At 35.4% G+C, this 72,089-nt stretch overlaps 2 protein-coding genes across 3 annotated transcripts in view; both read right to left on the bottom strand.

The window, feature by feature from the left end:
* LOC149797356 (scavenger receptor cysteine-rich domain-containing protein DMBT1-like) overlaps nucleotides 1-11,698 on the bottom strand; it is a 53,138-nt gene extending 41,440 nt beyond the window's left edge. For both annotated transcript variants that reach the window (XM_089962115.1, XM_089962116.1), the window contains exons 1-2: nucleotides 11,545-11,698; nucleotides 3,159-3,346 (exon numbers count right to left, since the gene is read on the bottom strand). In XM_089962115.1, the coding sequence (XP_089818241.1) occupies nucleotides 3,159-3,346; nucleotides 11,545-11,669 (313 nt within the window). In that variant the 5' untranslated portion in view covers nucleotides 11,670-11,698. The remainder of the gene's footprint in view (nucleotides 1-3,158; nucleotides 3,347-11,544) is intronic.
* An 8,064-nt stretch (nucleotides 11,699-19,762) lies between these two features.
* On the bottom strand, nucleotides 19,763-69,472 carry LOC149797355 (scavenger receptor cysteine-rich domain-containing group B protein-like). The gene is made up of 14 exons (XM_089960749.1): nucleotides 69,338-69,472; nucleotides 66,892-66,943; nucleotides 65,235-65,391; nucleotides 49,084-49,256; nucleotides 46,192-46,348; nucleotides 43,489-43,649; nucleotides 42,346-42,502; nucleotides 39,809-39,981; nucleotides 34,517-34,664; nucleotides 33,864-34,024; nucleotides 30,846-30,996; nucleotides 26,874-27,025; nucleotides 21,937-22,096; nucleotides 19,763-19,943 (listed from the first exon to the last, which is right to left on the bottom strand). Exons 1-14 carry the CDS (start codon nucleotides 69,377-69,379, stop codon nucleotides 19,763-19,765), a joined length of 2,025 nt encoding a protein of 674 aa, XP_089816875.1. The 5' UTR covers nucleotides 69,380-69,472.
* Nucleotides 69,473-72,089: the final 2,617 nt, after the last annotated feature.

Genomic DNA, 72,089 nt, shown 5'->3' with positions numbered 1-72,089 from the left:
GTCATATTACAAGGAGCTCTATACATCACAAAAGAATACCCAATAAACTAAAACACGCTCTATATTCGCACCGTACGAACTGAACAATATCCAGTCTCATGGGGTGATTCTTCCTTGCCACACTTGTATGTTTATTTAAGGAACCAATGATAGCCGTCAAATGTAAATGTTTCAATTAAAAACAGGTTAGGATCCAATGAATATTTTAATATACGGTACCAAAGACCCCGCGTAATGAATAAGCCTTTCATTTCACAAAACCCGTGCTGATTTGAGACAAAGCCAGTGCTGATTTGAGACAAAGCCAGTACTGATTTGAGACAAAGCTAGTGCTGATCTGGGATATGCACATACTTCACTAATATAGAGCACATAAAACTAAATAAAACCAGATGATGAGGGTCTCGTGGATTTAAATTCACAATGAACCGCATATCATATGCAATATGTAAACCTCATAGCCTCTATCAAAGTAACAAGTAAGATTGGATTAGATAAAGATGTGCTTTTAGAAGCTTACAACGTTATCAAATAGGGTTCTCTATTCTGTGCGAAAATCAGATATGTATTGTGTATCATTTCGTTTTGAGTCAAGTGATGATTTACAAAAGTGGAAAAATATATATATGACGCTCTAACATAAATTCTTTCTTATAAGTTTAGGAAGTGCAAGAAATAGTGGATTGGTGTTTGATTTGATTGATATATTAGCTCAAAGGAATCATTATGGGGGTGTTGCAATACTGTTCTTTGTGGCTAAATGAGGTTATCACTTAAGGGCTTACATAAATGTAATGGTGATACTAATAAGGATAAGGCGACATTTATTCCTGAATACGTATCGAAATAATATTAGGTGGACCTAGATGCATTTATTGATTGAGAATTTCTCTGTCTTTTAGAATCAATCATGGTTCTGCAATACATTAGCCTAAACACCTTGAAACAGATCCAAATTTTGGCCTCCGATCGTTTATATTACATACTTAATTTGCTCAAGTCAAACAAATTTTATATAATATTATTTTATTGTGTAACATCTTAAACAAACAACTTCTCTACCCCCACTCTCTCACTGTTTCTATAGGTGGTGGTGACACTCGTGTATTAGGTAATTGTAGAAATATTGATAGTGCACTGGTGAGTGGGATTGGCGCAACATCCGGTTATTTAGAAACCAGTGGCAACAATACAATGAATACATCATTTGATTATATTGGCTAAATAGGGAACAACTTTGAGCCATAGTATTAAGTATAGTCTACTTCGACTGAAACTAGAAAATGCAAAGTATAATATTTTCTTATAAGTTTTGATAAACAGAAGGAAAAGGTCATAAATATTTCATTTATTTGAGACAGTGCAAACAATAAACGGCATGTAGTACATTAGATGTTTTGTATTGGAGCTTAAACAAAGCAAATGATACATAGCAGTACACATGTAGCATTGAAATGCGAATTTTACAAATTACATCATCATGTGGACCAGGGATGCTAAGGATGGTAAACGTAATACATGACTCAGTCTCAGAAATTAATGACGTAATGACCGAAAATACATTTAGTCTATATTATGCTTAAGTTGTATTTTTGGCGCTGAATTTTTGTCCATTCAATTAGGGTTCTAGTGCTTATCTGTGCTTTTTACTACCTGTGCGTTATAAACAAGTCTTGTGCTGATATTGGAGAGCCTTGATTACAGCTTTAGAAGGTTTTGCAAGTTAACGTTTTTACAGTTATGTTTAAATTGCCATTTTGATGATGTAGGTTCATCGCAAAATCCAATTTGGACATAGGTCAAGTTGGGATGTATTTAAAGCGGCTTTTACTTGTGTAGATATAGTTTGAGAATATCCTTTATTTAAAATGTATTAATTGGAATTACAGTCTGCTCATGACTTTTTGAACTAAATCACTCTTTTGAGAGTAGTTTGAATCCAAAAGCATCATGTAGTGTATTAATATGATGCACCAAGGCTCCTGATATATCATGCTAACCAACAATACTGACACATATGCATATTTAAAACTGGGACTCTCTTCGACTATTATATATTCTGGACTTGTGAAACTTTTAGAAGTATTTGGGACTTAATCCACAATAATGTAGATCTTAAATTTTCGTTTGAAACATAAATAAATAATTTTGTTGTTTTTAATAAAGTTCTTGTTTTCAATTCTTTTCAATTAGAAAATAAGGTGATTAACATTGTATTAATTTAACTTTGTAAAATTTTGGAAATAAACGTCCATTATGTCTTTTCATTTTATTATAACATTCTTCGAAACGTTATGTTATTGAGCGCTCATGCATAACAATTGTTATTTTCATCAAAATGACACAGTCTTTATTTTCATTTTTCTAGTAAAATACAATACTTTAATAAGTGATCCAAAAATTCAAAATGAGGATCATTGGTACTGTATTTCTTTTGCATTTTTCAAACATAGAATACAGTAGTATCGCATATAAGCCAGATTCCTCAACATTTTCATATAACTTCCAGTATGTAGGAAACCACTTTATAGAAAACCTGATACATAGGCGTTTAAAGGAGGAAATTTTGCATTATCCACTTTAGTAAGTAATGCGATTGCTGATCTTACATATCTTGAAAACTTAGTTAAAAACGATAAAGTCACATATTTTGCAGTCCAATATAATAAAACAATAGTGCAAAAACCTACCAATAGATCCGACCTTATTACGCAAATATTTAAAGGTAGGCAGGTCTTCATTATCTTTTTCGTATTTAACGTCAATCGTTCTGCTTCATTTTGTACCGAGTGAAACGAGATTACATAATGGCTCCGAAGTGTTAATAACATGTCAAATTATAAAAGTATTGCAATTGTTTGAATTCACAACTACCTACTTTTACTATAGTGCAGACGCGAGAATCAAATATATGAAAATGTACTTTTTTAAAGTTCTGATTCTCCTCTATGGAATGGTTATACAAATATACTTCATTGAGTTTTAAGTATCAGGCACTCAGTTTCACATATTCATAACAACTATTATAAAGGACATACTCAAAAGTAAGAAGCTATTTCCATACCCCATAGGTTGTTAAAGGCAGTATGGTTGAAATACCTATACATAGTGGTTACCTACTGGAATTAATTTATAAAATGTATCGAATAGCGACTTACCAATACCTTCAGGAGTACATCCTACACCAGCATCATCTGAATGTGAACACGTATTCTGTTCCGAAAATGGGCCTGACCAACAATCTAGTATAGAAGGTTCATTGCTGTTGCAGTAGGGATATATAAGCAGAGAAGGCACCGATCCTTGTCCAAACCACGCGTTGCTATAGATTGTCGATGACGAAAACCTGCTGACAACAACTACATTATATATTGACGATCATAATTTGTACGAAACTATTTCGCTTCATATTGAATAGCTACATAATGTATCTGAAGTATAATCCTTGGTCATTATGCAAATAATTTGAAATGATTGACTGAACAAAGTCATACGTAATACTAACAAGTGTGTGTATATGATTTGGATTTTGAATGTAGCTTTAAAACGTGCGTTATATCGATACTATGTCTGCAGTGTGGATGTTTATAGTGATGTCTAGATGTCCCAAACTGGCGCGCCGTGTTCCACCAAGTCACCTTATTCTGACAAGAGACCGACCAGTTCTAACACTAACCTCTCAATGCTGAGCGCCAAGCGAGGCAGCTGTTAGTACCATTTTTATAAATCTTTGGTATGACTCGGCGGGCCGAAGTTCTAACCCGTATTCTGCTACATCCGAGGCGGAAGCGCTAAACACTTAGGTCACGAATGGCATTGCTTCTAATAAAGAGATGTAGTTTGTTTTTATCGCAGATTTTGGTCTTTGTATCTTAATGTAGTTTGCTGCCTCGTACATTCATTTCGAGAGGTTTTACGTCTTCCATATTATAAATATTGCCCATCTATTAACGTTTGCGTAAAAGGTTTTATTTTGTCTTTATATGAACATTGATACTTCGACACCGACAAGCTTGTTAAGCCTATGTATATGTTAAATTCTCTACTATTACTTTACCTTAACGTATCAGTTGCCAAATTACTTTACATTGGGTCTGTGGCGCATACATAGCGCATAAATTGACAATTACTGACTAGGTATGATATTAAACAAATTCGACAGTTTAGGCTTTTATGCACGCGTGTGAAAGTATATGCATCGGACATGTCTAGACATTCAAAAAGCACAACTGTCAAAATCATCGAGTCCGCTTACAATTACTCTTTGTTACAGCTTGTACTAAGTATAACTACAGAAAAGCAAAATAACCGGTATCGTTTCATTTTTTACAACAAAACTTGTCATAATTGGAATTAATAAAAATGAAGCACTTTCTTGTACTAAATATTAATTATTTAATGTAAATTTTATGTAACATCTATATATTAAATATGATAATACCTCATTATTATGCCACGTTTAATGTTGTTGTTTTTTCACGCATATAAACTGTATACTTCCGATGCAACGTTCACACCACACCCCTCATTAACAAATTTGTATTAATGAGTCGCATGTAAACATTTGCACGTGAACTATATTATACTAGTGAAGAGTTCTTTTATGTAAAGGAAAATACTGATTGAGAAAATAATCTACGTTGGGGTTTGGACCGATACAAGGAAATCACAGTCGCGAGGTTACATTATACGAATCCCCACGAGGCTTGCCTCGCAGGGAAACACATAATGTAACCCTTGACTGGGATTTCCTTGACTCGGTCCAAACCTCAACATATATTATATATCTTGCGACAGTGACAAATGCCTGAGTAGATAAACTTTGAAAAAAGGAATTGCTCTAGAATGGTAACAAAGACATCAGATAATGCATTGGTGTGGACAGAAACGTGCGCGGAATCCGTCCGCAACAATAGAGCTAAACAAAACCATGGATTAGTCTAACGACTCTGAAACAAATACATTTACGTAAAAGAAACAATTAAGTGCTGAGCAATAGCCGTACAAGAACAACTTATGCGAGAGCATAAACAAAATATGCTGACGCAGAAAACGACAACTGACACTTGCAGGATAAGCACACGGCAATTTACGAACAATTTAGCAGTAAAGGCAGAAAATACAGCTGAGCAAGGAAATACGAAAGACTTATTTGAGCAAACAATACATATTATAGGAAAAGGAATATAGGAGAGATACCAATCAAGAACATACAAGGGAAATTCAATGCAATATAGCATGATTAAGGGAGAAGATGTGTATATCATTTTCACGAACTTCTCAACCAACGACATCTATCAAACGAACAACAATTCCACTAGCTAAAAATATAGTCCTTGAAGAAACCAGTCATCAACACATCTACATTCATGTTAGTCCAGCTAAGAAAAGGGATCTGGCAAACAAAAGAAATACCAGAGGAATCGAAATAATACATTTTGTTAAAACTGCCAAAAGAATGGCGACTTTAGTTAATGTAATAACTACAAGGAATTTTAGTTCTCTCCACGCAGGGAAATGTACGTTTCCTAATACATTTGGATTCCAAGTATATTCCATAGCATCTCAGAGCTTTTCGGAGCCATACAAGTCCATACATATAAAGCTAGAGCAGGTATCATTTCTAATATAAAATACGCATGTATGCAACAATCAATGTTACGTAGACTATGAGTGAAAAGCGCTCTAAACACAATTACAAAACACTACGTTTATGCACTATCAATCATCCATAGGGGATGCTGGCAACACAGTAAGTGATAGAACAGTAGTGCAAAGCTGGTTGTTCGCCTTTACGTGCCGGAGGCTGCTCATCGACATGATGCCGCAGTACCCTCCGTAGATAAATAGGACGGCGTTGTTCGATATCCGTGAGCTTCTCCAGCGGGATATCGCGATATGCAGAGAAATGTTGTTGTAGGATGGGACAAAGCCATTGTTCACCATCGATATGACACGCAAGGCCTCGAACACATCAGCCTGCAGTAGCAAATCCGTTTCAGTGTAGCGGTCGTGGCAGTCTCCTACGTGTATGCAGCCGAACTGTAAACCATTTCTAAACATTCCCATATCCTGATGTACAAGTGTACGTGCTGCTGAAGTACTATAGAAAACATTGGTATGTATGATAGAGAGGGTAAGGTTTGCTCCTCACCAAAACAGTCCCACAGTAATACAGAGTACACGTTATTGTTATTTGACTAATGTATTGAGTGTAGTCGTTTACGATGCGGAAGGCTTCTATTGATACAATGACAGCCAGTTTTCCAAAGGCGATGCTAATAAATCATTTGGACGTCATAACAATGCAGAATATGGCGCAGGATTTACATCTACGATGTAGCAGTGTTTGCTGAAGATGTGGCAGTCCGTTGCACCATGTTAAGACTTTTGAGTAACTGCTTTCATAAGCAGCTTCGTCGAGTTGCGTTATGGTTGCTTATATCCTTGTTTAGGAGCCCCATGCATTGTGTGACACTGTACCAATGTAGGTGGTTGAGTCTTCTCTAAGGTGGCGACCGGTGGGCACACGTTTGTAATGATCCTTTTGGAAACGTTGGCTCTGCCCATCTGCCGCCAACCAGAGGGAACTGCGATTAATGACCACTGCCTGGTGGATTATATTCATTCATCATGCCTTGACTGTTAAGCCTAGCATGGGGGTCAACTTTAATAACTCTCTGTGCTTTAAGAACGAGAAGAAGCTTACAATACTAGTTGTAGCCCTCGTGGTAGTTTTGGTGGGGTTGACTTCCTGGCTTTGGCCGCCAGTACTGCTTCCAGCATGCTTGCGTATTGCTCCTGGTTTATATTTCTCTATGTTTCTCTGCTCGTTATTCGCTCTAGAAACGGCATCCTGTTATAAATCACCATACATACTTCGGTTGGGCAGCGCTTGATGTGTGTCCGTGTCAACAGCAATCACGAAACCTCTGCCAACTATTTTCTTGCCTTAGCTTGTATGCACTTGATTTTTCATTGTTTACTGATCACTCCACAGCCCGGGAATATTTGGTATGTGACACCAACACCAGCTCCACATTTACAGCACGGCGTACAGACCATTCCCCATATTGCTCCGTGCAGTTAATCGTGCGGGGAGTAATAACTAACAGTCTAGAATTTAGAGAAAGCAACATTACGTTCAAGTTGTTTTCACTATATAGGATCATACAAGTAAATTATATACAACAAATTACAGAAGAACATCATAGAAAAATATAAGATTTACACAAATCTGATTTGACTACTTGAATGAAACATTGACAGAACATTGTTCGCTGACTTAGGATTTGAACAACCTGAACAATGCTCTATATATGTATGCGTTTACTCAGGGTATTCAAACGTCAACCAAGGCCACATAAACTTAATGATTTATATCATGCATCCAATCATCAAGTAAATGTCAAAGTCATATTATATTTACAATGATTTCCGTATATGTTCCTTACAAATTCATTTTAAATCTCCGAGATTTTTGTAAGACGAAATACTTCATCACAATAAATAGCGTGGTAACTATATGATCGTTCGATAATAACATACGTTCTGAAAATACCGTTCGTAGTTAAATTTCGGTTCAACACATTGGTGTATCAAGTAGAGTTCTAGCAGCATTAATTACATTACAAATACCAAACATACATCGATATATGTAGATACATACACACATGCATGCATCCACGCAGCGATACATACATACAGACAGACAGACAGACAGACAGACATACACACACACACACATACATACATACATACATACATATAAAGAGTTGTTTGTTACGAAGGTGAAAGGTAGTATAATAATGAATTGATAAATAATTTATACAGAGAGAGTGCGAAACATATTTCCATATCATAATTAAGCAGTGCAATTTAAATGGCTGGGTCTTTTTCAGGAAATGCAAAGATTTATTGCTACTAGTTCGTATTACAATATAAAGGATTGAACAAAATATTATCAATTATAAACTGAGAAAGCAATCAGGGCAGTACAGTTGATTACGTACGAGGTGAAGCTTACAGTACTACTTGCCTACATGCCTTCAAATACTAAACGATAATTATGATTTGTGCTATTGTGCATTTTTTCGTGACATATATTAAAACATAGAACAAATTCCACTAGCGAACCTCACTCTTAAACTTACAAGGTGTGTTAAAAGATTGCTTTAATACTGTTCCTGCACGAGTAGAGAAAGGGATGTGATCGCTTTGCGTTTAGTTGTTTCAGCATTTCAGCATTTTATAGAATCCTGTACAACATATTGTTTAGGTATTCACTTTCGAAACAATCGAAATTAATTCATTATATTTCGTATGTGATGCCCAATGCAGCATTAAAATAATAACTTAATATAAATTATGCTTTACTCATCTGCGAATAGACTATATTTCACGTCCGTTAATTTCTTTGAAACAACCTCGTGAAATACTATTCTGTGGATTGACCAAATGAGGAAAAATATTGTATGTTCATTAAATCTGATAAAACCTGAATGCAACAAGATTTTCGGTTGTGTAGTTAGTTGTTTTTGTAGGGTTTAAAGCCTTTTCATCATATGATAGGTTATACATGGCGGCCAGTATCAATGGTGGAGGAAGAACCCGGGAAACCCCTGAAAGAACCACCAACCCGCGAGAAGCTACTGGCAATCTCACTCGCATACCATCACTAGACGAACCCGATACTCTAACCCACGCAGACAGAAATGATATAGCAGTTATCTGTAAAGACGAGCGCTTTAGACCACTCGGCCACTCGCCCCACCCCCACCCCTATGAGGAAAAAATAGCACCTGTCTTCACTGAAAACAGCTGATTATCGTTGAACTCATTTGTGGTTAAGAACGTATCTTGTCCGTTTGCCAGTCACATGTTGAATAAAATGTGATGTTCTCTTTCATACCGGTGTATCGTTATTTCTCTGAGCATGAAAGCGAATTGCATCAGTCAAGAGCATATTGTTAGTAAAATATATACATCAACCACTTTCTAAGTTCTAATAAAAGAATCCATCACATCGGTTTGCATGGTTTGTCCTCTTTTTCAGACAGACTAGAACGAAGTCACCGTCAACGTCTGTTGTGGCGAATGGTATATCTTTTGGTAGGTAAAAGATAATATATTTCCAAATTGGACTCGTTTTCATCTGTATTGTTGTTCTTTATGTATTTTTGTCTCAAATACATCATGTGTTCCCTTATACATCGCTATTCATTTTAATAGCAAGACGTCTTACATGATAACGTTGTTTCCAAAAGTTGAAATTAGATTTATGTAATGTTTTAATAGCCTTTAGACTTCATCAAAATAAGTCTATATTTCTTCGAGTTTTTAATTAAGTTACATGTAATGGTGTGCGTTTATGTAGTGAATAATAGTTACCCCGAGTTTTAACATACTCAAGAATTTTGTGTTACACGATTTTGTACTCGTCTAATGTCAATGAAATTCGCTTCCAAAGTGATAGATCATTTTCTTCTAGAACAAAAAAAAAAAAAAAAACACAGTTTTCGCTGTGAACGTGTAATCTTTAAAATTATCATGGATTAGTAAAGGTATCGTCAAGTCCACTGTAGTAAGCAAGTACTATTTCCAACATCGACTATTTAAAACAAAGTTCCTATAATCCATATAAGTTGTTTAATATTTGCCATCTAAAGCTATTTATCTGCATATATTGGGTCGTCTCCCGCTCAAGAATAATCCTTGCATTTATGTAAATGATATATTAATTTGATTTTGCCACATGGAACTATCCGTACTTGTTCATGATGCCATGCATATATGACATGATGCTGTCTGTATCATTCCTATAGGTTATCATGCAGATCTCTGCACGAATTCCAGTCACCCATTATGATTTTACATCTTCTACTTGATTATTTTACACACGTGTCTTGATACAGAGCTTTGATAACAGGAGACGTCAATCAAGTGTGGCAGATGTGTTGGGTATGCGAAATTCAAACTGCAGCAGTAAGAATCAGATCACCTCTATCTAACAGATATCAATTATGAACGTTAACTGTTGCATAGAGAGGTCATGCACATTATCAATGCAAATGTCATTGCTTGCTAAGTAGGACGTATTATAAAATTGAAAACGTTGTACTGTATAGAACCAAATTATCTAATTTGTTGAACGGAAAAGGATGGTTCAAAGTCACTGAACCTTTACAGATCCTCATTGTTCGCAAATTTATAAAGAAGAAATACATCTGTATTTAATAGGTTTTCCTTAAAAAAATGGTGACAATTATTTCTAAAGTTCATTATTTATACGTATTGTATCCGTTTTATTAAAAAAGGCGTATGAATGATATGAGTAATTTTATTAATTTGAACTGAAATATATCAGTCTATAAGAGATGTCTTAATATTGTATATTTATCTAGCAATATTTAGTATAGTTCACTACAAACTGTTGAAGTATTTTATGTTTATGTGAAAATATGTTTTTACGTATCAGAAGACTTTTATAATTGTGATCATTGCAATGAAAAGCATTAATACAGAGAGGCATTTATATCAAAAACTATTTCATTAATATTCATAATTACGTTACGCCTTCTAAGATCGATTTTTCACTCTTAACAGGTTACAGTACTTGCAGGTGACCAGTCTGATTATTTTTTTCATCATAAGCAGATGTCTCTTTTCGAAGGTCCCAGTTACAGATTCACTTAAGACAATAAAATAAGTCAGTTTTATTATTTGATACAAGATTTGAAAATAAATCATTAATCTTCTTAGCAAAGAAAAATGATGGCAAGACATTTCTCTCTGTTCAATATCCAAGCTAAAGATTTCGCTACAGATGAAAACTTATGACACTGGCATATCTTTATTGCAAAATCGTATGGTACAATTGAAGATAACTGATTTTTTTTTTCTGAGGACACGTCTAACTCTTGCTTGAGGAACAAACGGTTTGGCCACATATCCAAATAATCTTTTTCTGGGGCACTTGTCGTAAGCGTTTTTGCAATTATATTTGTGGGGAGACGATTTAGATGATGTATATCTGTTTGTGTATTTTCGAATTTATGAATTTAGTTGTATATATACGTACAGGCAAAATGCGTTTACATTCTCATGGTCTATCATTTCCCCTGATGTATGAGGCTTATTGTGTTTAATAGTTTCCTTTTCAACTAAGAGAACACAAGTTGTCTTCTAGTTAAGGGGAATGTGTTATGTTAAGACGGCACATCACATCTGGCATGTTTTCAAAGTACAGGACAGGATGTACGGCTAAAGCGCAAAGACTGCTGAGCTTATCGTCAATATGGCTATAATTGCTGTCTGCACCACAAAGGTTCCTCAACATCTCGCACAAAACTCGTTTGAATGTCACGAACGAAATTTAAAGAGAGAGAGAGAGTTACAATGAGGTAGGGAGACAGCGTGCCAACCAGCGAGACAGAGAGAGATACAATGAGGTAGGGAGACAGCGTGCCAACCAGCGAGACAGAGAGAGATACAATGAGGTAGGGAGACAGCGTGCCAACCAGCGAGACAGACAGAGATGATTACCAATATCCAAGAGAGCGACAAATAACCGTTGCATCAATGCTATCCATACTACTATCACAAAGTGTGTGCCACGTATTATTGTTTTTAATTTCAACTCTGCCTTCGTTCTCGACCTGGCCACCCATTAAACGTACATAATTTTGTGGTCCGTGCTCAGAATCTGTAAGGAAAGGTAGAAGCAAATAAACGATTTTGATATTTCTTAATATTACTACATTTATAGGCATCACCTTCTGATTTCTTTTCACAATCTCTCTAACTCTCTCATTTCATGACTTATAATAACGTTACAGCTTCTGAAAGTATGGGTTCGAAGTTTATACTAGATCACAAAAAAATCTCTTAAATCTCCATATGAAGGATTGCTCAATACATGTATAATACAGCTCAGTGATCATTGATATTAAAGGATCATACGTAATGTCGTTTCAGCATGTCCCGGTACATTCAACAAGTCAAACATGTTCGATTAACTTAAAATCTCTCCACCTGTCAGATGCAGATATAGCAGTTCACGAAAACATGTTCAGCAGACCCGGAAAAGTCACAAATATTATTTTAAATCACCACAGTCGAATATAGCACTTTAAAGAAATTTAGTAGGTTCTAGTTACAGACATAACCACAGCTGTTCAATGCAATACATATACGACTGTCGTGCACGGTTGTATAGAGATAAACGCTTTGCATATCTACTATAAAACGTGTCCATCTAATCAATATGGGTACTTTGTGTGTGCACTTATCTTCCTGAACAACTTGTCGATGCAATATATTTGGTCTTGGTTTACTGTGTACAAATTTCAACTAGACATTGTATCTTGAATAGCAAACCACTCCAAACTATCAATCGCACAGCCCATTAACCAAATTTTCAAAGGTGCACTGACCTAACTGCAATCCGTCTTCAGTACAATACGTTGGTCTAAAATTTAGTATAATTAAGGAAGATACATCAATCTTGGTTTCGTGGCGTTAAAAGCAGCTGATTCAAAATTTGTACCATTGTTGAACACCTGCACTACAACATTTCTAGCAGCTATAAAACTTCTAGTTTACCATGAAAATGAATCATGTTGGGCTGATGGAAGTTGAAATATGTCTGGCAAGCAAATGAAAAAGCTCGACTACCATTTGCTGCAAGTTATTGGTTTGTGCATATTACTGAATCATCAAACCTAAAAGGTCCCACACTTCTTATGCTTATTATGAGAAGTTTTAATTAGTATCTATAATTTGTTATTCTGAAGAATATAAATTACATTTAAATTTTAAATATTTGTTGAATAATAGTTGAATGCCTTATCAACGTAGATGCTGACGAACAAGTACATTAGGAAATTTAGTATATAAATAGCCCCTTTTGGTCCCAACGTTGATTGCTACCGTGTGGCATTAGAGAAAAGTTCATAATCTAAGCATTAACTATCTACCTTAGTAATTGATGACTTATCCTTTTGCAGAAATACCATAAATATTCGGAAAGATTTTAAAATAACCGTTTAGACTTAATATTAAAAACCGCATCATTTTATTAATTTCAACGTGCACATTTACACCTCATACATGATAAAATGTTCATTTCTAAGAACTTTTGGCAATTAAATTGTACTTATTTTCAACTTCGATTCAGTCTATAGGACGGATATACATTTATACTTGATTTAACAGACAATGATTAGGCTCTATACATAGTAAATATAAATCAATGATTAGGCTCTATACATAGTAAATATAAATAAATGCTATTTTTGTACTGGATTGGTTAACTTCTGTCAATACTCTTTCCATTCACTACATTGCCACCCAACGTCTTTGTGTGCTGCTATGCACTAATATGTTGCATATCTCACCTACAATCATGATCTTTTGAACACCTGGAGTTTATCATTTCATATTTAACCGGCAAACAACGTAAAGATGCTCTAGCAAGCAACGAGTAGAAACCTTACGTATCTTTAGGATGAATATTCATACTTGGTATTTTACAGTTCTGAATCCTATTCAAAATGTATTATTCCTATGGTTTAACATTTAATGTCAGTTTAAAATCTCCACACCTAGCTCATTTCATTAAATGTACCGGCATCTTATTGATCTGTGTAATTAAAGGAACATACGCTATAGCTTTTCAAGCAATCGTTGGTATTGGGAAAACGACTAACATGTTGGATTAGCTATATTCTCCCCAGTAGTATAGTGGTGATATCATCAGAGCATATCCACTTTACCAGCATTAATCACCGAGATTAATTCATATCAGCACGCTGGGATATGGCACGTAACCTTTTCGTAGTTCTTCATTATATAGATCAATAAGACTGTTTAAAAAAATAACTCTCTGAAATTGTATTGTCCTGTGACACGGCCAACCTGTAGGACTGTTTACACTTAAATGCTTTGAATTTTGTAATCAAACATCGCTAGTCCAATCAATGATCATAATATGAATTTGATTTTACCTTTCCTTACAGTTTGCTTTGTATACGGTGTAATCAATCTGGATCATACCCGAATTTTAAACATATATTTGTTTCGTGTCCAAACAAGATATGAAATATAATAAAGCATTATCCATGGACAAAATGATCTAAGTTGCACAGGACCCTGCTAACAATTGTCTTAAATGTAGTTAAGGTTCAACTGGATACAGACTTGGTTGAATTGGTTGTCATGTCTACACAAGAGCAACGACAATGAGCTAAACTACAATTACTATAAATATTTGCTTTTTTGTCTTTTAATTATACCTAATGCAATGAACATTTAACTCTAAACGTTTCGAACTGTGGCATATACATTAGGATCAATTTATATCTCGGACAATCTGAACAAACATATCAGCAAAGGTGCTAGCATCAGAACTATTGTCAGATAAATAAAGATTTCTTAAATGTACCATAATGAATCTGTAATGGATAGGGACACCAAGTCTGTCAATCACGGTCGGATATCAAACCGGGTTCGTCTGTCTCACAGTTAGGTGTACATACCGCAAAATTAAGAGATCAAGACCATCTAGGCTTGTAAGTTGTCTCATATACACATATATTCAGTCCCATCACTTTGACATTCACCTTCGAGCGTACTAAGATTTACCTCTTTGAACAGTCGAACCCATTTTCAATCGTCACCACCAGCTACTCAGAGACGGACGAGACCTCGTACATTACGGAAGGGATACAGTTTAACTGTAACAATCGGGAATCTTAATATGGTTTGTCTGTCTGATCCAGGCGCACAAATGACTGAATTAAAGTCATGGACTGTCTAGGCTGGTTAGTAAATGACTTTATATGCCTGTCCAGAGTCAAGTTTCTTCTTTAGAAATGATTTGATATAAATCTACCCCAACATGTAATCTCAGTGGCTTCCTTTCAAATGTTAGGGTTTAAATTAAATTGAATGTCCTTACATTCTCCGTAAGATTTTACATCAGTTAGCCCATTCCGAATTGTAGCCCACTTCCAACCCGACACAACTAAATCGCAGCCTAATCCCCGCATACCAAACAAGTTTCAAATTATACCTTTCTCCATTCGCAAAAACATTTGTAAATTCGAAATATGGAGTCTTGAACTGTGGGTGCAGTTTTAAAGTTATGCTACTTTTGGCAGGCGAATAAACCTATGTGCATGACGAAGTGCAGTAGTGTCACGCAAACGATTGCGCAGATTCAGAAAAGAAAAGTATACTATAGCAGTACATACATACTGTACACAATACGCAAGATACATGCCCAAAACGGTTAGTATGTTATTATTTAGATATGATAAAAATGAAACCGCGATGACAGCATAGTATCATCATAAAAAAATTTGGGGATTTTTTTGTTGTTGTATGTTTTTCATGTTTCTTATCACACATTGAAAATTAATGAAGTTTGAATAGACGTGGCTTCACCCTAAATATTGGCTTCATTTATCCTGACGGTATTTAATATGTCACCATTTTGACTATCACTCGAAACTACGCAACGTAAACAATCATCACCACCATCAGCAACATCAGCATTATTATTATGTATCAAATGCAAAACATAATTTTTAATATGTAGGAATATATATATATATATATATATATATATATATATATATATATATATATATATATATATATATATATATAGTTATTGACTCAATACATTTTAGTTTTGTTGTCATTGTAAATAATTTTAAATGCGAAATTGAAAAAATAAATATAGAGATGGGTATGAACGTTATTTTCTTCTGTTTTAGTCAACACGATCATTGCACACATATGCAGGTTGCGTCAAATGATTCTACATCATAGCCATTGACTCTGACGCTGACATCATGACTGCAGTGGGTACAAATACGGTCAATATATAACCGCAGGCAATGTTTGGTGAAAGATATTAGTAAAATTTATGGGAAGAAGAAATAAAACAAATTCGAAGGAGGATAATTCAAGATATTCTTTATATACAGATTTTTAGGATGGTCTTCAGATCAGCCCAATCTGATTAGAATCATTTTTATTCCACGGTTAGACATTAAGATATGACAGCGACCAATTAGGGCCATGTTCCGGTAATATATATCATTACTATAATCGCGAATGTTATCAACCAATCAGATTACGCCATATAACTTCGCTTTTAGAGGCTTGGTAGTGTGGATAAGGAGCATGAATATGTACCGAACGATTTGATTCACCTTCAGATATTTGAAGCTGCATTTCCGTTGTGTAATTCAAAGGTCATCAAAACATGGCCCTTAAGAGGTCGTCGTCAGATCTTCGCGTTGGACGGCAGAGGTCTGCTTTTAGGTCAGCCATTTGTGTGGATGTATTAGCATCGTTTCAATACAGGAACAATTATATTGCAAGACAAAAGTGATTTGAACAAATGTCAGTAAGACAATCCGGTCTTGGGAACTAGTTTGTACAAGAAGTATACAACTTAGGATGCCACATTTGAATCATTTATTTAATCTTCTCTGCAAAGGCACATATACAGTCAGTACCAGTAATAAGTACTTTTAGTGGCAGACGCGAGAAGATTTACATTATGTCTAAGTTGAGGTGAATCCGGAAGAACTTTCCAAGTGAAATCCTTCAGATGTACATTTATATATAACTGCAAAAATTCTACTAAAATAAATAAATTACACTTATAATGAATACAAAATTATTTAAAAGCATTCCATAAAGAAAAACATCATTCAGTATTTCCTTCATTAGTTCTATATATCTAAGCTCATTATCTTCGTGTTTCCTTCATATTGTATTTGTGTCACTAGTTTCTTCTGTTTAGTTCTTTGCACGAATTTCATAGCATGTGCATCTACCCTTTAGTGAACCCCATTGTGTAAAACAGCTACACGCACTTAGCCAAACCTTGTTTATTAGTAAGAACAAGCAAGGTCATAACTAGTTCTAGATATGATTCACGAACAGGTCTTCATTACTCTTGACCTTGATATTTAATTCCAAGTATGAATAAGTTCATTCCTTGCATAAAATACCAATATGTGTTAATATTACTGAAAGAAGACTATATGGAAAATCAAGTGTCTTAGTTTTAATAATTGTAACCTTGGCCTTTCATATGACTAGTCCATATTACATTGTAAACCTTTCTAAAATTTCAGCAAGCCCTTGTTTAAACTTAGTGCCATTTCGTGGTACGTAATTAAGGTTATTGCCAATTAATTATTTTCCATCATTATTCAAAGTGACATAACCTTTGACCTTTTGACCCAAATCACTTAGTTACTTCCTTGCCTCAAATTCAGCCACTTACAATATTTTGCCAAAACACGCAATCTACAACTAAACCGCTTGTGCATAAAACGATTTACACTCGCGTAAGGACATTTATGGGATGTGTGACTGGGTCTAAAATTTCCCGCCAGATTTGTCGTGTAACGCACTGTCAAGGGCCATTATATTTAAAGCTTTCAATCACTCATTTGCCTTAAATTAAATATCTTGGTCAGTACACTGGGTATACGTAACAGACTCGCCGATGCCCTTTCTCGCCAACAGGTTTCAAGTTTCTACGCCATGGCTCCCTATGCGGACTCACACCTTCATCGCATTCTGCTTCTTCCATCCTTGCCCAGCTAGAGCGTACGCTTGACCATTTGCTTAAAAACATCCTACACCCAGCTACACAAACCAAGTATAAGCGGGCTTGGACGCTATATAAAGAGTTCACATCTGACAATTTGACCGTGTTCTCTCTATCAGTTTCAATAATCAACATGACCCTTTCACTGCACTTAAAAAATGCATAACGTTAGGCAAAACGGTCTCAGCTATGTAGCCCTTCAATCACTTTTTCAAAAATCGCCATTCCACCGTGTGTGCTAATTCCTCTTTCAGGTCTCGTGGGTTTCACAAACCTAGAAAAATGGGCATCGACCGTGCTTTGCTGGGATATCGTTTAATCAACCCGGACTAATCTGTGTCTACCTGCCTTTTCGACCGCCAGGAGCGTACGAGGTACTCTAACAGTACATTCAGGAAGTAATCGCATCCGTTTGAAAGTTTATTCCCTATCCTCCATACAAGCCGGATATATTCTAACTACCGGGCAGTATGAGGGTGCTCTACTGCCCCGGCAATACAGAATTCATCGGTTTAATTTTGATCAACATTGATCTTTTCTTTGATGCTTGACATTTTTGTTCTTTGCCCCACCTACCTTTTTGTGGCTGCCAGAAATACAGCAAGCTCTTTTTGCCGTATTTCTGTCTATGGCGGTTGCAGCCTCAGTAAATGTCTGTATTATATGCTATGTCTCATTGTTCAATTGCTTAGCACGTTTACGCTTTAGACTTTGTCCACATTGTTATTTTATGCTGTAAATACATAGCAAATATTTGGTTCACTAATATCATTTATGTTCAATACAAAGTCACGAAAGTGGCCAGCATCAAACACAGCATCAAACACAACGTTTGTCTATGTTTTAATTATGTACCCATTTACTTTGACTTTTTAATATTTACACGACTGACCTAGGGTATTCTGTCCTTTCACTCTCTATCTTCGTCTTGACGCTATCGATCTCGGAAAGAGTACACTGGTGCATGTCAATTTCATTTTACAACCACGTAAAACAAGTTTATAATACAAACCATCGTTCTCATTCACTTTCGTTCTGCCAATAACTTGCACCCCTCTTCTACCTGTGCATGAACACATCACATAAAACAGTATGGTCTATCAAATCACTTAGATACTTTCTTGCCTAAAATTCAGCCACTTACAACATTTTGCCAAAACGCGCAATCTAGAACTAAACCGCTTGTGCATAAATCAGTATGGTTTATTAACTTACCGTGTGCAAACGAACAACACTATATATCAACATTTATATAGGTTTCAATCTTAAGTCATTTGCAAACTTTGGTAAGGGTAAATTTTCAAAAGCACTAGGATTGTGCATAAACTATTTTGCTTCTTTCAGTGTCAGTAACGTTTATCTGTTCACACTAAATTATATTCCAAGGTAAATTCGGCCTGAAGTATAGTTCCTGCTATCCTTACATTGACGTTAGACCCCAAAATCAATAAATATAAGAAGTAAATTAATCACATTATAATCCGACTACTTACTCAGTTTTATTCTTTCAAGTATGTGCTTTCCTACCTTTAGTTAGGAAAGAGAAATCTGTATTAATGCACACAAGCTTCAGAAGAACAAAACTGGTAAATAGCTTATGTTCCAGTGGAACATCTCTTACTTCAACGTGTTATTCACTTTAGCTAGACAATGCTTCTGAACATGCACCAAAAATAAAATCTAATTGTTCCTAGTGAACAACGTATATTCAATATTGTGGGGGAACACGCTATTATTTCCGTTCGATCGAAGTAATGTATCAGATGCAATCCAACCCCCTCGAGAGCCCACTACTATATAATGTTTCCAAAACGGTTCCGTCCACGTTACAAAAATCATATTGGATTAAATTTCGCTGCCTAAAGACTTTTCTGATCATTGCCCTTGATTTTGGAATCAGAAGATTGGACTGATATAAACTACCAGATCAATGGTATTTAAAATATACTCTAGCGAAATAAGGCAACTGAATATACAAAATCGAATCTTTTGTTATTTTGTAATATAAAGTTACTTAATTACCATATTAGTAATATGTTTCTTTCTATGCTATAATTAAAACGTTTAAGATAAACAAACGTACATATTCAAATATCTTCATTGCCGAATTAGTCTGAAGTATTAAAATACCGAATACGTACGTAAACATGACATTGCAATATCGGTAAAGGGACAGTTTTCCGTAGTGTTGACTTCAAAGATGCAAAATGGGGATCTGCCATTGCACTTTGTCGACAGGAACACGTATGAGCCAGACTGCTGATTAAAAGCGGTATTCCTGATTACTCTTCCATATACTTGCCTGTAAGAAAGAAAGAAGTGTTATCACTCTCGATTTCGAAATAAAAATCGCATTCAAGTATGTACTTTCAAACTGATATATATATATATATATATATATATATATATATATATATATATATATATATATATATATATATATATATAAGCATGTATGTATGCATGTACGGTTTTGCCAGACATTTGAATGCAAAGTGCATGCATCAATATATCAATGCAAAAAAGTAAATCAAGTTGATGTCAATTTAGTACCAAGGAGTACATGAAAGCAACGGACAATTAAGCTAGGTACAGCTGGATTCGTAGCTATTACGCCTTTCAAAAACCATATGTATATATATATATATATATATATATATATATATATATATATATATATATATATATATATATATATATATGTGTGTGTGTGTGTGTGTGTGTGTGTGTGTGTGTAAGTTATTCGGTTATCGTTTAGTTCTATATTTCGTAATAAGACTCATTTTTGGAAGATTTGTCATTATTTTCTACTATATTGTAATCAAAGTATCATGCTATTTTATCAAAGGTCTTTGAATGCGTTTTAAATGTGTCTGTAAGTTTCACAAGTTTCTGCCCATGAACTTGCAATCTTTAATATGTAATCTCAGACACCAAAACATACGCAATACGTGTCTCTAAACCTTAAAATCACTTGTACACATATTATCTAATATCCTTTCATTTTTAATACGAATGTTGAAAATATCTTTCGTCGTCAGACCTAATCGGGGCTCTACCTTATCCTTTCATTACAGCAATATTCGAGTTAAGATATTGTTACATCTATGCTGATGTTTTCATATTAGTCTAAATCTTTGAGCCCTTTACAAATATTACCGTGTAGAATTGTTTATGCTTTGTGTTATGTAAATCTAGTTTGTATTTTGTGATTGACCTTTGTCCATATTTAAATTAGTGGTTGGGACTGCCTAATGTCTATTTTTAAAGAATATAAAACATATCTTAGTTTTTCTATGATTGTAGACTATATATTATGTTAACTATCATTTGTAGGTAAACATGTTTACGTGGCCTTTTGACCTTATAAATTTATAGAAGTGATATTTTTATGAATTTGACTGGAAAATGACCATCATCTTTGTTCTGTTATAGTGTCTTCCTGTGTAATAATAAACATTGTATATGTTATAATTATCCCTTCAATATCTAAACATCATTCTAGTTAGAATCAAATTAAGTTGTTTTTGTTCATATTTGAGATGATTTTTGTCTTTAAATTATCATTTGCGTTATAAAGTGCTCAATAATATGGTCAAACCTAATCATTATTTTGGGATTATTGTGAATTCATTCAATGACATTTTTGATTATGTCATTATACTAAATCAAGACTGGTAGCACATCAGTAATACTCCATGTTATTGGTACATTAGCACATTCAACATTGGAAATACATCTGAATACCACTGAAATTCATTCGGAATAATCAATACTTCTCGAATTGTGATGCAACTGTAAGGACTATTTCACAATATCATATGTCCTATTTTAAATTTTCGTATGCTATTATATGGAAATAAATATCTGTTCAGCGTTATTAAACTTGTTGGCTGTCGTTATTTTCTGTTCTTTGTTTACGGTGGTATAGTCCAAGCCGTTTGTAATGCTTTTTTGTTAAAAGCATAGTACAAGTCGTACGCAGAGCGAACCTGAATGGTCACTTGACTTGAAGCACATTTGAATACATTATCGTCTAGTTGATGATAAAAGTCATTGCATGATTTTATTTTAATTATGACTAAAGATCATTTTAATATAGTCTTCATAATCATGTTGACAAAACAACATTTAAAATGAAATATTCATATCGGTCATTGATATCTATATTACAGGAAGGTCTGTTTATATACGAACGAGATGAACGTATTTTAGTCTCAAATAAAAAAGTTATTTAACCATTCCAGAGAAATATGAATTAAAAATACAAGAAGACCTTAGCTTTAATGACATACCATTCTTTATTACTTGAAATAAACTGACAAAACAGTGTAGCTTCCTTGTCCGTCCATATATCAGTACAAACTCTATACAATCTGCCATCAACCCTGCTCTTTATTTTCAGTATTCCCTCCATGTTATGGCTACCTCCAACTAGAACAGCATTCAGATATCCTAAACCAAACGAAAATTGTATTCAATCATTGATGATTGTTGTCATTCATTAATTACGTGTGTGTGTCTGTGTGTGGTTTGGATTTTTAACGTAGCTTTTAACAATTTGTCCATCATATCGCTACGATGTCTACAATGGGGCGGTTGATAGTGATGTCTAGCACTGGGGCATCATGATGCAAACACGTGACATTATGTCCCACCCAGTCATGTTATCCTGACACCAGGCAGACCAGTCCTAACATTAACTTCTTAATGCTGAGCGCCAAGCGAGGCATTTGCTTGTACCATTTTGTATAAATATTTGTTATGACTAGACTAGGGTTCGAACCCACGACCAACCGTATCCGAGGCGGATGCTCTAACCACTTAGGCCACCGAAGCAAGAATTACGTAAATCGATATTTCTATCCAGCCACAAAATTTGCTGCATATTATTCAATTTCTATATCCTAAGGATATATATATATATATATATATATATATATATATATATATATATAGAGAGAGAGAGAGAGAGAGAGAGAGAGAGAGAGAGAGAGAGAGATGGATAGATAGATAGATAGAGCATCCATTTGTTTTTATTAATTTCGGCACATGATTGTATCTATATTGTATAAAACATTTGGCAAGGATAGTTACGGTGGGTTCCCTTGCTAAGATATTGTATGGTGAAATGTCGCTTGGTGAGTAGGGAAAAATAAGTTATAGGGCTTGTAATTGAGCAAAAAAATATTTGCTAGTTAAACATATTTTGCTTGAGAAAACAAAATGGTTTCTTCTTTAAATACGTTACCCAATCATAATACCTTAGGCGAATATGTAAGAGTTGGATGGAGGTACATAGCCCTTACCCCGGAGATACCATCTCCGGTCCTCTAGTATATGCAAGACAGCTTCTACGTAATCCGACAGGGGAGACTGTAAACGTTCCCCCTGACCAAAAGTCCAGCTGAATTCGTGAAGCCTCGTCGAAGAAGCTGTCAATCGATTTGGAAGGATAACCCGATGACCAGCGGATATATGTCCTACCTGATCAAATTGGTCCCTTTAAATGGCAGATCTCAGAGACCAAAACTAGAAAATGTGGGATCCTATCGCCGTACCATATCCTGAATGATATCGGTTAGCTAACAATTCAGGTCGAATGCTAGAATGGTGGCAACGGCACTAACATTGAGAGCCGAAATGAGTAACACATTAATTGGGCTGTGATTATTTCTCTATATGCTGAGCGAATAACACATTTAATACAATATAAGATTGTCTTTGTTGATATATCATCCTATCCTGTCTTGAGAAGTAGAAAGAGGCGTGCTCTCTCTCTCGACACAACGGCCCTGTTCTATTAAGGTATCACTTAAAGCCTTAAACTGGGTCTTTTAATGACTTTCAGCTGAACTGTCCAGATGAGACAAATGTTTCATGATGAAAATCTGGTTACCCATGGAAGGAATACTGTTTCTGGCAATGAAACAGAATGCCGATATGAGTATGACTAACCCGTCTTGTCTGAACTACATGTAATTTGGGTCTGCTGATAGGACATAGAGTTCGCCATATCCGCCTGCAGTCGGTAACTCGGTGAGGACGTTGGTCTTGTAGGAAAGGCCCGCCAGATATGCCCTTGAAATTGGTTCAAACGGTGTTCTTTTCAGCCAGGTTAATATCCAAGATAGGTTCCGCTTTGGATAGATGGTTAATGTTGTTTTCGGCCGTGTATAATCAAAGTTTTCAAGGAAGTCGTCTAAAGTCGTTTTTGTCAGATATCCTCTCCTCCATGATGACAAAATTTGTCAGCGATCGCGGAGCGGTAATATTTTCTTACACTCGGTGCTAAATTTCCCACTTCGAACAGCCAGATGAGAAAACTAGATATTTGCAGTATAGGTACTTGGAGAAAAAGGATTTGTTCGTGTGTGCACCACTGAAGGGAAATGTGTCATTTGCCTTCATATACCTTCGGAGCTGATGACCTTAAAACCTGAGTGATCCTCTCCATGACTGGTTGCGCGTTTAAGTCTGAGTACCTGTTTAGCATAATCCTGACATGCATGTTCAGTAGCTCTGAGCAGGGACAAAATAACTGCCGTCAAGATTGTTTCAATAGATGAGGTTAAATCTGACTTTTCCGAGTTGTTTCCAAGCTTAGTTTTGATGCGATCGATGATCCACGATCTATCGCATCTCAGTGCTGCAAATGAGGCTAAGGCTACAGATCGAGAGACCATTCCGTTTGTATTAGTTGATTATTTCTTGACAACGAATAGGCCAGTACGTTTAGGAATCACGTGATTTGGCGAACGAGTATGGAGATTTGTTGTTGACAAGTCTTACACCATGAATAAAAGGTCTGGAGAAACGGTTCCTCCTTATCTTTTATATAAGTGACGACTGTAGAGTTGTCGAACACAATGAGGGCTCCCTTGTCAGTTAAATAGTCCTGTCACCTGTGAGATAAATTCATAATTTTATTAAACTCCAGAAGAGTGACATGCAGATGGCTCTCCTGGGGAGACCAAGCGCCGCTGGTTTCCTGCAAGGATGGTATTGGGTGGGCTACACAGCCTTCAGTACTGGCATCGGTACAGATAGTAATCTCGGTCGGATGTACTTGCAGATGTATAACCTCGTGAGGCAAGTTGGTTTGAACCACAGCTTCAGATGGTCTATCAGTTGTGTGCAGATTATGTGAGGTTGGTCCAGTGGGGAAACTTTGGGGGTCCATTTGGACAGAAGAAGCATTTCCGAGGGGCGGATAGAGATGCAACCTAGGAAGAGGAGATCAGTTGCCACGTTGAGAAAGCTCAGTATGCCCACTTTTGCTAAACGTTGTATCTGGGAGGAATAGATTCGTGAAGTAGTAGTAGTTCTGCTAAAGCATTATAATTAGGTAACGTATCTAAAAAAGAAATGAGCAATAAATCTGTGTATATTTCTGATTTCATGTTCTTATCTTATATGGTCTGGTCTTAATATCTCTCTGCACATGTGTTTAATTTATCTTTGGATAGTGATATTTGTTCGAATTATTTATTGGAATTATACAGTGCTCATTGGACTAAAATATGTTAATGGGACTATTGTAAATGTAATTTTTTGGAGTTCAGTACAATGTCATTGTGATATACTAGGATTATTTGCAGACCTGTATATTCGAGATCAAGAATTTATTCCGATCATTCCAATATTATGATTGTGTCAAACATTATTGGAATATTTTGAAATGGATTTCATTTTCTAAATTTGCTATCAAATTAGTTGCTAAGTTTTACTAAACTTGCTGGTTTTACTTCCTTCTGTTACTTAGTTATAATCATAGTATCGTTAAACTTGAATACATGTTCCCACGTAACTAAAGTCACTTTACTTAACCACCTGACTTAATTATTCAATCAAACATTACCCAAAACTCGTAACAATGCATTATTGAAATAAATTGAAATTAAAGCTTTCATCGAATTTTTTGATAACTCTTTATAATAATTTTATTTAAAAACATGAACCAAAATCTTTAACACACCATACATACCTACATAGCACCTGGAAAAGAAAATGTCGTCTCTTAAAAAATAGAAATTTGCAACAACAACTATGCATGGAGTTCCTGGACAACGATCATGAGTTAAAACTACTAAGCAAGCAAGTTAATTTTAGTAGTGAAGTCTTAAATGACACGGTTAGTGTTACAATTAATTGTAATCAGAATTACCGCAGAAGAACAATTTTGACATAATTATGAAGCCATTCTAGGCATGAATACGAAACCTAAGTCAGCGGAAGTGTGTTTAAAAGTTTGAGTGCCACCTGCGATTTACGAATGGCTGAATCAATATTTTTATATTCCTTAAACTGAGTGTATTGCCTGGATAGTTAGTAAGGATGATGAGATTAGATCTAATTTGAACAAGTTTCAAAAACATCAACAAAATCATCAACAAAAAAATATAAAAGTAGATGCGGATGCAAAAGACTAAAACCTTACTGGGAATACTTAAACATACGAAGATCCATTAAGGACTCAAGTTATGACAACGTTAAATCATTGTCAGATACATTACAGAAAAAATATTTAAGGCGAATAATGAGGCATTACAACTCAACTGGTCATAGTTTAAGTCTACAAGACTTGAAAAATAAAAATAAAGTGTTAGCGTTTACAAAAAAATAATAAGCAAGTACTTAAAACTTAAAATTGTCAAAACGCATACCCTTTTAAGGTGCAGCGATCAAAATAATCTGGACTAAATATAACATTAACACAAATGTGTTGGTGCTTTTAGACTTTAATGTTGTTTCAGATACAAACTATCTTCTTGGAATTAGCGTATTAGTACATGCCAGCCAACGCATGGTGTTTTAGTGAGGAAGTTTTTCACTGAGTCGATGTACAAAGTATTTCAAGATGGTAGAGTCAAATATGCCAGCGATATTAAAAACGTTTAGGGCTCATGCACACATACTTTATCGGTCAAACAAAATAATAACGAAATAACAATCTGACAAAATAATACATGAACCCGTCCCATCCATACAAACGTGAATGCGTTTGTCCATACAATCATATACACATGCACACATATATAACTGTACACACACAGACACACATACATGTAAACATACATACCTACCTAGCTACCTACCTACCTACCTACCTACCTGCATGCACGCACGCACACATACATACATACATACATACATACATACATACATACATACATGCATGCATGCATACATACATACATACATACATACATACATACATACATACATTTACCTGTACAGTTGAGGAAAAGTGCATCATTATTGTTGCAAAGACTATTTGTTCCTTTCCTGCATTCTGCTATATCGGATTCTTTTCCATGTAGACATTTTACGGTGACATTAGAAATCGGCATAAAAGTCGGTAGATTGTACTGCCTTGGGTCCCTGGAACGCCATGAAAGTATTAACAAAAGCTTTAAACTAATATGGTCATAGAGGTGGATTTGTGCTTACTTCCATTTCGCAATCACAGAGAAACATAAGAAACATTAATTAGAATATCAACATTATAAATTGAAACATCTTGAAGGGCATAGACAGAGCACTGGTGCAATCTGTATAAAAGGTACAAGGGCACGGCAGCTCTACGAATGGCGTTGACAACACCACTGAATACTATTTTTTTGAGCACCAAGATGGCGGCCATTGAACTATTTTCAAAAGGCATCACTGCCTCCATTTAAATCGCACTCGAGTTTATAACTTTAAGTTGTGGTCTGATTTACACAGCATAAACCTTTATCGACCGGCGATTGTCCATGAAAATAAACAAAAAACACGATGAAATCCGCATTTCGGCCTATCAAAGTTAATCATTATCATATACTGCATAGCTATTCTGAGCCATTTCATAAGAGTTTTTCTATCATATCCTGAACGAAATCGGCAAAGTTGCACAACATTCAGAAATGAAATGCCGGATGGATCGCACAAGGCATACACTTCGGTTGTAATTACTAAGTGGCAAAAAGCAAACTTGCAGCTTGAAGAAGGACCGACGATCGCTACGAGATAATGAAAACTCATGCTTGAAATTTAGAATAAGCTGTGTTGTCTGTGAAAATGACAAAAAGATAGAACCGACGGAACAAATGCTTCCTGACACGATGTATATTCTCAGCGCGCCACCAACGTACGATGCAATGTTTCAGTAACAAGACCGCACCACCAATATAGGCCGGCCTAACAGACTAATATTTTTCTAGCCCTTCCTTTAAATATTGATTTTTTTTAAAGAAGTTGCAATGTACCTGCTGGAATGTATACATAATTACGACGCGCATGATAACAAACTATATGCAAAACTGAATTGGTAAGAGTTTGCCGTTCAACCAAGACTAAACCAACGACGATTCTTTTATAAACTGAATATGCGCGTAATAGATGTATACAATTACTTAATAGCACTTTTTAAAAAAAAATTATCTGTAGGCTTTCATCTACTTGCCATACAGAGTTAGCATGTAACCTTTCTTTAAAAGGTTTGACTTTATGACCTTATTTACAGCCTTGTTACTTTTCAAAATACGCTTCGTAACACCACCATCTGCAAGCCACTAATCACATTTTCTCATATTAATACAAACAGATTGTCATATGAATGTATGATTTCGTCATGACAGCCCATAAACCGATGTCCGGGGCAACATAATGCCGATAAGTGGATGAGTTACCAATAAAAACGTCGTGACAGAGGCATTTCTAACCACGCTGGATATTCTCAAAATTTACGGAGTTGTCGGTACCATATTTCTTATTTTTTCAGTAGACACCGCCAAAAGTGGTGTGGCCTTTATGAGTAACCAGGTAGTTTGGAACGAACATAAAACTCAAGAATTCGATGTAGGGCAATGTGGGACACGTGTCCAATTTCGCTATGAATTTGGCAGCTCGAGCATGACATAGGTGCAGCTCATAAGGATACACCAACAGCTATTTACGCTGTATAAAGGAGTAACATTCATAACGATATGATTATATACGAATATATGGCAAGTTAGAAAACTTTACTAACAAAAGTCTACATAACAGACAGTACCTAATTGATACAGCATCTGGAAAATTACAAGCGAGTCAAACAAAACTCTGAAAAAAAGTAAGTTTGGGGACAGCTAGCAATGCTGACAAAGAACATAAAATATGGTTAACAATACATACAGGCATAATTTGAAACAACACCTGTTTATGCCATTTGAAAACTGCCCGTTTTCCTTTTTTCCCTATACCCACCCAGGTCCTTTGCGAAACCATGGCGCATTCGAATTTTTGTATGCTCCACGATGTACTGATGGCCTAATGCCTCAGTCGCGAAAATTAGAATGGTGGTCTTGTCACGTCGTAAAGCTATATAAACTTGACATTGATATGGGCATAGACATCATTATAATCATATAGTGATAGATGTTCTACAACACTAAATTCACCATAAGAATAGTTTACTTCTCGATACTGCGTTACACCAACCGGGCTGTCTGCTAAGTAGCGTTGTACTTGTATAAGAGACCGCTCTGGTGGCCTAGTCTTTAGAGCGTTCCTCTCGGATGCGGGAGGTCGTCGGTTCGATCCCCGGCAGAGACATACCAACGAATTACAAAAATGTCTCTAACAGCTGCCTTGCTTGGCGCTCAGCATTATAAGGTTAGTGTTAAGTCTGGTTGGCCTGGTGTCAGTATAATGTGACTGGGTGGGACATCATACTAAATGTCTGCGGCATTATGCCCACTGCTAGACATCACTATAAACTGCCACACTGCAGATATTGCAGAGATATAACTGAAACATTGTTAAACCTACGTTAAAAATCCAAATGAAACACACACTCACACACACACACACACACACACACACACACACTTGTATAAGTTAGAGTATTTTTATCCCGTTATGTTTATTTCCTTGTTCAGCTCTTGTTCTATGTGGCTGTGTATAAGACATTTACGACGACTGGTTGATTTTGAACATTCCTGCCAGTATTTTACAAGACTGTACCGTCATCATACTAAGACCATTACCGCTGCACAATAGCTGCACCCAAATCCTTTTGTCACCGGTAGATTTCGACCAAAGGAGAAATACAGCAGTTTAATAATTAACATTTTCTCATTATTCGACCGCAGTATGAGATTTGAAACTATTAGATGTTTCTTTCTCAACGGACTTATTCTGAAATTAGATAATTCATTAGAATCCAACAACGTTTATTCAAACGCTTAATTGTAGCGAACTCTTGCCGCAATTAAGTTGATCGGATTTCCTCTCCTCATCTGACTGAATCATTACACTCACTTTAGACGGGTTTAATGTTTATGATGGGAGGATCGTAAAGAATACACTTTCGGCAGTCTATGATACTTTTTGTGTGCACGTTACAGCACATGCAAATCAGTTTAATATGTGAAGAACTTATATCCTCCACTAGGGCTAATTTAACCTACTTTAAGATTGCATCGAGACTTCCGTCCTTGCCTTCACATACCAGCAGAACATGGCAACACATACGAGTGATATATAACTTTAATGAGGTTGTATTGTCTCAGGAGGTAGATTTTAATTTGTAATTGATGACCTATGTAAAGTTGCTCTTTACTTCAACGATGTTTAGGACACGTTCATTACAAGTACCATATACAATAAATTCTGCGTTTTCTCAAAAGTGGAATTTGTGTCTACGTTCGAGAAAAGGATCTGGATTTTTTTTTAACGTAGCTTTAACAGTTTTTCAGTCGTATCGCTACGATGTCTGCAGTGTGGCAGTTTATATTGATGTCTAGCACTGTGGCATCATTCCGCAGACATGTAGCATGATGTACCACCCAGTCACATTATCCTGACACGAAGCCGACGAGTCCTGACGCTAACCTCTTAATGCTGAGCGCCAAGCGATGCATTTGTTGAGGAATGTTTGTAAGTCTTTGGTAGGACTAGGCCGAGGATCGAACCCACGTCCTCCCTCATCCGAGGCCGACACTCTAACGACTAGGTTACTGGATCTGTTTCGATATAAGGAATCAACTGGATAGCACTAAACGTTACCAACCTTTGAAAAAGAAATATTAGCACTAACACTAAATACATCTAGATTATCGAATACTTCTTACATTAAATTTTGCCTACGATGCTTTGTTGTTGGCACCTTGTATAAGTTATGCAATATTTTTTGATTTACTTCAATTGATTCAAACTAATTCGATGGTGAAATACATACCAATAAGAGGTGTTATGACCTAGACTACTACAAACTGCTTCAGATAAACTTTGTGAAACATAAATTCCACATGCCATTTTCCAGTCATTTCCAATCTGCAAATACCCTTCCGATGGATAGCGTCCCCCATATAGTCTCACGATTTGGCGACCTGTAAAAGCCGTATAGAGTGTATGAGCTCAAAGACGTGATAAACAGCGTGGTTGGTATAAAGTACTTGTATATAGGAATACCCTGATTGAATGGATGAGATCACAATAAATACACATCAACCAACATGGCTTTGGAAGTGTTGCCATACACATCTTTTATTGACCGGTACTATTAAGTGACCCATAGTGTATTAATACTCACAGCACAATGATTTCAACCATAGATTATTCCATCTATTATAGTGATGACTATCAAAGTACTACCAGCTATTAAAATAAGAAAAATGAAACATATTCATAGTCCACATTCAATTTTCATTTACTATATGATTAAAAACATGTTTCTCAATTTCAATTAAGTTCTCTCTGATTTACTGTCGTCTGTATGTCTGTCTGTTTGTCTGCCCCCCCCCCCCCATCTCTCTCTCTCTCTTTCTCTCTCTCTCTCTCTCTGTTACAACGCAAATAGTAATTTACATGGAATTATGTCGAATGAGATCATGCAAGATTGTTTAATCTGTAAAAATGTTGGACTAACTGCAAGTAACCTAACCGAATCAGAGTCGTTATTATGGTATATTTTCACTTTCATGAGGACTTTTTTACACTCTTACACTCTTATTGTAGCGTAAATTATCTGACTGGTGACACACACATTACGTAACCTACAGTAATACGTCAAGTATTTGGATCGTTCACTGAACCAATTTTGTCCTGAAACTTGTTTGCCCACATCAGATGTTCACATAGATTTCTTGATAACACTTATTTTTCAAATGGTCGTCTTAAAACCTACAGCCATGACCAAGTCTTGTGTGCATAATTTGTACTCTTTTTCTTTGATATTAATGGGTTGGAATTCCTATGTAAGTGTGATGCAGAAGTGTAAAACGAATGGGTTTTTTATCTCCTAATTTACAGAGCAGATTCCAGTCCACAACATACTTTGGTACTTTATATCACCCACGAGGTTGTCTATTACTTAATTGCCGGACACTTCGTGGAGCGAAAGTCCACATCCATCCTAGCACTAAGCCATCATACACTTCAAAATAAAATGTATCATTCTATGTTTGTAGCTCATTGATAAATATCATTCACATTTTGTCGCCTCCTAAACTGCTGTGCATATGTAGATTCCGCTGCTCCACAGAGGAGCCTGTCTACTATAGCTTGTATTTTTTCCATTTCATCTTTGTCATACCGTGGACAGTGTTAACATATAATAGATATCTAATCGTTTCGTGTTTCACTAGCATTTTTCTGCATATGTATATGTCAGGATAGGGTTTCGTCTCAAATGAAAGAGAAAGTCCTGCTTGGTAACAGTGTAACTCATTAAAAGATGTAGTGGCGTTCCTTTTGGAGATGTTTTGTTAGGATATGGTCACTGATTCGGTTTTATGTTGGTAAAAGTCACGTATCAGTTGATCTGCCTACAGATTCATTGTAATCATGCTCCGTTCATACACCTGTTTGGGAGATGGGTCCTCAACAATAATTGACAGCGATGTATTATCAGCAAACAGTCTTATACAAGACTGAATATAAGGAATAATCGCATCATTGTAAATTGCAAAAAGCAGTGGTCCAAGCATATATATCAGAGACACAACAACCTTGACATGTTACTCCGAAGTACAAGTTCAATAGCAATGGTTTACGCCCTGTTCGAAAGAAACAAGATTAACCATTACAAACGTCCATCTTTAATTCCAATATTTCGCTGCTTATGAATTAAACCATTGTACCATACTGTGGCTAAGACCATATTAACATCGCAATATACTAGTGTAGTGTATTTGCCTTCTTCGACAGCCATGTATAAAGTATTAAACACAGCAACCATTTGGAAAGGTGGCGATACGTTTCAGATTAAACCAAATTCAAGATAGCCAATTAGGCTGATGGCTGTAAGATAGTTGTAAATGTGTTGAATATTTTTTTCTTCATATAATCTGTTAACATGGCGTAGTAGGGAAATAATTTAGTGATTTTTTGTCTGTGTGTCTCTCTCCAGTAAGCATACACATTGAAAGAGAGATAGGATAAAAAAGACACAAATATACAGTAGCAGTGGTACTTAAAATATAATAATGGTTTGGATCTACTGTAGATAACTCTAACATCCTGATTATTTCATGAATATTCATTTTTTTCCATTGGCCTTTTCCGATTTGTTTCGACATACTGGCGGATGACCCAATGGCCGTGCTTTCACTATTTGAATGCAATGCTTTTTGTATGATTATACATTCGTTATCTGAACCATCTTTTATATTTAGATATTAAGCCTATTTTATTTATATAATCAATATTAGTTAAAATTTAAGTTCATAAAATCAAATTAACAATTGTCATCAAGACAGTGAACAGCTGCAATAGCTTTTCAATCAAAATGTGCTGCGGACATGATCGTCAGGGACGTTCGTGCTGGTCTTTTTAATTTTAACTCTTTGAAAACTAAAAATGTGTTATTGTACGTGGCATAAAAAATGTAATGTCTATGTTTGATTAACCGTTAGCGGAAGCCTATTTTCTTATTGATTACTAATGCATACTTCTCTCGGTATATCAGATTAACTATATACTCTGTCTGTCTCTCATATATATATATATATATATATATATATATATATATATATATATATATATATATATATATATATATGTGTGTGTGTGTGTGTGTGTGTGTGTGTGTGTGTGTGTGTTTGGTAGATAAATAAGGAAAATAAAAGTTCAGCTTGAAAATCAATTTTGTCTTTACACCTGTATCCGACTTTGTCAACGGTTGTATATGAACGTATAAAGCAAAGATGCCAGTGAACGAAATAAAATTGTCTAAATCGCCCTAAGTACTACTTACAATCTACTCCAACGTCTTGGCTGTGATTGCAACCTGAGCTACCCCACGAGAGTGAAGGACATTCATCTAGTGTAGCTTCCGTCCCATTACATGATAGGTTGTTCAGCCAAATATGGCCTGTTCCCGATCCGTAGCGAGCGTAGGTATAGTACTGAATTGAACTATACATTAAGAGAAACAGAGGGTTACAAAATTGTATTATCACTAGAGAATCATTTCAAAGGCAAAGGTTTCATCACATGATGTTGCAATACCGTAATGCGTATAAAATATGAATAGTCACATATACATCGGAAATCAATAGATGAGATCTTTGACCGTGTAAAATAATAAAGTATGCCGGGAAAACGTCGGGTGCATTCCGGAGTTCTTAGCACATTTTGGTACTAATACAGCAACGATTAGGTTATATTTTAGTATTTATTAAATGGAAGAATGCTTTGGGACAGATTACGAAGCAGATTTACAATACGTCTACACACAAATGCAATATAGTTTGCTGTTATAACGCTAAAAGAACTAAAGTGTCCAAACTTTTCTTTATGCTTCTTGTCTATACTCGATTTGAAAAAGAATTTAAAGCAAATAATTGTAGATACAGACATTTTATTGAAAGATGCCTTGCATTACACAGCCAGAAAACATTGTATTACCTTGAGTCATAACCCAACATGTAGCAAATCACTTCAGCATCCCTAGAATCAAATCCATTGTTGCACACAGTTCCCCATGTACCATTATAATAGACTTCAACCCGGCCATCAAGTTCAGTGTTCCCACCAACAAGCCGTACATAATTTTCTAAATAGTACAAGATAAAATTAATGATACAATGGTGTAATAATTGACTGAAAAACTGCCAGATATTTTAAGTATAAGTATACGAGATCTACAAAACAAAAACTAATATTAATAAATGTATTCTCCTAAACTTATAATTATTAAAGTCTATTCTAGCAAATGCATGAAATGCAGTAATCCAGTTATATTATGCTTGCAAATGCATACGGGTTTAGTAAACAAGAAATAGTTCTTTATCTCATAAGTAGAGCAACGGGTTTCCTCTATATTCTGTGAAAATTAGGCTATAATGCCAACAAAAAAAACCCGTCCATTTTGTAAACTTACATGTTGTTGAATCATTATAAAAGTCACATGACACGTCCACAGACGGTCGAGTCGCATAGTCAAAACGACCGTTTCAAATGAGCAAAGTCGCATATGACCATTTCCCCCGATATTGATTCAACAGCAGAATATTTTTCGATGTAGCCTTGTGATAACTACTGGATACAGAATTTAAGTAATGGGCTATATACTGATTCTGGGCCATACACTGTATGACCTTTTACTTCATAATCTCTGATTTTCACATCCATACTCTGATCTTTACCATAGGTCACAGGTCCTCAACTTTGTACTGAAGAATCCGGATGCATAGTGGACAAATCTACACGAGACAAATCTATGTCATCTATGCGAAAAGCAGAACATGTTGTCTTCAATTTGTATGAACAGAACCCTTCACGAATGATCCGTATTATAATGCAGCTATGAAACCTTGGCCAGTGGTCTTCAACTGTGATGACAAAACTATGACCCAGTGGTCATCAACATACTAAGGAACTTGGGATATTGATCCTCGTGACTTCCGCTAGCGATTTGTGTCTAATGGTCTTAAGAACTGTATAATTTGCAACTGGTCGCCATATTTTGTCACAAGAACGTTTGCCAGCGGTGGTCAGAATTAGGTCGGTGACAAAAAATATGACCCAACGATGATCAAAATAGTTGTTTATAACAAAAAGACTCAACAAACATTCAATATAGTAGCTGTAAAAACAATTTTTTCGGACCACTATCACGCTCTGTACACCAACAAAACAGTATATTAAAAGCAAGCTTGTTTGCACGATAGTTATTAACTTGCAATTCAAAAACCAGCTGATATAAATTAACAATGAAAAATTACATACACAAACCATGGACTTAATATTTACCTTATCCTTGTATCGTGAATGAGTTTAAATCAGCAGCTGATAAAAAAGCATTGAAGGACATTAACCAGATAGAATTTAAATGCATAATTGACATAAAAGTCATTAAGCATTTTCGAAAACTACACATTACAGTTTGATCACGAAGATTCAGGCAATGGATGCAAGGCAAAATGTGGTAAGATTTGTTTAGTAAATCATTTAATTCGAAGGAGCAAAGTCGCATACGAGCATTTTACCGCCTGGTGTAATATCAAATTGGCTTTCGTCGAATAGAACCATACCAGTGTTAGTAAAGTCAATATATAGATTTCACTTTTTCAGATACGAATGTTGCAGTCTGAACGATCAATAAAACGCATATAATGCACCAACAAACAGCAAAAAGCTAGAAAAATTAACACAATTTATACAAACATGAATATGCCACAACATCATGATTAGCGATATCTTAGAAATATATAGTGGCAAGTATCCTCACCTGTCACGCGGGAGACCGGGGTTCAATTCCCCGCCGGGGAGTCCTAATAATTACCGCTCCGGTGGCCTAGTGGTTAGAGCGTCCGCCTCGGATGCGGGAGGTCGTGGGTTCGATCCCCGGCCGAGTCATACCAGAGACTTAAAAAATGGTACTAACAGCTGCCTCGCGTGGCGTTCAGCATTAAGAGGTTAGTGTTAGGACTGGTCGGCCTGGTGTCAGGATAATGTGACTGGGTGGGACATCATACTACATGTCTGCGACATGATGCCCCAGTGCTAGACATCACTATAAACTGCCACATTGCAGACATCGTAGCGATATGACTGAAAAATTGTTAAAGCTACGTTAAAAATCAAAAATCACATCACATCACAAATCACTAGAAATAACAATTTCAGTGATGTTAATTCCCTTAAAAAGGAGAGATATCACTGACATTGAAATAAGCAGACTAGAAAAACATTGAACTTCACAAATGTGGAATATAGTATGGTGGACAAAATGCATATATGATTAACAGAACTCCAAAACAATGCAAAAAGACACTATAATGAATCTGTATCTTTCTCCAAGACAACAAACAGCATAAAGCTAGACAAATTTACGCGATTTATACAAAAATGAATATGCCACAACATCATGATTAGCGATATCTTAAAAATAACAATTTCAGTGATGTTAATTCCCTTAAAAAGGAGAGAAATAAGCAGACTGGAAAAACATTGAACTTCACAAATGTGGAATATAGTTTGGTGGACAAGATGCATATATGATTAACAAAACTCCAAGACAATGCATAAAGACACTATAATGAATCTGTATCTTTCTCCAAGACATAATGAACTGACAAATGAATGATTAATGAGTCTCAATAAAAGTAAAGGGTCATGGATAACATATTGCGCAACTGGCCAGGTAAAATAAATAAATCGTTACAGAGCGTAGTTCTGATGCTGTTAAAGAAAACAACAGATGTTTAATCCAGGGTATGACAGATGCAAAAATAACAGTAACATTTCAAAAATATATTTCAGATTCAAAAGTTAGTTTAGATCATCTGTTACTGTTAAAATACCAACGGCTCTAAATATTTATAGGTTACTGCATTTGTATGGGGAAATATGAACACGTTTGTCGGATGGATATACTGCACGACCTTGGGAGTGAAGTATATCCATCCGACAAAACGAGTTCATATTTCCCCATACAGATACAGTAACCTTTTTAGCACATGCTCATTTTCGTATTCTATTTAAGGCTTAATTATATAAACAAAAATAAACTACTAGAAACAAAGTAACTGAATGTATGCCTTATTTAAAGCTAAATACACAAACGCAGATTCATCAGTACACAACAACAACATTATTAATGAACACATAACTCCACCCAGATATAACTGAACTGAGTCGAGTGCTATACATTACTTTCGAAAGAAAATGGGGTTTAGGTCAACTTAAAACTGAAACTTATATTCATTTTGTGAATGAATGCAAATTGCAACAACTTTCCCATTTAATCTGGAATAAATAGCTTTTGGTAGTTGTTTTCGATTCTGCTAACTTTCGTGATAATGATGACTTATCTGTGTCAGTTCTATATGAAGTACACCTGATTTCTGCAGCGAGGGGGGCAGCGTGGTAACATCTGCAATTGTGTTTCCGTTGTGCCATTGAATGTTTGAAATTATATGGGGGAAATGTGAAATCTTAAAATTTTAATTGTCAAAATGATGCTATGGAATACAATGTTGTTTTTTTTATTCATTTTGAGCGCTGTATGAAGGATGTAATTGCACTTGGACTTTAGACCAAATTACAGTGCAATTTCTAATCGTGTAATCAAGCTTGCGAACCCATGATATTGCTCATGTAATTCGGATTTGCAGAATTAAGAAAGTACATTTCAGGAAGTTCCTGAAGTAAAACTGTATCTTTATTGCCATTCTTATTACCAGCTAATGAAGACAGTTTATGCATTGTCAGTTGCATGTTATTTTTAGGGACCCAGACATTGTATGACCTGTTTTTCGTCTATCGCTCGATAAATCCGAAACATTGTATCAAAAATGTTAACTTGGAATGTGGCAAATCAGCTCATATGTTGCAGTCCACGAAACATCTGCTTTAGTTAGTTTACAAACAAATTTAATCAACCAAAACGTAAAGCGTCTACTACGTGAGTGTACATGATTTGTTTACAAAGTAGTTCCTAATACACTATAGGACAAACTAGAGTGTAATATGAAGTGCACGTGAGTGCAATATCGTAAAATACTGCACGATTCTGAAAATATACAATTAACGGAGAAAATTATGAGCATATAATAACAGCAATTATTGCACTTTGTCTTGGAACAGATATTTTAGCATTCCCCAAATGATTATGTTTATTTGAGGTCTTACTCAAGTTCATTTACATTTTTTACAACATTAGTTTATCTTTCTTTAAAATGACAAAACATGTACACTTGTATTCGTTCATAGGTTTTTAGCTCATTTAATGTAGCTGTTGAAGCTGGACCATTGTAGTAATATCTTCTTTCAATTTCCTTACAAAGCTGTCGTTAAGTCCAATTCCGTTTTGATTGATATTATTTTGTAATGTACAATATCAGTAGCATTCTCATAGCTTTTCCTTCTCTTGCTTATTGAATAACAAGCAATGTATCATTCTTGAAAATCGATATTCCCTTATTTAAACCGATACGTATTTCTCTTACTTCATTCGAAGAATGCATCAGCTTTGAACCTTTCATCTACGCACGCACGTGCTCGCGCACGCACGCTAAAACACATCCACACATATACGCATACGTATGTACGTACATACATACATACATACATACATACATACATACATACATACGTACGTACGTACATACATACATACATACATACATACATACATACATACATGCATGCATACATACATACATACATACATATATACATACAAACATAGATACCTAAATACATACATACATACATACATACATATGTTATAGCCGTTAAATCCTACATACATACATACATACATACATACATTCATATATACATACAAATATACATGCATACATACATACATACATACATACATGGTGGCCCCGAGTGGCTGAGTGTTCTAAAGCACTCATCGTTACGGATCACTGCCATCTCATCTCTGTCTGCGTCAGTTCGAGTCTCAGCCTCGGCTAACGTTGGTACGTGAGAAAATCTGCCAGTAGCTTCTCGTGGGTCGGTGGTTCTTCCCGGCGTTTTCCAGGGTTTTTCCTCCACCAACTATACTGGCCGCCATGTATAGCCTATCTGGTGCGTTAAATCCTACAACAACAACAACAACATACGTACGTACGTACGTACATACATACATACATACATACATACATGCATGCATACATACATACATAACGTGGTTCATTTAATGTGATAGCATTTTTATCTCACTAATCGATTAGTTTGACTTACCTTTGTTGCAACTAACACCTGCGTCACTGTCGTGGTTGTAATAATTGATCATTACGTTAAATGTAGCACACTCTGTAATATTTGTTTCAAGTCCTGTGCATCCATAATTTTGAAAAAAATAGGGAGGACCAGAACCTTGCCCAAAATGTGCGTTTGTAAACACACTTACATGGCTGAAATATAAGTTTTTAACATGAGTCAGTTGTGTTAAAGTAGATAGCAATGTGTCTACATATATACATATTTGAAATTAAAATTGTCATTCCGCAAGGATATTTATAGACATGTAGAGATGTAAAACATACACATTTGTATATTTATATATTTCTAAGCAGATGAAATGATCTAAAAATTACATCTACTGATACCATTGAATGTTATACCATTAAGTAATGTGTGTTCTTTTAACAAATACAAACATCGTCCCACACAGGTAAATTACGATAAAGCTAAACTTGCTATAGTTTGACTGCACGCGCGTAATATATTAAATTTCTAGATGTTCCTTTCCACGTTACGATTATCAGCAAAGTAAAAAACAATTCGTAAAATAATATACATTTAAGGAGTCGCCGCTAAGCAGATATTGATTTATTTCATTGTGCAATACGTCATAATAGCTATGCAAATTAATCAGTGCATGCTTTTGCGTGTGGTACTTTAACCACTTAAGTAATGTGTAAGGTTAGTAACAAAGAAAGAAGTACCCAGTTTCACACCTGGAATGAACTAGACTGTGATATGAATAGTGCATGACATGGCCACAGTACAATGTTGAGGAACACGGTTTCAAAGGTTATTTTCCAACCGAATTGACACGAAGTACAATGTCTCTTATCGAAGTCAATGACAACAATTTCACGAGATTCTTGTTTAGCGTTTTTACTGGGATCCCAGCCTTCCTTGCATAACAGGTGTATGTTTTTTTTTATGCGGCGATAAAGAAAGCCAGATATTGTCTATGAAAACGGTATCTCCGATGACAGTACTATATCACAGCAACAATCTCTCTCTCTGTCTCTCTCTCTCTCTCTCTCTCTGTCTTTCTCCCTCTCTCCGCTAATAATGGCTGCCATAAAGCACGGTATTACTTCCAAAAATGAGAGACGACCTTCCGCTGCACAACTGATCTACAAGGAATGTTTCCGCTACAATTCTTAATTTTTTTTATTTCGGCCGTGATAGACGACCCAATTTCAGAGTATTAGGAAGTGTATCTAAACCTTTTTGGGCACAAATAATAATTTCAAGAATCACTGTGCTGCAACTAACTAATATATTGCCATGGCGGTCGCGGTAACCCACCTTATGTTTAGGGCCATTCATAGTCGATATCACATGGACGCACAACAGGTCCAACAAAACCTGACGATTTAGAACTATAATTCCTCAGCGCTTTTATCTCATTTCTGCTATCTGAAACAGAGTCTTAATGAGATGTTACCTGTAGTGTTTTGGTTCATGTTGGATGTGTTAAAGGTATCACTGCATGTGATCCAATCTCGTGTAACAGCGAGTCAGATGAAAATGTTTCGTTAGTACGTAATTACTAGATACCTAGTGCTTGCTGATCATTAGGTTTGAAAACACACACACACACACACACACACACACATATATATATATATATATATATATATATATATATATATATATATATATATATATGCAAAATAAGCTACCGTAGCGCCTGAATTTCCAGCTTAAAACAATGAAATGTATTGCTTCAGACCTCTCATTAAGTAAATGTTCATTAAACTAAAATTAGCGTTTTATGAAAAATGCATCTTTTGATTAGATTTCTGATTGACCTTGGACTTAAAACTGATTCCTTAACGTTAGACAGTACCACATATAGAGTCACATACTGTTGCAACAACAATAGGGTCTACTTTATAAACATGTACACAAGATCAAATCGTTCCGAAGTTCAGTTACAAAAGTGAGCTTTTCTATCAATTATAAGCTGGAGTGTCAAGCCAAAATTGTACTTAGAATGCTAGTACACAAATCCGTGTGGTTCAATATATTATTGAAAACGTTGATTTCCAAAAACGAATGAATCTCATCATAGGCAAGAAATAAACAATAACCTCGCCAAACACCATAATTCTACTGGCTGTTTGGTAGATTCCTATAGAGATGCTATTGAATGACAAAACACCACCAAAAAAAAAACAACGATACAAATTATTTACAGGACAATTGCAAAAGAGCTTTTGAACCTTTCGAACTGATCGAAGAAGGAAAGGTTTGCATCCACAAATATCACCAAGTACAAAAGCCACTAGAAAACCGAAGCTATTAGAAGGCTTGGATAACCGGAGGAATCTACCATCAAGAGTTAAGTTATGGAAGAAATAAAGACGCCATAATTGAGAAAGGGCTGAAAAATGACTATTGACACTTGGAATACTTATCAAAGGCTTAGAAAGTACCAAGGTTAGACTGTCCTCCATGCCTCCATAGTTTATATCTGAAATTAGTAAATAAGTTAGAATACTTCTTCTAGTCAAATACAATGCGCATTGAATTACCCTGTTGTCTCGAATCCCAACATTCTGCATATAACTTTGGCTGCATTTATATTAATATTAGACACCGTTCCCCACGTGTCATCTGGACCTAGAATTTCAACTCTTCCCTCGCGTTTTCCTCGACCACCAGCAAGGCGAATCTTTCGTACAATAGCACCTGAAATAAAAGTGTGACTTTATTGTCAAAAACCTAATTGGCTTAAACTGAATAAGAGAAAAGTAGATTTTTTAAAATATTATAGGTGTCTAGGTTACAATAAATATATCATGCCATTTCACCCATTTTAGAACGCAACCAGAACCAGATTCATTTTTGTGGCATTTTAAAAGACATCAGAAATTGCTCAAGAGCTGCATGAAGTTCGTATTTAGTAGATAATTCATGATGGATTTGCATGACTGACTGACTTGATTTCTACAACAATTACTCAATTTATTATAAAGATCAAAATAAATATGTATTTTATAGGTTGGCAAAGGCGTTCTTGATTAGAAAATGTATGTGAGATACTTGAAGTATACATTGAACGTATATCTGAACTTAGTTATATACTAGACTGACTCACATTCTTCGTTCTCGTTAGTTTCGAATTAAAAGTACAAAACAATCGTATAGCTACATTTACAATAGTGTACCAAAGTTTTGGTTATGTCTTTGTATACATTGATAGTTTGTATTTATTTTTATTTAACGCAGGAATAGGTTCAATTTTCCATCTTTTTTGTTGATGACATTTTTTGCACATTGTCGACTTTATATCATTGCAATGCGGATGTTTCCGAACTTTGTATTTTAAAGATCGTGCATATTACATTTAGACTACAGGATTTAGTACCTGGAGTTTTTCTTGGCAATTAGAATAGGTATCTGTCTAACCCCAATCTTGGAACATTTAATATTTTTTTTCTCGTTAGATGGTTTATTTTCCTTAACCTTGTGGATTTATATTCATTTTTGGAACTATGTGCATTTTAGTGTCACTTATGTTTATGTATATAGGTGAAATTAGCATGCATCTGAAAACTAATATATAAATTAAACGAGTAAAATGCTACGCGGATAGTCGAAATATTGAGCTGAAACGTCTTAGAAACATGTACTAAGTCCATAGTAACATAAACCGATAAAATACTATTTCTTACCAATGCCACACGCTACCCCTGCATCACTGGAATGGTTATAATAGGAAACATAACTCGAACATTGATCCAGATGTGTCTCATTTCCTCGACAGCCAAGATTATTAAGCCAAACTGGGCCAGATCCCGCGCCAAAGTAGGCGTTACGGTATGCAATTGCTTGACTGAAAAATGTGAAAGACACATTAAACATTATGTAACTTAATTTCAATATGCTTAAAAACAATATAGAAATAAAGCTATTTATACCTTAAGAAATTCAAGTTTTAAGTATGCTTTGCTTGAAATACACAAATTCATTATATATTATCATCAATAGGTGATATGCACAATCATTGACAACAATATTGGCACTAAATTAGATGCATTGAATATCTATGTCAGGACAAAAATAATTTGCATAGAAGGAGCACAGTCAGAACACTGACATGTTATGTTCACACAACAGATGGTGTATGTGCCACATTAAGGCTGACGTTATTTAATAATATTATTGCTTCATCATATTAGTGCCCGCCTGTTTAGTAAAATTCCACCATTACAAAACGGCAACATTTATATTTCAAGTGTTTAATTCTAAAAGCAGATTTGTACGTTTATACATGAAAGTAATTTCAAATTTAGTTTAATATAAAACGTTTAACCTTGCAGCATGTACCCTGTTACAAAATCATGATCAAACATGATCCAGTTGGATGCTTGGTTGTTCACATACTTTTTTAACTAATAACGATTGCTTTTTGATTGCAATCATGACAAGGTGTGATGTCATGTATTGACACGTTTTATATACTTGGTCTTATATCACTGTATTGCTGGAGAAAGTTTTTAATTACTATGTAATATATTAATTTACTTTCACATGCGTTTTATGTCTGTTTCATAATTGCCTTATGTTGGTGTGGTGTTACGTGTTATTTGACATTACAATTTAATATATCAATTACTATTAGTGTGGCATGTTTATCCTACTTTACATGATGTATTGCTTTATTATTATGAAAGAACAAGACACCGTTATCTGTCGAGTTTGATTTTGAATTTAGCAAGAGTTAAAAAGACAGTGACATCGACTTAATCTAAAAATCTTTGTGTGGACATTGATTTTGACCATGGACAAACACGTACACGGACAATATGTCCAGCTTCCGACAATGACGGCTTGATATGTCATCTCTTTGTCTCTCCATTTCCACTTTCTGTCCGATGCATTTGTTTTGAGCAATACTGTATGTATGTATGTATGTATGTATGTATGTATTCATGTGTGTATATATGTAAGTATGTATGTGTGTGTGCAATAATGTATGTATGTATGTGTGTGTGTGTGTGTGTGTGTGTGTGTGTGTGTGTGTGTGACCGGAGCATTACAATTCTACGGGTTATCAATATCTAGAAAGACCTTGTTGTCACCAATCTATAAATCACGTTTCCATTTCCAATATATATTGATAACTAATATCTCTTCAGCGACTGATGTAAGACAAGTTATGCAAATACAAGACCAAATTTATATGGGATCATTTTACCATTTATCCTTGTAGTCAGAAACCTTGTTGAAGTAAACGTTTTTATAAAATCTACGTGTGAATGCCACTGCGAGAAAACTTGAGTCAGTGCTTAATTTTTACATAAGTTAGGGGGGTGCGGGGGGTGCGGACCGCACCGGGTGACACCATCTCAGAGGGGTGACACCAAAATGACTGTCTATACATTTTTTGAATTTTTATGCAGGAAGGAGGTCCATGGGGGTGACACCATGAGTAACCGTACCGGGTGACACCAACCCTAGTGACACCATTGTACATTACCTGTACAAATATTCAAGACCACGTGGCAGATGGGTCTTTTATGACAATAGTGTGCTTAAATAAGTGTATTATTACTATTATTTTCATTATTATGTTTATAAAATATTTCTATTACAAGCCTCTAAATCAGTCAGAACCTATATCACCTGTAATGATTTAAGTACTAATCAGACTTTATTTCTTTAGTCCATTATATCGCATTTATCAGGCCTGTGTCCGTAAACAAGATTATTAAGCGCATACATACAGTTAGAGTCGGTTATCTTCCTGCAAGCGACAGGTGAGGCATTATGTATGCAAGATCGTACGGTGAGGTCAGTTGCCCTTCGTCCATGTTTGAAATGATTAAAGAAACATCTAATGTTGATACGTCATTTTTAAATATTTGGTATGGGACTAATGATTGAATAAGGGAACTATTTCTTGAGTGGGTACAAATTCATTGTAACATGCCTAAATGTTTTCGCACATCAAATTCCCAACTTACTTCTCCTATAATAAGAAGTGCAACTAATTAAAAGAGGTAACTATAGAAACCTGAATGACCATAAGAACAACACGACTTGAAGAAAAACAATGCATTATTATTATCTGTACGATGAGCTATATGCGACAATCTAATTGTAAGTAATACCTCAGGCAAATTTACGGAGCTGAAATGTAATGAAAACTATATCACCTTAGTTTACAGGTAGGCTTGTGTCTATACTTGTTTCTATAGCATCAAGTGCAGTTTCTGAGACACTAAAGTTCCAGTAATTCGATTTTTGATGGCGGAATAATTGGATAATGCGTCTTCTGTAAGCAATGGGTATTATTAAAAAATACATAATCACAATACATACGTTGTTTATATTTTACATGGAAAAAGCGTTCTAATAAACGTATTAAGTACCCGGTACTAAATCCAAGCATTCTGCAAATAACCATAGCATCAGACGAGTCAAAGTCACCCTCAGTAATCGTTCCCCAAATGCCGTTTGAACCCGCAACTTCAACCCTTCCTCGAGAACTAGTACTTCCGTTTCCAGCAAGACGAATATTCTGTACCGCTGTAAGTTCATTGACAAATCAATATATATATATATATATATATATATATATATATATATATATATATATATATATATATATATATATATTGTAACACGTAAAAGATTTTCATATTCAGTGAATCAACCAATACTTGAGTGAGCCTGCCCCGAGTCCATTTGCACCACTTTTTTCAAAGGACTGTAAGGCAACTATTGTTGTCACCTGCAGCGTACTTAAACACGCAAATAAAACAAATGTTTTAGCCTAATCGCCTAGTGATTTCACATGAAGAAACTCTAACATCACATTTAAATGCTTTTTCTTGATTCACATTTGTATGACCCATCAATAAGCGTTTCATTGTGCAAAGAAATATGAGGGTCCATTCTGTGAAACTAATCCATATTACAGTAAAACCTCCTGAATACTCTTAATTATGATGTCTGCTCCTTGAAATTGTTGAAGTACCTGGCTTAAGAAATATCTTGCCAGCACCAAAAATCCATAATCAACAAAGAATTACTAAAATCGTAAATGTCGTAAATCAATATATTTTCGTTTTGTAATTTGCATCGCAAATCAAAATTTCTGTCCAGAAAGCGTAGTGTTCTACATGTAATTTGGTAAATACATCTTGAAATGTCGTTAGTAAGCACATGAAAATCTTCAGCAAAACAGTTTCTAAATACACGGACTGGTTGAACTGATTTTAATTATATTTTACAGGTCGAAGATTTGAAATTCAGTCAATGTTTGGACATAACCAGTTTTAAAAATTATATTTCTGCCCACCACACACCAATGATCAGACAACTGACGTCTATTTTAAACGTTGAATGACAGTATGAAGTGCAACAACGTTGTGAGGTGCAGTTACATACTCGACGGTATTCTGGTATTCTGGTAAAATGTGTGATCAAAATTGAAGCTGTTTAACGGTGCGACACGAATCATTCTGCCATTTAAGAACAGTTATAGAAACATCTGAGTAGCAATCGAACCAGTAGCACGAGTAGTGGAAACTATCGTGTAGTTCCCATGCACCAATGACCTAACCTAATCACGTATGCACTAATCCAAGTCTCCACCCTAACCCAAGCGTCAAAGAAGAAATAGTCGAGGTGCAAGAAATATAACATTCACACATAGTGATATTAGTTGGCTATCATTTCCGAGCATGACCTGTTACCTCTAAAGAAGCCGCCTCAAAGTGATCGACTTAAAATATTTGTTTCTAATTTGTAGAGAGAGAGAGAGAGAGAGAGAGAGAGGACTTAACTGTATGTGGCGGAAAGTAAAATTCAATAGATCATTTTAGAAATTAAAATGAATAGATTATTAAGAGTAGGAGTGTATTCAATATACAGGAAAATCAATAGCCCATACGAAAGACTGGTTGGAATAATTGAAGAAAATGATCGAAATATGGAGGCAAATGTCAAAGTTTGCTTGCTACTATTGATTATAATAAACATACACAAAGAGTTGAATAAAGTTGATTAAGTAAGCAGGATAAAGCAAGTGGCTTACATACTTAAGGATGAATAAAATCCAGTTAATTTTCTTTCATTACCTCATAAAGTATTAAATATTTTCTGGGTCAACAAATATAATCCCAAACCATCCCACAATAAACGTTCTGTTAATTATATATGCTATTTATCTGCAATAGGCTTAAACTATTTTCTTTGTACAGTTTGAACGATATGTGATAACATTATACCTTGAATACACTGAAGATGAAAAACTTGTCCTAGGATACAGAGCAAGTTGTATACCTTATGCATCCGTTGCCATCAAAAGAACGCAACGTGACATATGGTGAGTGTTGCTCCAGGTTATGCAGCATACGCAGCATTTTTCCCCCATTTTTGCAAATTTTCCAACATCAAGAATATATCCAGGTTACAATAAACCCCAAATTGAAAGTATCACTTCATCAGAAATATGCTCTTGCAATTTAGAGGTCATGTAGATATCGAACAACCAAAAGTGTTTAAATTGGAGGTAACTTCTTGTACGCCAACACCTCATGCAGGTGCTTAGCTATTATTAATAATACAGGCAACTGTGTATGGCAGAAGGTGCTCATACCTTGTGCAAGTACAATAAATACACGTGTCGTACATTGTAGTTCGCACAGACGGGACACGCGTGCATATTAGTTCTATCTTCATCCACAGAAATATTCAGACTTTCACATTGGAGCTATTTACAGAATGACATGTTTTAAAGTCTAAGACTTGTATGTGTCAATTTTATATAATGCATTCGTGGTACGAAAACCTTACAATGAAGGTTATCGGTTTGAATTATGCCTTTATTAGGGAGAATGTACTCTCACCTATGTTTTACATGATGTTCACTTGCATGCGGAATCTAACCATCAACTGTATGCCTATCCTGACTCATCCAGAGGATTCCCGTTTATAAATATAAGGTATATACACACAAAATGGTAAGGTAGCACATATGTACCAGAGCGAAAAGCAAGCATATTTACATGAAATAAATATGCATGCAGTGACACTGATATAACTGTACTTGTTACATAATTTTACTTAGTTCCTAGCAGAAATCGTACCCGTACTGCAAATAAACTCAGCTATCTCCCAGTTATCATGCAGAAGCGACCTATATATTTATGCAATGCAAAACCGCAAACATTATTGTCTTTAAAACGGTATGCGTAAGGTAAAGACGAATTAATGCACATGTTTGTATTATGTTGTATTAACAATAAACAACTCACCGAAGTCGCAAGCTACTCCTGCATCATCACCGTGTCCACAATTATGAAGTCCCCATCCATTTGATGTACATTGCTCTAGATTCGCTTCGTTTCCGCTGCATCCAAGGTCATCGAGCCAAATTGGTCCTGTGCCTTGGCCAAAATGGGCACTTTGGTATGCAGTAGGAGAACCGCTAAAAGAGAATATAATCGTATATTCATTCTACATAAGCGACTGCATTTATTTGTCTAAAAAAGCATGTATTAACGTTCTTCTAAAGGCTCACAGCGATGTAAAAAGATTGCTGGCTATTTAAATTGCAGAACGATGCACTTTAAGGAATTAGTGAAAATGTAATGTTGCGTGCTATTCTGAGGAAAATACTATTTCAGTATTGTTGTACGGAACTATGGTGCCAATAATAGCTACTGTTTATGACTTTTAACACCAACACAGGAACAGTAAGAAGAAAGAAGTTATTCTATACACCAACCAAAACGTGTATCACCGTCTGTGCCACTGATGGAAGATGACAAATTCCTAAGCAAACACGAACAAATTAAAGGATGGCTAGAGCAACAACCTGCATCCAAATTGTGCAGACCAGAAGAACAAGGTGAACGGACAAAAGAAAACGTTAATAGGTGTCTAAAGCAACACCCAAATAAAGGAAAAGGCCCTAGTGAGCCGCGTGACCCTCGTGGTCTTGTAGATAGTTTGGAAACACATGTGGGTTCGGTTGGCTCACCAATGATATGGACCCAATAATGATTCATGTCTTGCTGTAAAAGCTCATGGAAGACATATGTACTTCCTATTTTACTGGCGTGGTTCTGAGTTTATTACAGTTGGGCTAGTATCCGATCAGTACCGTTTGGTGATCTTGCTGCAAATAACTCGCTTGTGCTTTCCGTTGAGAGTGACGTCAATTAAAATTATACCGAACCTTCCGTGGGCGGTTAGTACCCTTTAGTCGAACAATTAATTCATTAGATGGAGAATTACATTAATGGCCCTAAAATGTGTATACGTGTATATACGCCCACACACAGCTCTGTCATCTCTCTCGAATCATCTCTGTATTCATATATCACACGGTTGTCAAAAATATAAACGTTAGGTGAACCGAAGACATTCCCGAAGACAAGCGATTTGTATGCATGGGATACCATATCGCGCCATTCATTGTCAAGATTACCTCACCAGTTCGGATAATTTAACCTGTGATGCTATCAGTGGCAATTATAAAAGCGGACCTTCTTCAGATCTAGCCTGTCAGGTTATATACTGTTTGAGTTTTCCCCAAATGTGGAACCGCTTTATTTGATATCGATTACTCCCGCATCACTTGTGTATGCTTCATGTCATAAATATCCGTTTGACACACATTCCTTTTCTGCTTGTGTATCAGGACGGTGCGTGTCGATTATGGGCTGGGAGACCTTGACAATAAAATATTGACCATGCTCAATCAAAATATAATTATAAGTGCAAGACATGTCCATGTTTTCTCTTCTAATTGAGGTCATCTTAAAAAAAAGCAAAATGTATACAGGCAAACAATCATGTTTATGGTTGCAAATACAAGATCGGTTTTTGTTAATAATGACATCATAGAGTTATTCAAAAACACTCTATAGTCCACCGACTCGCCAGAAACGGAACGGAGTATGTAAAGGCTACTGACCTTCTGTGATGTTTCAGAAAAGCTCATCATTATTCAGACCATATACCCTAAATGACACGCCTTTCAACTAAACCCGGAACTGATGTAGATCTTGGAGAGTTCACCAAGAAAGCGGATTTGGCTCCGCTTATCAGCCAGGTTGTTGGTGACGTTGACCGATGATCTGTGAGCTTATGATTTATGAGAATTGAACTTGACCATTATAACATCTGACGTGGACATCCAATATGTTGAAAGACTGCGAAGTACTATGGTGCAAAAGCTGACCGTGATCAATGACGTATGATAAATAAAAAACTCTGGTATATCAACTGCTGTTATCAAAGCCCACGTCACCACATATTCGAAATATTTTTATAAGGAATAAAACCCGAATTCAACTAATACAAGATAGCCAATCTATGATGATGATGATGATGCAACAAAACATTTCATTAATATAAAATGCATTGAGAACAAAGCCATGGTTGATAACCCTAAGTTATCAAATATTCTAATAATATATAAAGAAAACAAAATGTCAAGTATACACATGTTCACATGTAAATATTGATGGCCCTTATTCCAACATTAGAATCTAAATATTCTTTGTTCAGGTCAGATCTTAATCATACAATACATACACCATTTTCGGATGCAGCTCTTTCAAAATTAATAAGGACTTAAAAAAGAAATATTGGATGAAATACTGCTGGTGACTCAGTATTAACCGTCTTTGGCGCTTGTGTTTACAATTGGATTTATCAGTACGTATACGTGATGTAGTCTGACTGCTATGATGAGGTTCGGAATTGACTGACAGTGTGTTGGATAAGCTGACCAATGGTGCGAACATTGCTAGCAATTTCGCTCCACTTGCCGACACAAGTCAGCTTCAAAACAGTGCTAACATATCCTTGTATGCAATGGAAAATAATCTGGCTAAGGGCCAAATAGAAATCATCCGTTAGGACCGTCTAATATGTAAACATCATTGCACTAGCTCTTAAAAAGCCCAACCGTTGACTGCACCTCCAGCAATGAAAACATTCAGGGATCGTTCTTATTATGAAAAAATTAAATTCATCGCTGAACCCACTCTTGTTGCACTCCAAGTTAATTATATTCCACTAACCTTGATTCAACCTTGAAGACAACAACATCAACTGTTACTTAATAAAGACTCACTTATTCGGATAATATTGTTTGCACGAAGACAGAACGATCGTTTGAGACATTATTCAATGGTGTAATCAGTATGGATATATATATAAGCGTGGTGCTAGGCTCCAAGAAGCTATACTTGTATGACAGTTGTAACAGTAAAAAGAAAATATTTATAAGTGTGTGGGCGTGTTGTAACTGATCAAGATTGGCCCTTTGAGTAATTATACAACGTGACGAGAAACATGAATTTTAGTGGAGAAACAGTTGTAAGATTAAGGCAAGGGAACCAAGCTACCCACGAAATAATAATGCCTGTTGGTAGCCGCATAAGCTATTTGTGGAACCGTCGCATTAACCACCGTTGGTCTGGATGTGGAGGCCATCAGGACTGTGCAAAAATAATTGGTACACCAATCGGAATTAGAGGTACACCAATCGGAGTCATATCTATAGTAAAAGCGTGACTGCCAGAGCTATACAATCATCTCTTCACCATGCATTTATGAATACTTTTCCATTCAGAACATCTCGGGACGGTACAGAGTAGTCTCAATACGATCAGTAAACTGAATTCAATAGCCTTCGAAGCTAAATAATTAGCATAGCTGAGTTCTAGCACATATACGGAATTGGGGTGAGCCAATCGAGGTAGTGGACTTACAGGTGATGAAAAACAAGTAACTTTATTCCAATTTGCAAGTGTGAGCACTCTTATGATTTGTAATCGAGTGATTGATAATAGCAGTGTCACAACACCGGTTTTGTTGGTTAAGAATGTGGGTCACTCTCTTTTAACCCACGTGATTATCCTGTTGCGTGGGTACCTTTTGCTACCCTTCACGGATTACAATCCACACGTTCGCTTCCATAAACGTGTGATTTGAGGAAAACGCATGTGGGGTAGAACACTGTGAACCAGATGAGTAACAAAAATACAAAATCGTTTTTATATCACTCCTAAAACTGATCTGTTGTGACCGAGGCATATAAGCAGATTATTCCTTTTGAATGAGATATGTGATAGAAGAATGACTTTACATAGCCTTCAACAGCACAGCACATTCACCGGATGTGTTACCTAAATATGTCTTACAAAGCATTCGCTTGTTCCAAGATTACATACTTTTATGATAGTAGTCTCCACATGCTGAAACATTTATAAAATTTCCATTGGTTTAATTTATATTTGAGCGTGGTTTATATACATTGTAAACTTAGATTAGGTCTATTGGGTCTTCTCAAATTAGCGTTACCCACCGACGAATAGTTTAGATGGTATTATACCAACTGACTATTACAATTAGTGCATTCTTACAGCAGAAGAATTTGTCTCTATGTTACGCGCATTCGTTGATATATTCTATGTCTAGATCAAAGTACCATGGAATATAAAGTCCAAATAATCGGATGTTTTTTTTTTCGGTGATGTAACACCTTAAATGTTGCTTAAATTGCCTTTTTATCTACATGTTTCATTTCGCATTGCTCCATATGTTTTTTGCAAAGAAATCAAAATGACATGAATATCTCCTTAAAGGATGGAAATGTTTCCTACATCTCTCAAAGGTTTTTCTACAGGACATGTTCTCCATATTCAGTATGGCAAATATGAATACAATCTCATATGATGAATTTATTCAGAAGTAACTCATTATACAATACATAATCAGTACAAATATATATTACCTCTTAGCAATACGGAACCACGACCTACAACCAAGATCACAACCTGCAATAAATGTCTTAATGGTATGGATTACCTTACCAATCTTTAATTACTTTTCCATTGTACGTAATACATTATTGTGATCATATGTATTCCTACATCAGCCCAACACAATTTAATGTCGACATCCTTTATTTTCGGTATTATTAATGTCTTCAGAATTTTTCAAGGTGGTAAAATAGAGCGACTGATCCTATTTGGAGCATTACGACACATCACATTTCCAGCGTGGTAAGATATACGTGTAGACCCGCAATCTACAGATTAGATTCAACTGCTTCTCAACATGGATTTTTACGCGAACAATTACAAGAAATTCATAACGACACACAATTAACACCACATTCACTTTTGTAAACTAGCGCCCCGACATCGATTACATTCAGGAGAGGTGAGCATCTCAATTTCGCGTGAGTGACCAAAATTACTATTAATCTTTTCTATGTTATATTGCCTTGGATTATTATTTGGATATTGTCGTAGCATTACTGTGTTGTTTTAATGTCATGATAAATTCAGCATCGAGATCAAATTCGCGCTTGTTTGTTTATTACAGTTTTTATAACCGACTAATTTTTGTCTTACCACATCATTAACAATAACATTATCGCCAACATTTTTGGTGTTACCAGCGGTTTCTGTAAAGTCTATAATAACCCTCCACAGTTGATATATTCTTTTAACGCAACATACTGCGTGATTAACTAAATCTGACCATTCGATATGATCATCAACAATCCAAATATGAGTTTCAGAGATAGTTAATCCCTAATGATCCTGGTATATCAACTGCAATATTCTGTCGTCGCGTATCTACTGGTCGATAACACGATCTTAAGGGTAGATTTGAACATTGTCTTTATGTAACATAAATAATTGTTGTTGAAGTGAATCACGCACTATCCTTCTACTTGCAACTATCAAATCATCTGATCTCCATTAATTCCAAACATTGTTAATAGGAGTTTCTGAAATTATTTCACTCATTATTTCACATTTAATTTTTTCTTTCTTTTCTAATCTGATTAATTTATTAAACTCTCTTAATTCTGGGTGAAGTGCTCTATGATCATCATTTATTTCGTCATAATAATTAACATAATTATTTAATCATTCGTGCAGGGGCAATCAAACAAAAGGTGGTGGTCGACCATCATCGCTGCACATTATAACAGCAATATTTTGTGTGATCAACCGAACAAGAACAATTTGTAGTGTTTCTAGCGACACTGTATATTATTTCATCCCAAAAATATAATCATTGGAATATATGTTTCACCTATTCCTTCAGAAGTCCATGTATCATCCTTACGCCGACAGAAGCTATGGTAAGTATGAGATTTAATTCCTGGTTCGTTCATTTCCCTGGCGAGTCTATGTGCAGGTGTTAAAACAACCATATCAACAGTGTTTGAAGAACTCTGACGAACTAATTCGATCTCACGTGTTGTTTTACAAGAACCTCCCGGTCCATTAAGATAAACAGTCTTGTGTCTAGCTACAGGATCATATACCAATGGTGCTGATGATAATTTTTATATTTGATTATTTTTTTTAATAAATATGTTCGATTTCAACGTCGGTAGATTCAGCATAACTCAGTATATTTTGTTGTTTTATTCTCCATTCGCTCCATGATGCATAAGCACCAATATGAAATTGTTCTAATAATCCTTCACGTTTTTATTGATATAAAATGAATCCGGAGCGACTCTAACCGCGGTACCAGGAAATATCTTTGTCATCGATGCTACAGTTATCGAAACATATGCAAGCATTGAAGATCTTAAATGAGTATACTGCAGTGACTCACCATCAATATAACTCACAACTGTACCTATTTGAGTTCCTTTTGTTACGAAAACTTTGTTTCTACTCATAAATATGTTTCTCTTCGTGGCATCATTAATTATAAAATATAGTTCAGTATCATCTATAATCAATATTGTACACTGTCGTTCATGGTCATATGATACTCCTTGGGTAAATTTACCAATTAATTTTCTGCCAAAATCTTTTGCGATTTTGTTCTCAAAATTGGTTATGTCAGGATTTTCATCACCAGAATATTTCTTTTGATGTGGTAACCAAACGTTTTGTGGACGATATTACATAATTGTTTCACTTACTGTTAAGAATAATATTATTTTTACATCAAGCATGTACCCTAATAATACTGTTTGTGCCCTCAATTTGTTCTGAAATATATTTGCCAAACGAGACCTAACAAATTGGATGAAGATCTTCGGCAAACTGAAAAGACTCGAAACAAGCGAATCCAGTCAGGTCAACATCTGGTTGTGATCCATTTATCGATACTCTGGTCATCCAAGGAAACTTCTGGGATCACATGCAAACATATGAACCGAGATAACATCATTATACTCGTATATGGTATCCCTAATCCACTGTGCCCGTATTCGCTATTATATCTTCGAGAAAATAAAACCTCTTAGAATTTCACGAATTTCTCTATCTAGCAAAATGAGAGGCGATTGATGGAATCGTAAAGCAATTACTGAGCTATACTGTATGCATGACATCTTTATAGGTTTATTTCAACGGAAGATTTTTCATTTCTTCGTGGAGAGATTGTGTGCGATAAATCTCACCCTTGGGTCTTACAAGGCGATAAACTTAATTTTTCGATGCAGATACTTCCATCAGATTTTATTAATTCGTTGTCATTTTCTGCGGAGATCTGAATTAACCATAATGATACAGGATCACGTTTACTTATTTCGTTAATAAAATTAAATATATCTCCTTGGTAAAATTTAACAGTTAGACTTCGTGGAAATATTGTACTAGCCGATGTCCACGCGTGCTCATTATGATCAATAATATTTATCGGAGCTCATTTCGATTTATATTTCAATTCGTACAAACCCTTTCCTGTTATTCTTTTTAATGTTATTTGGAATTTTAATTTCTTTCCTAATTCAGCAACATCATTTATCGTACCTCCTTTATCCTTGACAGATTCATCCCTTTTGTTTGTTTTTTTACGTCTTAGATCCCTTATTTTATTTCCTCGTATCGCGTATGTACAATGTTCCATTACTCGTTTGGCTACGCAATTTGTTTTCGAAAATTTCATTGGTTTTAGATCATGAACGCTTGGATTGTCATTCAGCTGATATATATAATGAATAAGTGCGGTCACAGGACACGCACTTTCATAATACGGTTTGTCAATACCAGTCAATATTCCTGCTTTGGAATTTTTGGTCAATTTTACAGTATCTCCAATGCCTTGGTGTAATCGAACAAGGTCACATTTGTCACTGATAATCCAAGTATCTTCTACTTCCTTAATACATTTTACACTGCAAAACGTTCTGCTTAGGCTTATTCATGACTATTAAAGTAAAAAGAATAGGTCTGATCGTGAAAATGAAAGCAGTGTCAGTAATTGTGAAAGAGACATTTGTGGCATGGATCGCTTTATCTTTATAAGGTGTAAAGGATTGTGAAAAGATTTAATTCTCATAATATTTATTCTCTTTCAGATTCATTTCTGACAATAATATTTATTCTCATTCAACCTTAAAATTATTATTCTCATTCAACCTTAAAATTAAGACTTTAAGTACCATATAACCACATCAACTTATAAAATCAGTTATATAATTAATATTTTTAATTATATTTTATCCCAACAAATTCGATTTTTAATTTTATTCTGATAATAATATTTATTATGATTCTGAAAATAAGATATTTTTATTCTGATAATAATACATATTTTTTTTTATTTCTGATATAATGTGTCCTGATTCAGATGTATTTATGATAAAATATTTATTTACTTTTATTTCTGATAATATATATACCGGCTCAGATTTATTTCTGAAACATTTAGTCTGATTCTGAAAATATGTTTTATTCTGATAATACTTATTCTGATATTATTTATTTTTTAATTCTGATAATAGTAATATTTATTATTAATGCTAATTGTCTAATAAAAACCTGAGATTCTGATAAAAATGTATCGTTTTTTCATTGATTTTAGTCGATTTGTTAGTACAAAATCCGTGAAATTACCGATTTTCAAAGGGCCAAACCTCACGCAGTTCTCTAAGTGATTTAAGGATTTATTGATAATTGTCTTAATTTTTGTTCATATTTTAGTAGAAATTTAATCAGAATCAGATATAAAAAAAAACAAGAAACATTACTTCAGACGGTGTTTTATGAGAATTTGTCAATAAATCTAAAACTGAATTAGAAAAGCGCGTGAGGTTTGACCCTTCGAAAATTAGTGATGGGATATGACATGATTTGGATTTTTAACGTAGTTTTAACAATTGTACAACGTCTTCAATGTGGCAGTTTATAGTGACGTTTACAATGGGGCATCATGCCGCAAACATGTAACATGATGTTCCATCTAGTCACATTACCCTGACACCAGGCAAATCAGTCCTAACACTAACCTCTTAATGCTGAACGCCCAGCGAGGCAGCAGTTAGTACCATTTTTGTAAGTATTTGGTATGACTCGGTCGGGGATTGAATCCACGACCTCCCACATCCTAGGAAGACGCTCTAACCGTTAGGCCACCTGAACGGTAATTTAATCAGCAATTAAATGGATTTGAGAAGATCGTTCGATAATAATAAAAATAATAATAATAATAATAATAATAATAATAATAATAATAATAATATATTCTGATAATAATATGTGTTATGTAATTCTCTGCTTTTCGTAGGATATTAACAATTAATGGTAGTATTAACCGGAACAAATCTGAGAATCGGTGAATATCAATATTATAATATTTATTCTGATAATAATATTTATTCTGATAGTAACATTTTATGTAATTTTCTGTTTTAGTAGAATTTTAACGATTACGAGTACCATTCACCATATTAAATTTGAGAATCAGTTAAGAATAAGATTATAACATTTATTCTGATAATATTCAATTTGATAATAATTTGTTTATTCTGATAATAATATTTTTTTATTTTGATCGTAATAATTGTATGCAATTTTCTGTTTCCTTTAAGATTTTTATTATTTTAAGTATCATTCACCCCACCAATTTGGTGAAATTGTTCGATAATCTGAAAAATTATGGGCAATATACTTATCACTTTGATAAAATTGTTTGATAATCTAAGTTAATCGGGTAATTTACGCATCACGTTGTAAATTGTTTTACTGATTTTCATGATTGCGATTACTAATCAATTATAAAATCTGACTGCCTTGACTTTTTAAAATCATATATCATGAACGAGAATCAGTATTCATTTTTTTATATATTGTATTTCCCCTGGTCATGAACCAGGATTGATAATCAATCACCTACGTGAAATTCTATCATCATACATACAAATTTATATTCAGAGTTCATTCCGTAAATCAAGCAACTTTCCGCATTGGTCAGTAAGTTTGAAATGTATCCTTGATATTAGCAGATTATGACATTGCAAATAAACCGCATTAATTGGTTGCTTTACGATCAAATATTCAGGAGGTACTCGAGGTGTAAATATATATAAAATATATCATTCTTGTGTCTGATTAAATTTGTCAAGATCTACTTGATAGCTGCCGTCAATTGCACCACATACAAGATTGACTGCGATCGTTGATGTAATATTAACAATTTCCGGTGAAATATGTCGGCCGCAACCGTACGGGTCATTGTTAAATTTGAGAATATTTGATGGCTGGGCTATTTGTTCCATACGGCTATTATTTTTAGAAATGTTTTCATTGATGACTTAGTTGAGTGATTTTTTTTAATTAGTCCATATTAAATGCTGGTACTATAAAATGTATTAATTGTTTTTTCTGTGATGGCGTACTGTCTTAGAGACAACTGTTTAGCTGCTTTTACGTTTGGGTATGGAGGAATTTGATACGTTATATTATCACCTCAGTCAAACACAATTTCTGTCAAAACTGATAATGTTGGTTCATGAACAGTGATAGCGATTTTGGATTCTTTTCCGTCATAGGCTGGAATTCATCGTTGATGTGTTCAATTTGATTACTGGCCGTGGGAATTCCAATAACTTGCCAGTCGGGAGTTCCATCGGGTGTGTGAATTATTTGCTGGTTGTTGTTGTTGTTGTAGGGTTTAACGCCATTTTTCAGCACGCGATATTAATGGTGGAGGAAGAACCCAGGAAAACCCCGGAAAGAACCACCGACCCACGAGAAGCTACTGGCAAACTTTCTCACATATCCACATTGGCTGAATCCGAGACTCGAACCCACGCAGACAGAGGTGAGATGGCAGTGATCCGTAACGAAGAGCGCTTTAGACCACTCGGCCACTCGGGGCCCCATTATTTGCTGGTAATCAACCGAATGCATTTGATTTAATATTTGGCGAACTATGATATACTCGTAATTGTGATAGTGTTATTTCTCTCGCTGGAATTGCAGTTGGAACGTTACCACTAAATTCAGGATTGGTTGAGCTAAATGAAGGATTTTTATTAACGACAATCTGATATTATATCTCGTTCGGGGTTGACATAATTATTATTATTATCATTACTAGTATCATTATTTAAATCGGGCGTGCATTATATTACAGCCATTATTTCTTTGTAAATGTTAATCATCTCCGTGAACTCAGCATCTGATAATTTTCCATCACTAAGGCTTGATGCTATTAACGAAAATAATTTGGAGTACGATAATGTCACTGTATGTAATTTTATTATATAATCATGTAATTTTGTGTTTGTGAATGTGCATATTATTTGCAATGATATTATATGTTACTCATATTGAGATCATCGCACATAATATCTTCATCTCTTCTGATACGCCTAGCAATGTATGCCATGATTTAAAAAACTGATTCCTCTGATTTTTTAATTTTACCGTTTTTTAGTAAATACCCCTAAGTTATTTTCTGTGGGCTCTGGAATCCGCAGAATAAAATATGTCAACGGGATATTACTAGTCTTTAATCGTCCTTGTTTGTCTTGAAAAGCATCCACCTAAGTTTGGCTCACATTTGCAAGACTCAAAACATTAGCGAGTTCATCCTTGACCTCGTCAAGGATTGCATATTTAGATAAATCGCCTTAAGGTTTGCCCTGAGTCTTACTCAGAGAAGATCTTCCTTAAATATCTACCATTATACTTTAAGATCCTTTAAAATGTTGAATCGTCTGCACTTTATGAGGTGGTAATAAGGACTTTGACACAGCGTTGAGTACAGCAACTACTTCACGTCCTCATATTGGCAGACCGGTTATTGTTGTGTTGGTAATTTTAAATACCAGACTGCAGGTGTTATTGTAGTTATGCAATTTAAAAATTCTTTCGGTAGCGCTAATTAATACGAATCAAAATAAACAATTCCACGTGGATCAATTGCACTTGCCATCCAATGAATAACAGGACCGGAACTTTTTATCGAGATTAATAATGACTGTTTTAATATTGTTTGGTTGTTTTGGTCATTGATCGCGCATTAAAAAAACATCTGAAGTATTTTATATTTAACTGTTTAACGACATCAGTTAAATCGAAATATGAGATAGGAAGTGTAATTGGAAGTCTCAGCCCTTTTCCGTACCAATGATGGGTCCCTGGCAATCGTAGACTATTTCCCTTATTATTTGGAAGTCTCTATTCATTTTCCTGTTGCCTTATTTAATGTCAGTCCAGCCGCACTTCACACAACATCAAGTGCAGCTGCGTTTGCAACAGTTGGAGGCTCAGCGGCTATTTCCGCTGATACAACTGAAGAAATATACTACCTGTTTTAAATACTTCTTGAATGGCATCCGCAGAAAGATCAAATTTAACACCGGTATTTAATCGTTTGGCGTAATTTAAGTGCTTGAGTTGACGTTCAGTTGATTTTGATCACCTCTGATCTGATCCTTTTTTCGTGTTATTTTTGTTCCAGAATTCTTGTTTTATATTGATTGAAGCTTTTTCATCTGATTGAGAGTCCTATTGATACTAACATGATGCTATAACATTTTTAATATCATGAGCAATTTAATTACGTGTTTTCGTCTGGGGCATTAATAACTCTAATTTGTCCACTACATCTTCAAGCAATATTGTTTTATCGCTAAGTATAGCAGCTATTGTTATGTAACCACCAGCGGATAGTCACGCTACACGAGCTCGGACGTGTATATGAACAAGAAATTGCCTGAATAAATCTAAATGTTCCAACGAAAAGTAAACGATTGTATATGATTGGGTATAATGTTGTGAAATCTTGCTGAGATATATGTAAACCAGAATCAACATTCTGGTCACGCTTCATAAATGTCATCAACCGATGAAAACCGGTGTAATTATATACCTCAATCAATGTGGTAATCATCAACGATCTCATCAATGAGAGACCGATAAATATTAATATCCATGATATCGCCTGTAAATAATCATGTGCAACATTACTTTGATCAAAATTTAGCAGAACATCTTCAGAAGGTGCCTGATGTTCGTTTATTCTCAAGGAGACTTCGGAAACTCCAAGTGTGTCCATACCACTGAATTTCGTTCCTGCGAATCTATTCTGGCATTTTCCTGAAATGCGATGAATATATGTTGTGGTGCTGATACTCTATGTTAACGTTGTGATGATATATGCCATGTGAATAACCCAGCAGCATCACTTTAACGCTATCTGTATTCATAGCCAACCATGACAATGTTGATTTACCGCTCTGACTCATGAAAGGAAGTAACAGTTGTTCTTCGTCAATCAGTGGAGTCATTACTGGCATCCACAGTGACAGTTGTGTTAGGAATACTTTACCTGCATCATATACGCTCGGCGCCAGATTGCACCATTGTTGGTGACTTTTCTTACAAGTACCGCAATGTGTTTAGCACCAAATATAACTTTTCTAACATGTTTACAAAATCCAAATGTATGTGATAGTGGAATTGCACATGACACATTTTCTTCTCCGTTTAACATTGATCTACGTGCTGCAAATCCAAAGTTGTCATTGTCATTCATCGATGCAAATGCGTTCCCAGCTACATGTAGTCTCACGTTGCTACCATCGGGGTGATCAGTGGTATCTTTTGCAAACATGATTGATAGACCAGCTGACCTCGAGAAATCATTGCAGTATCTTGCCAGACCCAAAATCGTCGTAGCAATATCAACATTTCGAGACACGATTCAATATTATTTCCGTCAGTTATGTATCTGGCACTGTTAAAATTGTCATAATGCCATTGTTAACAAAACCAGGTCGGTCTAAAAGTCCGTGTGCTGTATCATCTGCTTTAAAATGTCTACCTTCTACTTCAATAAACGCTGTAGCAGGTAAACGTATATACTTGTATCCTGAACTAGTAATTAAATTCAAACTCGTGCGTTAGGTACACGTGTGTCATAAAAATAATCTTGATAATCGCGTACAGATTCATCTTTGAGAACTGGTGCATCCATGGCAAATGTGGGATCAGATACACGTTTGAACATTTTATTATAATTATTATCGCCTAACACGAAGACCAATTCCTGCTATTAAACTTGCTGATATATGTTTTCTGTCTCTGATATGTGTACACCAGCCAACTCTGCTAATGTTTTATTTGCAGCTTGATTTATTATTTTACTAACATTTGCAGGCATAACTTCAGTGCTGGGTAATTTTACTGGTTGTGGTTTTAGTCGTCTATCCTTGATTACCGAGAATGCTTTACTAGCAACAACACCAATACTTTCATCGCGAACAACATCAATAGCTTTCATTGATAATTGTTTTGCAATCGATATTGTTTTTGGGGATATCATTCTAAACCGACCCTGAACATTATCACCAAATTCATCTCTGTAGGTAACGTTGTATGTTGGTAATCGCGAATGTATCACCCTGACCATTACAGGTCACGTTGAACAATATGTACGATCGTCTTGATTTCTTGTCACTGGTGTAATTATATACCTCAATCAATGTGGTAATCATCAACGATCTCATCAATGAGAGACCGATAAATATTAATATCCATGATATCGCCTGTAAATAATCATCGACAAATGTCACCTGCTTCATTAATAGTTTCTGGAAAATTATTACCAGCTCGTTTTCGACCAGTGATAATTTCTAATCTTTTAACATCGGCAAGGACGTTACTTGGGTATGGAGTAATGAAACCACTTCCTCGAGTAAAAAGACCAATTCAGGTTGTTTCTTCTGCTTCTTTCTTACTTGGTGAAGAATATAATTTCATCCATGGTTTAAGTGTTTCAAATTGCAAATCTTCTGTTTGTTTCCTTGCTCGTTGAACCTCCTCAAGTTTCAATTTCATTTCTTTTTCTCTTAGTTTGCTTTCTGCTTTTGTTTTCTCAAGTTGAAACCTCATTTCTTCTTATTTTTGTCTGCTTGCCAGAATTGATCGTCTACTACGATCATTTACTGTCTGGTTAAAAATGTTAACATTATTAACATCTTCCTCAGATCTGATTTGTTGAGTATCAGTAGCGACGCGATATACATCCCTAAACCAATCAGCATTTTATAAAGTTTTAACATATTCCGGTTTTATATACTTATCTCTATCATGATATCCATACCCGGCAATATCAATTATTTGGTCTGTTCTTTGATAGTAGTAATACCTTCAGTTGTAAATGTTTCCATGATGTTAGTTCTAACTCTAGGCAGAGGTTGTAGTTGAATTTCAGGTTGTGGATGAGGAGGTTGCTGAGATGGTGGTTGAGCTGTTTGAAGACTGCCAGCAATATCAAGAGGTAATGTCTCAAGAGTTTTTTGAACCGACTCAGTTGTTATAACAATTGTCTTGCTTGATTCGATAATTGGTTTAAATAATTGCTCTGTACCTTCTGCAAATTCCACGTGACACCCCTGACGTGCTTGTGGTTCCTGCTTGACAGCATTACGAACAGGAATATATTTCTTAATTGACTCTATTCGCTCTCGAGCTAATCTAGTTGTACGATACTCCATTTTTGATTTAATAATGATTTAATTACTCACAAATTACAGCAGAGAGGGTGCGACCACAATTGAGTGTCCGACGGGTAAACAAAACACTCCCATACAAATTTTGAAAAACAGGAACGACAAAGATAGAGTGAGAAAAACTAACCCAAATAGAGAAACTCTCGGTTAGTTAGAGGCTTAAATTCGACGTTATTACGCTTATATTTTCATTTTTGTAAGAATTATTGTTTTTCAAAAATGGACTTTGCAGCAAGTGTTCTGTTCACCCTCTATTCTGCTCCATCTTTTATATAAGCGCACGACGTACAACATAAATGTGATTTATTGAATTAATCACCTCCACCACATACATTTGCTGAGATTAAGTCTTTGTTGGCTTCGACCCTTAAATTAACACAGTTTAATTCCATTATACTTTCACGCTAAAACATCTTCTGTAGATGATGTCTTTATACAACTCTTGAAAATACGTGCCAGTAATTTCTCTTTTGCTAACCCAATTACTATTCGTACAACAATAAAGCCACTTTATCGAAGCAAAGTTACTGCAAACAATTCATAAGGCTAATGTAAGTGAGAAGAATGATGTAATGAATAAGTGAAGAATGGTGGGCATGAGGAAAATGTTTCGTTTTCACATTTAAGAATGAGGGGTAAATTTAAATTACGTACGTGTTGCTAAATCCAAGCATTCTGCAAACTACTATAGCATCATTCACGTCAAAGCTTTCATCACATATTGTTCCCCATGTACCATTAGGGCCCTGGATTTCGACCGTTCCTTTATATATAGTCCCTCCGTTTCCTGCTAGGCGAATGTTTTGTATATCTGGAAATATACATTCATACACATTTAATAGTTAGACTGTGCGAAATAAAATGCAGTCTATGGAAATGATACACAATTATGTTTCTTTTTAAATTGTATCGATAATGCAGATGAGGAGTATATGCACCCTGAAGTCGTCTGCGTTCACGACCGTAAATAAGTAATGTTCATTACGATGACAAGGTATTTTCAGAAAATGGTTATTGCGATAAAAGTCAAGAGAGAGAGTTATGTAAAGTTACTTATATCAGAACTACTCATTCCTATTTCGACATCCGTCCAGCGGAATCAAGGTTTAATTTTGTTCATTTATAATTTGAGGAGAATTTATTTATTTAAATTATGCATCGGTATTATTAAACGCTCGCTGAATTTAGGACTAAATCGCTGTTTTGAAATTATTTAGATTTCATTCAAGAACATTCTGGATTGTATAATTTCGATACATCAAACTTGATATTAAATTAGCACATTCAAGGCTACTGGCACAGTATCACATTAAAGATACAATTCATTCGCATCACCAACGAAATTCGTACGGAAGAGTTTATTCTCTTGTGCTTGCGATAAAATAGTTAGGACTATTTGGGATTTAATTCCTTTTAAATTTTAACTTTGTACTGTGGGGAAATAACCTATTTGTTGAAGTTTACAAAACTTTTTGGGTTTCACTGGTACTTAGTTTCAGATCATAGAGAATCGTAACACTATTTTCTCAATTGAATCTCCTAGCAAGACTGAGGTCATATGGATAAAAACGAGCAAGAGGAGTAAAGCAATACCAAAGGTACAATCGTGGGTAAGGCTTGAATGAATTGAAAAGGAAGAAATACTATGCTTGTGTTCGCTCATTCTTTAAGCATTGCAGCCGTATTTTCAGGGTGCAGTTTTGGGTGTGGTGGATTTCCTGTAATAGATGTTTTATTCAAGAGAAGGGGCGCGCCCTGTGGATCCGCCGATGGAAACTATTATAGTTTGCATCAACTAGTACGGCAGCCACAATCGTTTATGAGCTAATGAATAAACAATAACGAGGGGTACTTGTATAAAGAGTACAATTCAATATGGCTAACAATCACAACTAAATCCTATTGAAGGTGCAAAGGCTTTTGTGATGTTTGTGTAATAGATTTATCTTTTGAAGATGTTGAAAGAATAAACTAACTGGCTTATTTTGAGGGCGAGAATAAAGCTTATATTTTATTAATGACTAGTTTTATTAGTCAAAAAACATTTTGGAGAAAGAAAATAAATACTGATAGAATGGCAAAAATAATCGTTGGTATTCATGAGTGTGATAAAAACAATTAACTGAATTCATATTTAGAAATAAAGCAAATATATATAAGTGAACAGTCCTATTTGTGAAAAACATATAAATAGGATAATGAATGTCAAGAATAAAAATATACAGACCAATATTTTGTAAATGTTGCCATCTAATTTTCGTGTGCTGTACGTTATTACTGAAAATGCGGTTAAGTGTGAGAGTATACTTACTTGGCGACCGTCGGTCTCTATTGAGCTGTAGTGATCTTGCATCAGTCGCCTGCTAAAATATACATCTGAAATTAATATCGTGTCTAGATGTAGGACACAAAAGTGTAATATTTTGTTGTCTCAAAATGTCTTCACAGGTCTTGTCGAGAGATAATACTTTCTCGTACTCAAAATCTTTCATCAGATCAGTCCATATAGATCAGTTTTAGTTTTATTTTAAGATACAAAAATAACCCAAAATGTTAAATCAGAAGTTAGAAGATAGGCTGCATTTCTCAAGAATTTGTTTTTCAGGCAAGTATTTTCATTTCCAGTAAAATGCGAGCATATATTTCATACATCTTCTGTATGATTTAGGAAAATGTTTGAAACCAGACAAATACACACACACGGCAAGTGATGAGCTAAATTATTGACGCAGTTTACCCACGCACACACACTTACATACATACATACATATATGCATGCATGCACGCGCGCGCACACACACACACACATACATACATACATACATACATACATATTTGTGTATATATTCGTATATATGAACAAGGGCCCTCTTGTCTATAGAGAGTCCTTTCTAAAGCAAGAGACGATATTGTGACTGTCAAGACTGTTATATACCTTGGCCAGAAAGACAAAAATCCGATGGAAGTATAGAATGACAGACATACACATGCGACATGTATCGTTGTCTATGGATGGTGCGAATGTAACCAGCAATTTGATAGGAACGGTTTCTTTCACTTGATTCCAATCAGATAGAAACATGTTTAGATATTGTTTTGTCTAGCTCAGCATAACAAGGGTCGAAACATAACAAATTACATCCACCATGATTGGCCAGTGATATCATCTATGTATTTAGCAAATTTGACTAGCTTACAGCAAACAGGTCTTGCATAATTTTAATTACCTATCTGAGACCAATTGTGTTTATCAATTATTTGTTTAAATATGTGCAGCATCTACAGACCACGTGAGAGATAGTAGTAGTAACTCTAGTAGTAGTAGTCGTCGTATTAGTAGCACCAGCATCATTCCAAATGACTTTTTAAAACTGCCACCATTATTAACAAGGGCCATAAAGCTAAATTTGAAAATATTCAAATTCTCACAAATGTGAGAGAGAGGAAGCGAAGTAAAACTTTGCTATCAAAATAGTAAAACTAATTAAAGACAGTACATTTATCTGAGATATTAGAATCGTGGATTTATCAAACGACTAAACAGAAACACTGAACTGTATATGGCGACACGACTAGGGATTTATGATTGTATCATTAATTCAATAAGGTCATCTTCCAAGGCGAATTTAGGAATAGCGAGGTAGGGAGGAGAAATAAACAAGTAGGCAAGGATTCCGGAAGCCCAGAGATGAAACCTTCAGTCGTTCCTACATTTTTTGTTTCATTGGCATAATTTAAAGAGTTTGACGATATAGAAAACTTGCTCAAACAAATGTTCCAGGTGTTACAAATATGTAGCATCATGTCCCACCCAGTCACATTTTCCCGACACCAAGCCGACCAATCCAACAGTAACCGCTTAATGCTGAGCGCTTAGCGAAGCAGCTATTAGTACTATTTTTATAAGTTTTTGGTATGACTCGGCCGGGGTTCCTACCCGCGACTTCCGACTCCCGATGCGGACGCTCTAACCACTTAGGACACCTGGAATAAACTGTTGTGTACTCTTTTTATATATTCCCTATGTAAAAGATACGATTCTTACTGCTTAACACAGTGAACTAACTGAAGGCAATAGTTTCCTACGATAACCTACTTACAAAATGATGTCGCTTAGGATTAAATTCGTCATTCACTGTGTGAAAAAAAGTATCATTTTAAAACATTATGTTGAATTTTTGTTAATAATGAATCACACATGCTTTGTTCATGGCATATTTATTTTGTAGCTATTGACTTGAAGACGTTAATTGTTATTCATCTGTTGCAAATTCAGTTTTATCAGCGATGTGGCAGCCAGTTAAAAAGGATATTTGAGGCAGTAAAGTCACCATTAACTTCCATAAGTCTACAAACGCATGACTAACATCACTATAAGTTACTTTGGAAACATTCGTAAACAATATAGCGGAAATATAACTCGCAGTGACTGTCATTATACAAAATTGGAATGGGGTCAAAGTTTCAGACAGTGTATCGCGAGTTTTTCTTTTGTAAATATAAACGCTCAACCAATCAAAAAGAGCGTTCCATTCATGGATGTTTCCAACTGCAATGTTTATTTGCTTTGTTATGTTTTTCTTATATTTATTCTTTTAATTTGGGGGGAGGTAGGTATTTTTTCTGACTAGTTTTGCCTGAATTTTAGTACGTACAGTCGATCCATTAACTTTAAGTCTGATGATTACATTCGAGCGATCCTTGTCAGAAAATACATAAGTAGCAATAACAAAGTACAATAATAAAGGTGTACATACCAGCAGCGACATTACTGGTAAGATCATTTGAAGAATACACATGGTGACGAGCTATCAGATCACGCTCTCATCTCCCATCAGACAAGATCGTTACGTACTTTGAACTCAAGCTGTACTTGAACCCTCTTATGATTGAAGTGTCATACTTATTGTCAATCCAGACACACGTACCTTCAATAGCTTCAAGTGGAACGAAACGAAACACGCTTTTATCATGGGTCAGCCTACTGGGCGTCTCTTACTTGCGATAGTTCATTGGTGGAGAAGACCGGTCGATTGTTCTTCACGTGACTTTGTGTTGAGCGGATGTTTCGAGAGACGAAATGACAAGAACACAAATTGTGTTAACCATCAACGTTTGTTTTTTTATAGCTGCAAGTGTGATTAAATTAATATCGAGCTACTAAAATAATATGCGATTTGCATAGCTAAAAATGAGATTTAAATTAAACAGATTTTAATATACATTTAAGTAGGAAACAGTAGAGTTTTACGCAAGGATTACTGATTACTGTTAAATTTGTCTTTCCCTCTGCAGTGACACGTATCCATGATAAATCATTGTGGACTTCTACTAAACTCGTATTCGTGTGTGCTTTTATCAGGGTTCACGCGAGAAAGCACCCATGGACCCTCAGTTTTTCAGCCTAGTGTTCTTATCGATCGCGGCTTCCCAATCCAGTACTGTTGCAGATAACTGTTCTGCCCGCAACATAAACTTATTGATAATATTGTCTGGCCATACGTTTAGTGGTGTTGTACTTAAATTAATCTGAAATAAAATTTGATTTTGCACCAATTCTCAAAGTAGATTTGAAACTTTCTTGGACTGGCCATCCAACAAAACAAACTTTTTGATGTGAAAACAAATTGAATTATTTTACGTGACTAGTTAAGAATTTCGAGAAAAAGAAGTGTTATACCATCCATGACTGCATGCGTGTGATACGTAAACGATCTGCATCATTATTTCAGAGACTTACTGTTAATTAAACTACGTACGCGACACGAACAATTTATTGACAGGTCATCTGGTCTGAAACAAACTCTGAGCTTCTAAAATGACATTTGTCACTCTAAAGGCTGATTCAGGGTTACATGTTCACACCACTGTAAAATGTCAGACAGCTTAAGATAGCAGTATGCTTTATTTTATTTTTTAAAAGAACTAAATCCATCAGCAAGTACAAACAACAAGTACAAACGAGCGAAGACTCACTTTTGTAAATATATATTAGATAATTGCAGTGAGTATATATATATATATATATATATATATATATATATATATATATATATATATATATATACACGCCGAGGTCATCAAAGATGATGGTTTTGCACCAGTCCTCAGGAAGTTTGATAACAACATCGGAGCAGATACAGGATGGTATCTTTCCAGTTGTATTAAAGCTAAAGTTTCCCTATAAAAAGCGTTTTTATTGTTCGAATTATATTCCAACGGCAGCGTTAGTCAACCGCTGATAGTGATAACGTGAAAACGTAAAGACAGCTAGTGCATCGAATGAGCAAACGTATTTCTACCGATAAGCCTAGAAAATACAAGTTAAATATTGGTGAATTAAGTTTGGTAACGTAGAAATACATTTACAGGGTAGTAACATAACAACACACTGAAGAACTCACCTAACGTATCGCCGTTAACATGCTCACTTGTATGAGCGACGTTCAATCAATTATTCTATTTGCAAATGAATGCGAGCGAACTCAAGTTGATATGTTGTTATTCATCAGCAAGGATAGCCCAGAGGAACGGTACCATAATGTATAAATAAAAATCTTGTCCTAGTGGTGTAGCAGCACATCAAGCAACAAACTTTGACTCTCGTCACGCAACAGTTACTTGATGGCCATAATAATATGTGGGAGAGTGAGGGAGAAGCCTCAACGAAAATTCATGCCGGAAGCCAGCAGGAACATTTTGAAATTAACAGATGTGCAAGGGAAGATGAAAACACTCATATGTCATTTACGCACACTCTGAATGCAAAAACGTCCCCGTGGAAACTGTTCCCTCTGTTCCACGGAATACAAGACAAGTTGGTGAACAGGTCCTGTTGTACTGCTGCTCGAGGTCGGAGAAATTAAGTCTGCAAAGCATTTCTCGCCAGCAAACACGATTATTACCCGCGTTGGTATTTTCAAGTTCTACGCGACGACTCATTGCTGGATTTGTAGTTGTCCCTTTAACACCAGTAAATGAGTTCAAGATCATTGTCACATCTCTGGCGAGTACAGAGGAGCATTACATATATTTTTCTGGAACTGTTAATTTAGCCGAGCAAACATCGATTTCAACAATAAGTGTCGTTCCAAACAACATCGAAACTACATGGCGTTTCAATTGGATCAAGTGGAGTTCATCGATCCATGGTAAGTTCTCAATTCCGAATGGGTTAAACTCGTCAGCACTTCTGCGGCTAGATGCAATGATCGCTCGCACGTCAATAAGGTAACACAGTGCCCGATGAACCTGGATTTTTGAAGCTGTTTTCGTGCCAAGGAATTTACCTCTATGAATACACCAACCAACATAAGAAACTTTCTAAAACTTAGTTCCCACCCATTCAAGTTCCATTATGCGCTCTCATGCGAAGATATTTCCAACGAGGTTTCGTATGTCGAAATGCCCGTGACTACCACTACATGTATCTGCGCACTGACGTGCTTGCACATATATTTTCGTGATATATCTATACGTACATTATAGCTCGATCCCTCGTACTCCTTT

Source organism: Sinohyriopsis cumingii, chromosome 6 (genome assembly GCF_028554795.1).
Source record: "Sinohyriopsis cumingii isolate HCF-2022 chromosome 6, ASM2855479v2, whole genome shotgun sequence".
Classification (NCBI taxonomy): domain Eukaryota; kingdom Metazoa; phylum Mollusca; class Bivalvia; order Unionida; family Unionidae; genus Sinohyriopsis; species Sinohyriopsis cumingii.
Note: the sequence above shows the minus strand (reverse complement) of the source record. Positions and strands in the feature narration are given on the sequence as shown.

What these genes read in the sequence shown, in the direction of transcription:
- LOC149797355 (XM_089960749.1), bottom strand. Translation starts at nt 69,379, where the DNA reads ATGTGTATTCTTCAAATGATCTTACCAGTAATGTCGCTGCTG. An exon ending in AGGGGTAGCGTGTGGCATTG is followed by an intron (nt 42,503 to 43,488) that starts GTAAGAAATAGT and finishes CTTTTATTTCAG; the next exon opens with GTGCTATTGTACGAAAGATT. An exon ending in ATGTTGGGTTATGACTCAAG is followed by an intron (nt 34,025 to 34,516) that starts GTAATACAATGT and finishes CTTAATGTATAG; the next exon opens with TTCAATTCAGTACTATACCT.